This window comes from Coturnix japonica, unplaced genomic scaffold (assembly GCF_054131305.1).
Source record: "Coturnix japonica strain WE unplaced genomic scaffold, WE-NBRP24 Scf053, whole genome shotgun sequence".
In the NCBI taxonomy this organism is placed as follows: Eukaryota; Metazoa; Chordata; class Aves; order Galliformes; family Phasianidae; genus Coturnix; species Coturnix japonica.
The window spans coordinates 1,153,066-1,224,547 of NW_028188956.1; the positions used below are offsets into that span (position 1 = coordinate 1,153,066).

At 42.6% G+C, this 71,482-nt stretch overlaps 1 long non-coding RNA gene across 3 annotated transcripts; it reads left to right on the top strand.

Annotated features, from left to right (window-relative positions):
• Positions 1 to 1,435: 1,435 nt before the first annotated feature.
• On the top strand, positions 1,436 to 44,176 carry LOC146752054 (uncharacterized). Of its 3 annotated transcripts, XR_014941008.1 has the most exons (8): positions 1,436 to 1,520; positions 3,077 to 3,223; positions 3,542 to 3,627; positions 4,235 to 4,344; positions 4,650 to 4,773; positions 37,863 to 37,973; positions 42,595 to 42,679; positions 43,975 to 44,176. It is a non-coding gene; the product is annotated as an uncharacterized LOC146752054 (long non-coding RNA). The 3 variants fall into 3 exon arrangements; XR_014941007.1 differs by lacking the exon at positions 1,436 to 1,520 and having other exon boundaries at positions 1,862 to 3,223; XR_014941009.1 differs by lacking the exons at positions 1,436 to 1,520; positions 37,863 to 37,973; positions 42,595 to 42,679; positions 43,975 to 44,176 and adding an exon at positions 10,968 to 12,290 and having other exon boundaries at positions 1,862 to 3,223.
• The last annotated feature ends 27,306 nt before the right edge of the window (positions 44,177 to 71,482 follow it).

Sequence of the window (71,482 nt, forward strand, 5' to 3'; positions counted from 1 at the left end):
AGGTGCTCCAGCCCTCTGATCATCTTACTGGCCCCCCTTAGCATTATTTGCAATTCTCTTTTGCCTTCCTGCAAGCACACCTGCTTCAGGGCACATTTCATCCCACTGTTAGGCCTTGTAAGAAGCACTATGGCAAGTCCATATGCAGAAAACAATGGCATTCCATTCACTAACAGAGAAACTATTCTGCCCTTGCTCCTGACTCTTGTCCCTGCCTCCTCCTGCATAGGGCAGTGTTTGTGGGCAATGAAAGAAATACCCACATTCTGGAAAATACAGACAAAAAAGAAACAGGCAGAAAAGCGGCACTAATACTTTGTCACTGGTGGGAATCTCCACAGAAAGTGCTGTGCTAAAGGTGTGAGGTTAAGGGATCATCACTATCAAGATAAAAGTCACAGCATGGAAGATTTAGCGATGGCGTGCTGACTAGAAGGAAAAAACAACACTTACCTTGGAGCTTGTTCATTTTCCCTCCTATCATTGGATATCTTATCATCATCTACGTAGCTCTGAGGTTGGCCAAAGCCTGTTGCCATGAGCTTTGCTAAACGCAACAGTGCTGTGGCTCAGAGATTTACACCGGCACATAGCATAGGAGAACTCCATAACCCAAGTGTCAAGGGAAGAAGAAAGGGGAACTGTTACAAATAATTACATTCACTAAATTGATAATTGTAGGCTTCTTGTCACACACTACTGCCTACAGCAAAACAGCACAGATGTTGACAACTGTGATTTCTGCATACAAGCAACCACTCAAGGCTGAGCACACTATCCTGTCTCTTTGCCATGTCTAGAAAGACCCAGAAGAGCTCAGTGTTCTCTTGCTGTTAGTTTACATCCTCCAAGCACTTCCAAAGGCACGCTGCTCTGTAGAAAAAGCTGAGCTGCCCAGAAAGTTTGTGCAGGAAGAAGGCAGCAGTGTCAGTGCACGTCATCCTGGGGGATCTGAAAGCATTTGTGAAGAGAACAGGGAAAGAAGAGGGAAGAGAGCAAAACCAACAGGCACTAGCACTGCTGCCCACAGGGGGCGGGGCTTGAGGCAGGGCCTGTGCCAGAGGGGGGCCTGGCACAGTTAGGGCCAGCTCAGGGCCCAGAGCAGAGGGGGAGCAGGCAGAGGCAGGGCCTTGGGGCCCAGGATGGAGGAGGACCAGGCACAGCTGGGGCCAGCTCAGGGCCCAGAGCAGAGGGGGACCAGGCACAGCTGAGGCCACTGCAGGGCCCAGGTGAGAGGGGAACCCAGCACAGTCGGGGCTGCTTTGGGGCCTGGGCCGGAAGGGGGCCCGGCACAGCCAGGGCCCATCCCCCTTTTTTGCACATATGAAATGCTCCCAGCTGTGCTGCACAGCAGAACATCTTTCAATGGAGATGAAAGCCTGTGAAATGAAAGAATCCTTTCTTATTTCTTTCACATTCGTGTTTGTTGACTGCAGTTCCAACCAGGTGGACTCGCAGTGTCTTGCAAGTGCCACCTGGAAGCAGGTACAGACTGGAGACACAGCACCCTCAATGTCCAGGTGAGTAACAGCAGCCAAGGAGGCCTCTGGGCTCTGCAGGGTCCAAGTGTGGAGCATTACACACAGGAACAGCTGAGTATAAAGACAGTGGCAGAGCTGCAGAGCTTGCCATAGTAGGGAGGCACAGTGGCTGAGCTCATTTCCCACAGTAACACAGGAAATAAGAGCCATGAGGGAAATGCAGATGCCTTCTGCCCCCATCAGAGGGGAGGAATGAGCTGCACTTCCACAGAGACATTCCTCTCACAGCCACTCACACCTCAGGTGTGGAGGGACGAGCTGGGGCTGCTGGTGGCAGCTGTGGAACACTGCCATCTGTGGTGCTCCATCCTACCTTGGAGGTGGGCATGTAGAGCTGAGGACCTTTGTCACTGCACAAATGACTGCAAGCAGAGATGTAGCAGAGGGAACATAAAGCATTTAATAACTTATCACACAAAGCAATGAGTAATAGAAATTACAGTATTTCCAACCAAATATTCCCCATCCTAGCAGTCATATCTGATCTCTACAATCCCACCCAAACAATTTCCCAGCCCCCTCCAATTCCTCCTCACTATCCCACCCCTGAATTTCCCTCCCCCAATTCCCACACAGTAATTGCCCACACTAATTACCAGTATGCAGGGCATGGGGAACACCTGTTCCTTGTGTGCAGACACCTGGAAAAAAAAGAAGTGTCAGGGAACTGGAGGTCTGTAGCAGGTTGTGGAGGCTCTGCATAGAACGTAACCCCAGACCACAACCCCATCAGCTGCTGGGGCAGCATCATCCCTGTCATTGGGGGATGTTGCCAGTGGTGGACAGGGACACAGGGAGAAGCCACACCTTGGTGTAGCTCTGATCTGCTCATGTCCAGTCCAATCCTCTATAGCACTTTCCATCTTCTGTCCTTTGTTCTTAACCGTATCCTTCCTTCTCTTCTGCTCTTTTCCTTTCCTTTAGGTGTCTTACCTGTATCTGCTTTTTCCCTCTTCTGTTCTTTTACTGCTCTGGTCAGCATCCAGTGTCTGCACCGCAACTCTAGGTTTTGGGATGGAGAAAGGTACACAGGGCATAGATTTGTACAAGAAAAGCTCTCTTGCTGTGCTCAACAGATGACAAAAAGGAACCCTCAGGACCACAAAGGCAGCTTGTTTCTCCAAAGGCCACAGCGTAAGCTCGTGTAACTGGGAAGGACTCTGTTATACATCTCCTAGAAGTGCCTTTGAATGAATAATTTTCTGGTCTTGTTTCCAATTGTTGCTCAGAGGAAATGAGGTTTTTATCCTTGTATCTTTGCAGGAAGACAGAAAGGAGGGAAGCTGTTTGGTGAAATGCTCAGGTGCCGTTTCCTTCCTTGCACCAACAGCCTGTTTGTGTCCACACGATGCCAGTTGTCCTCCTGACAGTTTCTACCGGTCCTTCTCCGAGTCCTTCTGCTAAGCACTGCTATTTCTGTATCCTCGGGGCCCTATTAGGACTAAAAAGAGGAGCGGATAACAGACGGAAGGATCTGGCCTTCTGCTGGGTGATAGCCGCCTGCATGTCCTGTTCCTGCTTTCTCTTTTCCCCAGGTGGCATTGTGCTTCCCAAGGAGCATATGGACCTTTTAGATGGGAGTGTGCAGCAAGGAACACATGGGGTCTCAGCTTCCTCCCTGCTCTACATCTGAGTGAGGGACACTGTGACCTGCTCAGGAGGCAAGATGTCATGTCAGGGAGGTGTGTTTTCCTTGTTGTTTTTTATCATCTGTGCTTTGCTTTGCTGTGTTATTTTTTTTCCTTTGCAGCTCTATGGTTTTCTTTCCTATTTGGTGTTTTCTATGTCGTGGTTTTTTTTTTGTTTTTTGTTTTTTGTTTTTTGTATTTTGTTTTTTTCTGTTTTTCCTTGTCTTAGTTTTTTTCTTTTGTTTGGTTTATTATTTTTTCTTTGCTTTTATTATTATTATTATTTTTTTTTAATTCTGTGTTATTTCCTAAAATCCTTCATGGTTTATTTGTTGTTGTGTTTTTCATCTATGCTTTGTTATTTTTCTTTAGATACGCTGTATGAGAACTGTTGAATCACAGTCTGAGCCACTGATTATCACCTAGGGAAGGGACCTGGTCAGCCCTGGTTAGTGCAGGTGAGGGCAATGCAGCTGAGTGACTGGAAGGGATGGAGCCTGGCTGCACCTCTCTTACAGCTCATTTTTGAAGGCTGACTGCCCCTGGGTGGAATTGTTTTTGATGGTTTCTCCTCTGTGGAGTTTGTTCTGTGCACTTCCATCCTCAGTGGTGGGTGAGCCATTCTTTCCTTACCTTTGTAGTATATTCACACTGTGCTAGTCTTTCTGCTGTTACAGATAGTATGTGTTTTTTTTCTATTTGTTTTCTGTGGTTTTTTAAACTTTGATTCCCTGGTTTTTGGCTTGCTTTTTTCTTTATATTTCTTTTTTTTTTTTTTTTTCTTTTTTTTTTTTTTTTTCTTTTGCTGTGTCCTATTCTGCTTTACGGTGACATTTGCAAGAGACTGTGAATTCTTCTGGTTCAAATTGCAGTTGGCTTAATCAAATGTGTAAGAAATATATAAGGGCTGCTGAGGCCAGGCTGGAGTTGCATTTCTTTATGAACTGGGGTGTTGCTGCAGATGCACTTATCTCCTGTTTTGTCTCATTTGCGGCTGTTCAAGAATATTAGATTGTGCTATGTCAGTGTTTGTTGCCATCCTGCTTTCTCTTCTCTGTCTTGCAGGTCAGCTCGTGCTAGAAGTCAGTGGTATCACTGTATGAATGGAGGTCAGTTTAGGAGCAGCTGCTGATGGAAGGAATCAAGACCAGGCTAATAAATGGAAGCATCTCCTGGTAAGGTGTCAGAGGTGGCAGTAATGATGTCTGTCATCATAAAAACCAGAGGGCAGGATCATCCGAGTGCTTGCTGACTGATACTTCGGAGTATCTCGTTCTCCAGCTGAACGATAAGAAAGCTAAATATGCTGAGCCATTACAGCTTGTGCTGAAGTTGTGAAGTGCCCCCAGATGTTTCCTTTAGTGGTAAATCATGTTCGGGCACTGTGGTAGCCCTATCTCTGTCATGATCTGGAGCACCGTGTCTTGTTGCGAGCCTTGTGTGCCTGTTTCCATGAACCTTGCTTTCTTTCTCTCTTCAGAGTAAGGGCAGGGTGCTTCCTTGCTCTTGGTGGATTCATCCAGGAGGCTGTTAGAAGGCCAAATGCAATGTTCATTACATGGAGGGACAGGATGGGAATGGACTGTCGTTGCCACCAGGCAAAAGTGAGTTTCTTATGTCATGAATGATATAATTTTGATTATTCTGAGCAGTTGCAGTGTGGTAGAGGATGTCACGAAACCATTTATTTGGGAGCGCAGGGAAGAGTCATGAGAACCGAAACCGTAGTTTCTGTTTTGGCTGTCAAAATGGTGGAGTTTCTTTGGGAGGGCAATAGCTGGGCTTCCTGTTAGCAGGCCCCCTCTGAGAGATTGGTCTTTGCTTGCTGCTTTGCTGTGCCTACCTGCCTGCTCCCTGTGCTTGTTCCTTTTACCTTTCCGCGCTTCTTTTCCCTTGCTTTGATGCTTTCCCTTTCAGGGCTCCTTTTCTCTTTCAGTGCTTTGCCCTTTTTGTACTTCTTTTCCCTATCAGTGTTGCTTTATGCTGTTCCTTTCCCTTTCAGGTCTCCTTTTCCCTTTCGCGGCTGCTTTTCCCTTTCAGGGCTGCTTTTCTTTATCAGTTCTGCTTCTCCCATTCAGGGCTCCTTCTCCCTTTCAGGGCTGCATTTTCTTGTTCCTTTTCCCTTTCACTGCTGCTTTTCTGTGCTACTTTTCCCTTTCACTGCCGCTTTTCCCTTTTAGTCTTGCTTTTCCCTTTCGCTGCTGCTTTTCCCTTTCGCTGCTGCTTTTCCTTTTCACTGCTGCTTTTCCATTTTAGTCTTGATTTTCCCTTTCGCTGCTGCTTTTCCCTTTCACTGCTAATTTTCCCTTTCACTGCTGCTTTTCCCTTTCACTGCTGCTTTTTCCTTTTAGACTTGCTTTTCCCTTTCACTCTTGTTCTTCCCATTCAGTCTTGCTTTTCCCATTCACTGCTGCTTTTCCCTTTCACTGCTGCTTTTCCATTTTAGTCTTGCTTTTCCCTTTCACTGCTGCTTTTCCCTTTTAGTCTTGCTTTTCCCTTTTAGTCTTGCTTTTCCCTTTTAGTCTTGCTTTTCCCTTTTAGTCTTGCTTTTCCCTTTTAGTCTTGCTTTTCCCTTTTAGTCTTGCTTTTCCCTTTTAGTCTTGCTTTTCCCTTTTAGTCTTGCTTTTCCCTTTTAGTCTTGCTTTTCCCTTTTAGTCTTGCTTTTCCCTCTCACTGCTGGTTTTCCCTTTTGGTCTTCCTTTTCCCATTTGGTCTTCCTTTTCCCATTTGGTCTTCCTTTTCCCATTTGGTCTTCCTTTTCCCATTTGGTCTTCCTTTTCCCATTTGGTCTTGCTTTTCCCTTTTAGTCTTACTTTTCCCTTTCACTGCTGCTTTTCCCTTTTAATCTGCTTTTCCCTTTTAGTCTTGCTTTTCCCTTTTAATCTTGCTTTTCCCTTTTAGTCTTGCTTTTCCCTTTCACTGCTGCTTTTCCCTTTCACTGCTGCTTTTCCCTTTCACTGCTGCTTTTCCCTTTGACTGCTGCTTTTCCCTTTGACTGCTGCTTTTACATTTTAATCTTGCTTTTCCCTTTAAGTCTTGCTTTTCCCTTTAAGTCTTGCTTTTCCCTTTAAGTCTTGCTTTTCCCTTTAAGTCTTGCTTTTCCCTTTAAGTCTTGCTTTTCCCTTTAAGTCTTGCTTTTCCCTTTAAGTCTTGCTTTTCCCTTTAAGTCTTGCTTTTCCCTTTAAGTCTTGCTTTTCCCTTTAAGTCTTGCTTTTCCCTTTAAGTCTTGCTTTTCCCTTTAAGTCTTGCTTTTCCCTTTAAGTCTTGCTTTTCCCTTTAAGTCTTGCTTTTCCCTTTAAGTCTTGCTTTTCCCTTTAAGTCTTGCTTTTCCCTTTAAGTCTTGCTTTTCCCTTTAAGTCTTGCTTTTCCCTTTAAGTCTTGCTTTTCCCTTTAAGTCTTGCTTTTCCCTTTAAGTCTTGCTTTTCCCTTTAAGTCTTGCTTTTCCCTTTAAGTCTTGCTTTTCCCTTTAAGTCTTGCTTTTCCCTTTAAGTCTTGCTTTTCCCTTTAAGTCTTGCTTTTCCCTTTAAGTCTTGCTTTTCCCTTTAAGTCTTGCTTTTCCCTTTAAGTCTTGCTTTTCCCTTTAAGTCTTGCTTTTCCCTTTTAATCTTGCTTTTCACTTTTAGTCTTGCTTTTCCCTTTTAGTTTTGCTTTTCCCTTTCACTGCTGCTTTTCCCTTTCACTGCTGCTCTTCCCTTTTAGTCTTGCTTTTCCCTTTCAGTTTTGCTATTCCCTTTCACTGCTGCTTTTCCCTTTCCCTGCTGCTTTTCCCTTTTAGTCTTGCTTTTCCTTTTTAGTCTTGCTTTTCCCATTTAGTCTTGCTTTTCCATTTTAGTCTTGGTTTTCCCTTTCAGTCCTGATTTTCCATTTTAGTCTTGCTTTTCCCTTTCATTGTGGATTTTCCCTTTCACAACTGCTTTTCCCTTTTAGACTTGCTTTTCCCTTCTGGTCTTGCTTTTCCCTTCTGGTCTTGCTTTTCCCTTCTGGTCTTGCTTTTCCCTTTCAGTCTTGCTTTTCCCTTTCAGTCTTGCTTTTCCCTTTCAGTCTTGCTTTTCCCTTTCAGTCTTGCTTTTCCCTTTCAGTCTTGCTTTTCCCTTTCAGTCTTGCTTTTCCCTTTCAGTCTTGCTTTTCCCTTTCAGTCTTGCTTTTCCCTTTCAGTCTTGCTTTTCCCTTTCAGTCTTGCTTTTCCCTTTCAGTCTTGCTTTTCCCTTTCAGTCTTGCTTTTCCCTTTCAGTCTTGTTTTTCCCTTTCAGTCTTGCTTTTCCCTTTTAGTCTTGCTTCACCCTTTCACTGCTGCTTTTCCCTTTTAGTCTTGGTTTTCCCTTTTAGTCTGTCTTTTCACTTTCCCTGCTGCTTTTCCCTTTGACTGCTGATTTTCCCTTTTAGTCTTGCTCTTCTCGTTTAGTCTTGCTTTCCCTTTTAGTCTTGCTTTTTCCTTTTATTCTTGCTTCACCCTTTCACTGCTGCTTTTCCCTTTTAGTCTTGGTTTTCCCTTTTAGTCTGTCTTTTCACTTTCCCTGCTGCTTTTCCCTTTGACTGCTGATTTTCCCTTTTAGTCTTGCTCTTCTCGTTTAGTCTTGCTTTCCCTTTTAGTCTTGCTTTTCCCTTTCACTGCTGCTTTTCCCTTTCAGTCTTGATTTTCCCTTTTAGTTTTTCTTTTCCCTTTTCGTCTTGCTTTTCCCTTTTAGTCTTGTTTTTCCCTTTCCCTGCTGCTTTTCCCTTTCCCTGCTGCTTTTCCCTTTCCCTGCTGCTTTTCCCTTTCCCTGCTGCTTTTCCCTTTCCCTGCTGCTTTTCCCTTTCCCTGCTGCTTTTCCCTTTCCCTGCTGCTTTTCCCTTTCCCTGCTGCTTTTCCCTTTCCCTGCTGCTTTTCCCTTTCCCTGCTGCTTTTCCCTTTCCCTGCTGCTTTTCCCTTTCCCTGCTGCTTTTCCCTTTCCCTGCTGCTTTTCCCTTTCCCTGCTGCTTTTCCCTTTCCCTGCTGCTTTTCCCTTTCCCTGCTGCTTTTCCCTTTCCCTGCTGCTTTTCCCTTTCCCTGCTGCTTTTCCCTTTCCCTGCTGCTTTTCCCTTTCCCTGCTGCTTTTCCCTTTCCCTGCTGCTTTTCCCTTTCCCTGCTGCTTTTCCCTTTCCCTGCTGCTTTTCCCTTTCCCTGCTGCTTTTCCCTTTCCCTGCTGCTTTTCCCTTTCCCTGCTGCTTTTCCCTTTCCCTGCTGCTTTTCCCTTTCCCTGCTGCTTTTCCCTTTCCCTGCTGCTTTTCCCTTTCCCTGCTGCTTTTCCCTTTCCCTGCTGCTTTTCCCTTTCCCTGCTGCTTTTCCCTTTCCCTGCTGCTTTTCCCTTTCCCTGCTGCTTTTCCCTTTCCCTGCTGCTTTTCCCTTTCCCTGCTGCTTTTCCCTTTCCCTGCTGCTTTTCCCTTTCCCTGCTGCTTTTCCCTTTCCCTGCTGCTTTTCCCTTTCCCTGCTGCTTTTCCCTTTCCCTGCTGCTTTTCCCTTTCCCTGCTGCTTTTCCCTTTCCCTGCTGCTTTTCCCTTTCCCTGCTGCTTTTCCCTTTCCCTGCTGCTTTTCCCTTTCCCTGCTGCTTTTCCCTTTCCCTGCTGCTTTTCCCTTTCCCTGCTGCTTTTCCCTTTCCCTGCTGCTTTTCCCTTTCCCTGCTGCTTTTCCCTTTCCCTGCTGCTTTTCCCTTTCCCTGCTGCTTTTCCCTTTCCCTGCTGCTTTTCCCTTTCCCTGCTGCTTTTCCCTTTCCCTGCTGCTTTTCCCTTTCCCTGCTGCTTTTCCCTTTCCCTGCTGCTTTTCCCTTTCCCTGCTGCTTTTCCCTTTCCCTGCTGCTTTTCCCTTTCCCTGCTGCTTTTCCCTTTCCCTGCTGCTTTTCCCTTTCCCTGCTGCTTTTCCCTTTCCCTGCTGCTTTTCCCTTTCCCTGCTGCTTTTCCCTTTCCCTGCTGCTTTTCCCTTTCCCTGCTGCTTTTCCCTTTCCCTGCTGCTTTTCCCTTTCCCTGCTGCTTTTCCCTTTCCCTGCTGCTTTTCCCTTTCCCTGCTGCTTTTCCCTTTCCCTGCTGCTTTTCCCTTTCCCTGCTGCTTTTCCCTTTCCCTGCTGCTTTTCCCTTTCCCTGCTGCTTTTCCCTTTCCCTGCTGCTTTTCCCTTTCCCTGCTGCTTTTCCCTTTCCCTGCTGCTTTTCCCTTTCCCTGCTGCTTTTCCCTTTCCCTGCTGCTTTTCCCTTTCCCTGCTGCTTTTCCCTTTCCCTGCTGCTTTTCCCTTTCCCTGCTGCTTTTCCCTTTCCCTGCTGCTTTTCCCTTTCCCTGCTGCTTTTCCCTTTTAGTCTTGCTTTTCCCTTTTAGTCTTGCTTTTCCCTTTTAGTCTTGCTTTTCCCTTTTAGTCTTGCTTTTCCCTTTTAGTCTTGCTTTTCCCTTTCAGTCTTGCTTTTCCCTTTCTCTGCTTCTTTTCCCTTTCACTGCTGCTTTTCCCTTTCACTGACACTTTTCCCTTTTAGTCTTGCTTTTCCCTTTCACTGACACTTTTCCCTTTTAGTCTTGCTTTTCCCTTTCACTGCCACTTTTCCCTTTTTGTCTCGCTTTTCCCTTTTTGTCTCGCTTTTCCCTTTTTGTCTCGCTTTTCCCTTTTTGTCTCGCTTTTCCCTTTTTGTCTCGCTTTTCCCTTTTTGTCTCGCTTTTCCCTTTTTGTCTCGCTTTTCCCTTTTTGTCTCGCTTTTCCCTTTTTGTCTCGCTTTTCCCTTTTTGTCTCGCTTTTCCCTTTTTGTCTCGCTTTTCCCTTTTTGTCTCGCTTTTCCCTTTTTGTCTCGCTTTTCCCTTTTTGTCTCGCTTTTCCCTTTTTGTCTCGCTTTTCCCTTTTTGTCTCGCTTTTCCCTTTTTGTCTCGCTTTTCCCTTTTTGTCTCGCTTTTCCCTTTTTGTCTCGCTTTTCCCTTTTTGTCTCGCTTTTCCCTTTTTGTCTCGCTTTTCCCTTTTTGTCTCGCTTTTCCCTTTTTGTCTCGCTTTTCCCTTTTTGTCTCGCTTTTCCCTTTTTGTCTCGCTTTTCCCTTTTTGTCTCGCTTTTCCCTTTTTGTCTCGCTTTTCCCTTTTTGTCTCGCTTTTCCCTTTTTGTCTCGCTTTTCCCTTTTTGTCTCGCTTTTCCCTTTTAGTCTCGCTTTTCCCTTTTAGTCTTGCCTTTACCTTTTAGTCTTGCTTTTCCTATTCACTGCTGCTTTTCTCTTTAATCTTTCTTTTCGCTTTCACTGCTGCTTTTCTCTTTTAGTCTTGTTTTTCCCTTTCTGTAGAGAGTGTTTTTTACAGCTAGTTAGCTGAGAAGGGTTGTAATCACGGTGCAGCTAGGCAAGCAGCTATAACACCTGCAAGGACAGCAAGAATAACAAGATGCCTTGGGATGGTGAGAAACTAGCCATGGTTCTGGGAACTCAGCAAGGGAGTAGCTTTCAGTTGATAACAACAAGCTGTTAAGATACTCGGGGATAGTATGTAATTGGGAACCAATGATGAGCTGCACTTTTGCAATATGTATGAGCTAATTATCCATATTATAAAGGTACACGCAGCCAAGGGTTAAATGAGATTCGCTGATCATATGTCAATGACAGGTGTGGTCGTCTGCTTTTCTCCCGCCGTTCTGCAACAAACACCTGTATACAAATTTAAGAACACAACGGAGTAACTGTTACTGTTTATTAACAACCAGTTTTAATAATACGATAAAAGTATGTCCTGAGAAAGGGGAACAAACATGCTTCTTCAAGGTTTTTTAGCTGTTCTGGATCTCAGCCGTCGCTTGATGATCAGATGATCACTTTCCTTCTTTTGTTCCTCAGATTCCTGAAGAAAACATTTCAAAAGTTACTCATCTTTTCGCACAAGACTGACAAGCTCTTCTTGACCCACGCAAACATATTTCTTCCCCTAAATGGATTTCAGAATGGAATTTGCTTATTATATTTTATTCAGAAAACTATGGGATACCGAGATCATTTTAATGCAGCTTAATCACTCCGCCAGCTTCCTCTGCTCCATATGTGCGCGTAGCAGTACCTGCTAAAGGAGCGCTGCCTCAACACCACGTGCGTGAAGGCCAAGCACAAACAGACATTTTCTGTTAGGGTGACCTTCAGTGAGAACTGACAACTGAGGAGTGAGAGCGAGAGCAAACCCAGGCTCTGTGGGAAAGCATCTGGCGTGAGTCTCTGCTGCCAGCCTGCACTGCAGCAAGCACAGCCGTGGCTGCCAACTCTCACAGAGGGTGGATTAGGGATTAGAAAGTGCAGGAAGAGAAGACAAAGGCAAGGGCTGTGTGCTTGCAAGCCCTTGCTGCCTGCTAGGGTGCAGTCTTGTGTAACTTAAGTCTTGTGATTGGAATAACACCCACTACAGAGGGGTGTAAGATCTAGGAATATAAAGGTATGCTAAAGGATTCAGTAACTTTCTAGAATGAGAAATATGAGTGCAGACAATCAGCATTTCTCTCTAATTTAGATAGGTGATCTGACCTGTCCTTTATCTGGCATGTAAGGCCATGAGAGGTAGCACAGTGGATTTTGCTGAAGAAATGGGCCAAATTTGGTTGGCTGCTCCACCTTTTATCTGTGAATTGCACGCATAGCAAGGCAAGAGACCCCAAAAGATGGGCAAAGAAGGAAGACGGACATCAGTTTTTATGTTGGTGCGCCGAGCCTTCACATGGGATTCTTGCACTTTCCCAGCGTCTGAACGGGAGTCTTGATTTCCAGACATGGGAGCAGATTTCCCATGGACATGTGGCTCACGGCTGACAGTAAGGCTGGTGTCCATGCGAGGATGAGCTTTGCTACAGAGGCTCAAGGAGATGCGGCAGTAATGGCATGGCCCACCTCTTGTTCCCCTCTTGGCAGGCTCTCTGCCCTCTGATGAGATTTCTTTGGCTGGGGAACTGCACAATCACTTCTTCCTTACCCAGATGCTCTCCCAGAACTGGTTGCATCTGGCTATCCGTGGAACTTCCAACTTTGCTGGCAAATACATTCAAAGCTTCAGGAGGTAGGAGGGAATGCATATACGAACATACACTTATGTATATCCATTTGCTACCTTGCAGGACAGTATCATCACAAGTGCTGTTTCTATGGAAACAAGACTAAAAATACAGAATAACAGAAATTAGAGTCTCATCTAACAAGTATTTTCTATCCTGGACAAGGTTATTCTCATTTATATACTGTGCCTGCACATGTTTGCATGGAGACGGGGTTTCATTTTGTTTTGTTGGTGCTCTCGACTGCTCTTACATGCAGAGCCCCTCAGCAATAGTCCTGCTGTTATTTCTTCTGAAAAGAAATGCTGCATTGCATCAATATGTGCTGCTGAAGCACCTCAATGAGATCAAGAATTGACGTTAAGGATTCTTCCCCATCTCAGCTGCTTTGCAGCTGCGTCTCCAGGGCACTATAGCAGGTGCCCAAAGCAGGCAGCTTTTGCCCTTTGGCTCAGGGCAGCCACCTGCTTTGCTCCAGTGCTGGTGGTGTCGGAAGGGCACTGCAGGCACTGATCTGCCCTCACCTCACAGCTTTCCCAAACAGGCCTTTGGGGCAGCAAAGCACTGAAGCACCAACAGTGTGTTGTGTGAACCCCGTGCCCTTCCCCACTTGAGCTGCCCGGGCCCACTAAAAGCTTTAAAAACCCATGAAAGTGCTCTTGCAATTTGCATATAAGCAAGACTGCACTTCAGAAAATCTTACATTTTACTTCATAAACATAGGCATCTGCTGCTAATTAAAGTAGCAGCATATAATTATACCCTTTCTTATTAGTAGATATAGAGTCTGACAGTTGCTTAGATACAAAATAAGCGACCACGGATTGTCTTCTGCACTTTAACAAGCAGAGAGAGCAGGAACAATAGAAATGTAAACTTATTCTATATTATCTCTGGTAAGTGCGCCTGGGAAAAATGTTTAATCTCATTGGTAGCTTGTAATTTTAGCTCTAAGGTTCTTCAGCAACCCCTCTGTTTTCCACAGTAAAATACCAACCAGTTGGTTCCTTGCCCCATCCTTGGAGGTGTTCAAGACCAGGTTGGACGGGGCCCTGGGCAACCTGATCTAGTAAATGTGTATGTTTGGTGGCCCTGTTAGGCAGGGGGGTTGGAACTACATGATCCTCGAGGTCCCTTCCAACCCGGGTCATTCTGTGATTCTGTGGTTCCTCTGGGGAGAGCAGTGAAGCTCCTTGGGGAAGGTGTCGGGCAGGAGGAGTGATAGTGGAGCTAGTAGACACCATTTTTCAGAGACCCCATCTTCTGGCTTTTTATTCCCAGGGAAGTAATGTCTGCTTCCTGATTAAAATAAAACCAGTGCAATCCAGGATTGTCACTGTAGACAGAGGCAGATAAACAGGAGCAAAGTGAACTGTGTGCAGAGCGTAGGTAAGGTTTTTAAAAGGCGGTGATGTTGCCAAATGTGGTTGCCTTATTTTCTAATGGGTTAAGTTTGCAGCCAAAGCAGCCCGGATGTGACAAGATGGATCTTCAAAGTCCTTACTGCTTCTCGTCAAAATACTCATGACGCTGTAGTGAAAAATCACTTCCCTGCCCCACTGAATATGTCAGCTGCATCCTGAGAGGCACATTGCAGTGCGTGACCTTTTCTTTCCTCTTGTTCTGCTAATAACCCCCAACTTTCCTTGCTCGCAAATCTAAAACTCTGTTGATACACCTACAGTCTAAGTGCTCTTGTTATTAAACTGTAGGGAAGGTAATCAGAGCAGCTAATGCCACGATAATCCCCCTGATCCATACTGTTATCTTTGGAGATATCAGAAATGATGCTGCCTGTAAAAGCGATGATGTATGTTCTGGTTAATTCTGCACTGGGAAACATTTGAAGCTAACCTTCAGAGTGTTACATGCTGGAGGCTGCAATGGGATTTCAATTGCCTTTCTTATTGACTAACAAAAAGTGCAATATTTCTCAGCAGAAACCACTGGCTTATTTCTAAAAAGTCATAGTGATAATAAGAAAGTTCATTTTGGGAAAGGTCCTTCTTCCCTCTGCAGCACTGTGACACCTAGGCAAAAGGCCAAGGCTCATAGGGATGGGCAGCAGCCTCCCTTCCTTCTCCCTGTGTGGGGCGTTAGGAGTTGAAGAGAGACATGAAGCTTCCCTTTGCGATGTCAGCTGGAGCAGAATTTTGGGTATGGCTTCCCGTGCTCTGAAGACAGATTTGGTGGGCTGTTGCTGTTCTCTCTTTTCTGAAGCATCACCAGTTTTAGGTTCTGCGTTACTGTTTTGGCAATGATGCCAAGGAGATGGCACAAACACTTTGCCAGCCTACTTGGTGCTTTCCAAGCTGGCCAGATCTACAGCATGGGCATTGCTGGCACACCTTCTGGTTCAAAGTTTTTCTGCTATGGCAGCACTGGGATGCCAGTGGAGAAAGGCCAAGGCAACTCTTTCTCTCGCTGTGCCAGTCCCTGGAAACCACCTTGCCACCTCCTCCCAGCCTGCACACAAACCAATTGATTTGCTCCACTCTCTGAGCCTCCTGGCAGCCCACTGTGAGCTGACACAAAGGAAGACCCACAGATCAAAAGAAACCAGCACAGAGACAAGGGGAAAGCATTACAGGAAAGCAAAGTGCTGCAGTGAAGTTCTCTTAGCATCTTTTTCCATCTCTGTTTTTGTTACTGGGCGATTTCCTTTTCATTCCCAGTGTGATAGAAACTTTATCATCCCAGTAACATTAATTTGCTAGATCCACCCCTCTCTGAAAGACTCCTGACAAGAGGACTGCATGGCAAACTCCTGTGCTCTCTGCCTCCCCATCGAGTTTCTCAAATATTCTGATGTTGTCTCAGAAGTGCCTTTCTTCTGCTGTTTTTGTTTCTCAGCATGAACTTTATGGTCCCCAGAGGTAGATTCAGAGCTTAAAGGTAAGTGAAATGCAGTGTCACTGGGTGTGCTTCAGGCTCTTCTGCATGAAACGCAGAAACAACAATCTCTTCACCTCCTTCCAAGCATAACTAAAGCCCTATTTTCAGTAGAACAAACTCATGCAAAAATTCCATAAGGTTCTTAATAGAGCCAGCTGAGTTTGCTGCTCACCCTTTCAATCCGTGGGCATTTGACAATTGTGAGATGATGTTATTTTAGCGAGTATCTGACAAAGCATCTGGTAAATTTTGCCCCCCTATTTTTCAGGAAACCAGATTTCAAGGTAAGGTGATCTTAGAGGTTGCCTATTGCAGCCGTGCTTGACATTTTGGCTGCAGGCAAGACATGCAAGTGCACGGCTGTGCTGTGCCAAAAAGGTATTTCTCTTTTGTTCTTGGTGTGAAGTCTCATCTAACTCAAGTACAGGTGAAGAGGTTACCCAGTGTTAACAACAGTGGGCTTTCTCCGTGCCTGCTTGCAGGTATAGGTTCTACTAACAAACCATGGGAGACTCACATGTGGTAAGAAAAGCAACCTCCAATGAGCTTGCATAGTTTCTCTGTTCCTTACTATCCCGTTTTTTTCATGCACTTTTCATTACAGCTCCTTTTTTTGTACTTCACTGATCCCTCATTCTTTTTAGAAAGACTTTTTTTTTTTAAATAGCTTTTAAAAATACAGCTTTCTTATAAGATGGGCTCCTCAGGCAGCACGCCTCCCTCGAGACAACAAAGTAGGCATCTCACACAGAGCCCTGAGAGGCTGTGGATGTCCTGCCCATCAGTTCACTGTTTGCTTTCCCATCACCCTGCTGAGGATTCTGCTACTTCAGTGATGCTACAGCAGCAAATAGACTTCGTCTGTTTTAGGCCTTCGCAAGGCAAAGGGTGACAGCTCCCAGCTGTCTGCACAGGGCTGCAGGAGGAGGCTCTTCATATGAGCAAGTGCTGCCCATGAATCAGCTGGTGCAGAAACATTGCTTCCACAGGTCCATGAGCTCTCTGTGCTGGCCAGTGTCTGTGTGGGCTGAGGAAAGGGGCCCAGGGGAGAGAGGCTGTAAGGTGGTTCAGTACCAGAATAGGAAGGGACGTCAGGGAGCATCATTTTGGCTGCACCTGGGGGCTCCTGTGTGGGCTGGTATAGGGCTGATACCACTTCACCACATGAAGGGGCTAGGCTGAGAGCCCCCACAGCAGATGTCTCTCCTTACATACACATTACAAGTTGCTGTAGATCCAGGAATGAGTTCCTAGTGCAATGTGTATGGTCTGGGAAGGAAGGTATCTGAGAGGTGGAAATGTAATCCTCCAGCAAGAGTGGAGGTAAAACATCAGTGTACCAAAGGGGTTTTGTACATCCCCATATATGCTGAAGCAATATTTAATTTGTGCTCTCACGAATGCACAGAGCTCATCAAAGCTGTAAATGCAATAAGCTTTTGTAAACTGACTCACAAGAAAGGAGGAAAACTGGGGACCTGGGAACTGCTCTGGAGACTCGGCATATCATCTCGATAAACTGCCGTTAGCATCAGTGCATCAGAGAGCCTAGAGCAGGGTCCTGTTGGCAGTGTTTCTCTATTGGCTATGGGATATCTAAGAGCTACAGCTAACTGATTCCTTGCTGTACCTCAGTGTATCTAGCATCTCCAGCATTAGCAGTATGTCTGCTAAAAGGCGTCTTGGAACAATCTGAAATACAATAAGTGCTGTTGTACAGAAAGCTGTTTTTGTGTCTGCAGTCCAGGCAAAACGGGTAAACACCTATACTGTCACAATGGGGTCATGTTGTTCCCTCAATAAAAAATAGGGTTTTCGCAGCATAGGTTGCTAAAATTTGCTAGTCACAGCATATTTGAAAAAGAGCCTCCAATTTCCCTGTTAGCTAGTGCTCTTTCTCTGCCATAAACAGTAATGCTCGATCAAACATCTTGATGCTGTTATAATGAGCTGTACCTAATACCTTAACGAAAACATCTGTGTAGGCTAAAAGGGAGAACAGACTTTCTGGCTCTCAGCAGATTTAGAGCTCTGTATCTGATGCAGTCCAGCCAGATAGTCTCTGTTCATATCTTTCCCTGTTGGCTTTCTTCTTTTCCTACATCTGCTCAGGTAGCACTGGGTGTCCACGACCAGTCACAAGTCACCAACCTATACAGATGTTCTGCTTAGGGCTGTGCCACCTGTGGAGAGGAAATCCAGCAGTGATGGGAGTTAGTGGTTTCTTTGCAAGCCCACCCCATGTGCCATGTCGTCCTGTTTTCCCCTTCAGTAGACCTTTGATTTCTCTTTTTTGCAGGCTGCTTTCAATATTCTGTTTCTCCAGATACTGGTGCCCTTCTCTTGCATTCTCGGTGTACCCCCATGCATGTAGTACCTCATGTAGTAGCACGTAATACCTCATTCATAAAATTTCCCAGGCACGCTTCTAGACCCAGATAGCAAGGGCATTTGTTAACTGAGACAGGATTTCAACCTGTGTGATGCAGTATCTGTGGAGTTGACAGAGCCTGCGGAAAGCTGACAAGAGATGATTTCATTCAACTGTGAAGCCTTGAACCATGAAGATCGCAGCGCTGCTCATCCTTTCAGAGCACTGTCATCATTTGATAGATTAATCAGGGTTACTTAGCAGGGATGCTTACCTGGCAAGGCAATTCCTTAGTTTTTGTACCCCTTGAGTAAAAAACTCAAGAGCAATGAGCAGCTGCATCTGGCTCCAGCAGCACTATTAAACTCCAATACCAATGGGGTATTCAGTGAAGGGTATGAGGGCTCCATGTCTTACAGTTGATTTTTTTCTCCCTTGAAGATACCTCTGTATTTTGTCTTCGGTGAGGTGAAAATTTCACTGTAACCCGCATTGTTGCATCTGATAATATTTACAGAGCTTTCTGCCTTAGTAGCCTTGAAGAAATTCCTGTCTCTGGTTTATATTTGCTATGAGCAGACCAGTGCACGTTACCATTGTTGTTTAAAGGATATTTGTGCTTCAAGACCTTTTGTGTAGCATCTCTTTCCAGCTTTGGAGTCAGACTTTCTGCTCCTCCCCTGCAGGTCTTCATGCTTCCTAAAGCGTGCCCGTGGGCACAAGATGAAGCACACACGTACCAGTGTCCTGAGGCTCAAATGCTTTCTGTCCTCAGGAAAGATCCTGAAAAGCCTTTTCCTAAGTGAAGCTCTGGCCCTTGTTTGGGTTGGCTATGAGCTGGCAGAGACAAGATCCTTAATGCTACCTGCATGCATGCTTAGATTGGATTTTATGGCTTGTGAGCCTTCCTGCAGCCCTCTGTGTGGCAGCCTGACATTTAGGCTTCTTTCTTCTTCCATCTTAAAGAGGGGTCAAAAGCAAGTTAGCTTTCTGCCTTCTTTCTTATCTGATCTGGTCTTTGTACCATGATCTGAGCTTTTGTCACCTGCGTGGACAGCTTATATTAACACTGATTTTAGTTTCCAGTCTTTGATCTGCTCTCTTCTAGCTATTAATCGTCTTATCTCGTTCATCAGTAAGACTGCTTTTCCCCTGAGGGGAGATATTCTCTTCCTCTGCCCCGTTTTCCTTTATATTACTGCTACAGCATGTTTGCAGTGCCTGAACTTGGCTCTGCATTGTATTTTCTCTAACTTCTTGCTTACAGATGCAGATTATCAAATAACATTCCATCTGCAAATGGACTCTTAAATTAAGCTTCATAGTATCTGAATATCACCACGCTGCAATCACATCAAGACTGAAGGGAGAAACACGTTTTGCAGAATGGCAGTGTTGTATTTCAGATTGGAGTCAGCCTCTTGTGAAAGCAGCCAACACTTTTGCTCCAACTGGAGCACACTGATGCTTCTCTTCTGTGACTCACTTGAGGCTGCAAATCTAGCTCAGTAACATCTTATTCTTGGTAACAGTGATCTTCAGAATCCCTCCAGTTTTGGAAGGCTTGTATCACATTTTTTTTTCCCCAAGGACTGAGCCATAGGTGGGCTATGGCTTCTAGGCTGCAGACCTTGTGTATGTTTTTATAAACCTAAAGGAAAGAACTAATATCTTTCCTAAACAACTTAGTACAAGCTGTGCTGCGTTACTTGAATACCCTTTCCAATTAACATCTTCTGTGTACAATTCTTGAACGGCCACTAATTTGTGTTTGCTCCATTTTAGTGTAGCACTGTTTAAGACATCAGTTTATTCATTTAATTATTTTAGCCACAGCAGTGGCACTCCCAAATATACTTTTGTTCCACTGTCCAGGTAGCTTGTCAATGTGCATATTGTTAATGCTTTTGTTTTCTTCTTTGCTTTCCCTTCTTTTTTTTCCCTCCTGCAGTTCTGCTGCAGTCAGCCCTAGAAATATCTTGAAGCATAGATTTCTTCTCTGTGCTAATTCTTTAAATGCCAAAAAGTCTTCCTGCTTCCATATGGAGGCTTTTAAGCTTTTTCTTATGCAGAAAACAAACATTTTCTGACAGCTGCAGAGGAATTCAGCCTGCTCTGGCATTTCAATACAGACACCTTTTTGCTTGCTAGATAACCACTTTGGGATGAGAGGTAGTCTTAAAAGTAGAATTTTATCGAGTATTTCCTTCCTTTCTCATAACAAAATTCAAAGCCTTTGGTCTACAAATACATATGACTTGTACCTGCCTCACTGCTTCTGAGTGTTAGCAGCAGGGTGCAATGAAGCCCTGTTTTCCTGAGTTACAGAAGGTCTTCTCCACCTGCACAGAGGCTTTTTCACCTCCCGCTAGTGCTGTGCAGTGGGAATCAGGGCTCATTTGGAGCAAGTGTAGATGACCTCTGGGTGCTCACAATGCAATGAAAATACAGTAACCCCAAATACAGAGCTTGCTGTACCTAACACATTTACTTTGCAGATCCCTTTGTTCAGATTCCTGTTGCACAGAGTGATATGCTTTATCCTGCATAAAGATGGGTCACGCTGCTCCTGGGAGTGCAGGCTGTACAACTTTCCACTCTCTTCTGAGAGCATCGTGCCTGACAAGTCTCTCTTCGATCTCGCTAGACCCTCAGTAGCTTCCAGATATCCAGACAAGAATAAATGCCAGGATGTTCTTTCATTCTTCATTGTCAGAAAGGATTGCAAGATCATTTTTTCTACAGACTGACTGAACTTGCTCTATCTATCCAAGCCTTTTCCATCTTCATATTAAATTACTTCCTCATATTTCTACATCGGGCTATGATGAGTACAGCATATGGGAAAGTTAATAATGAAAAAGCAAAGAAGTTAAAAGTAAATCTGGAGTTTTAAATTTATTCACGTTAAAAAGCCAAGTGCTACTTTAAAAATTATTTTCTATGTTTTCACAGTGTTATTTCAAAAAATATCTCCACTAAGAAAGCTAAAAATCAAATGTGAGTTGAAACTTTTTTAGTTTCATATGATGTTAATGAAGAATCTGGGCAAAACAACAAACTCTGAACCCAGATTGCAAAGTCTGTACAACCAAAGGAAACAAGGGGGGGTACCTACTGGGGGTGATGGCTGACAGGCAAACCGAGAAGAACGTGAACCCGAAGTACTTCAGCCAATAGGAAAAGGGGGAAGGGCTCACTACTGTTGGGGTATAATGATAAAATAGAGGCTGTGTCGCTCGGTACTTTGAGACATTCCACAGGGGAATGCCCCAGTGAATTCAAAATGAGAGAGCTGAAGATTCGCCTCTGTCTCTTTTTGGGATGATTGAATAAGCCTGCTGGAGCAGAAATTTTCCAAACAACTGGTTCAATGGTTCACCCACAGGTCTTAGGAGAATGGGAGGAAACTGGGGAGAGGCTTATGCATTTCTTTCTGCCTTTCTCTTGCCTGTGACACAGAGGTAGTACTGCAGCATGCAGAAAGGCTGCTCTGCTGAAGAGTGCTGAGCACACTGCCAGCTGCAAAAAATGTCATAGTGTGAGATTTAAACAAGAAAAAACAAATTAGTTCTCCTCACCCTATCTTGGAATTTTGAGGTGTCTGTGGGACTATTTTCTAAGGGCTGGAGGGCTGGAGGTTTGTGTTCTCTTCTCTCCTTTTGCTTTTTAAAAGATAGCTAAATTTCCTGTGGGATTATGTGGCTTAAAAAGCCGTAAGAGAGGGAAGTCTGAATCCTCGGGAGCAGTCATTGCCCTGCACAATGCAGAATGTGCAGGCAGGTGGGTAGGAAGGCTGTTAGTGTACAAAGATTTGTCTTCGTGCATTTTCATCCTGTGAGGACTGTTCAAAAGCTGCTCTTGTTTAAGGCAATTGCAGAGATTATCATTGATGAAGAGTGATTTAACAGTTCCTAGGTGCCATACATTCACTGTGCTGGCAATCCGGGCTCTCCAACAGCCTCCCCAAGGGCGGGCCTACAGCTGGTAAGGACATGCTTAGAGGCGGCATTTTTTCTGACTACTAACTTGAAAAAGTGGGCCAACTACTCCTTGGTGTGAGCAAAGGAGGGACATCAGAGAGTGAGGGTGGCTGCAAGACCCCTCCCAGTGCCACGCTGGCCCCTCTGCCCCAACAGCTGTGTGAGGCCTCACCTGTGGCCTTTACCCACCCCTGCCTAGGCCCTGTTTCAGCCCTTCTGAGGTCTGCACCAAAGGATAGCTGCTACAGATCATGCAGGTATGTGTATGTATGCTGTTTTGGTGGGTACCTAGCTCTGTTTAACACAAGTTTGGTTGGCAAAAGATGTCTGGGTGCCTCCTCTCTCCTGCTCCACCATGCAAGACTTGCGCTATGCAGGACACATGGCTGGAACTTGCCTGCTTGATGTGCTAAAGCTATCCAAGTCTCTGTTGTGTCAGCTTTATAAGTCAAGAGGAGCTCCACCTGAGGCTTTCTTTTCCTTTCTCTGGCCAAGATATCTCAGCCCTGGAGCTGCCAGCTGGGGTGTGGGTGGTAGCCGGTGTGCAGGACTCCACCAGAGCTCGCTGCTTGCTTTTCCCAATGTTAGCAGGGAGAGCTGAAGAGTTTGAAAGGAAAGAGGATAACTTCCTCAGTTGGAAACTAGGGGTGTTGGTAACTCTGGGAGTCCTTTCTAGCCTTGTATTTCCCATCCCCTTCCCCTGTGGGAAACCTGAAGGAGCAGAAGTAATCTACTTCCCGCTGCTTAACTGTATTTATTTTCCACTGCCTGCGTCTCTGCCTGCAGCACCACTAATGTTCCCAAAGCACCTGAAGTCATTTATTTTCTACCTCTGCCTATGGCAGTGGTATTGCACCCTAGAAGGTTTTTCTTGAAACCTTCTGGGCTTTGTTGGGTGCGCTCTAGGCATGTGAGAAAATAAATGGGCATAGAAGCAGTATGTGTTAAATCCACAGCGGGTGTCTAGACTGCCAAGGCTTGTATATGTTTTCACTTCTAATAAGTGTACATAGATATATTACTAAGTATCTAGTAGACAAACATACTCTAGATGCTGGAAACTTGCTGCTCCTATGGTCCTCACAGGAGCAGTTTGAACAGCATCACCTTCCCTTTATAAACACTGTAACATTTCTCTAAGAACTTAGATTACTTTTGATGCTCTCCATTTAATTAGGAAAATCTCTGCTTGTTTTACAAGCTTTTCTGGGTCATCCAAAGCCCTGTGTGAGAAAAGATGCTTGGATGTTGCTGGGGTTGTGCGGGTCTCCCTGCTCTGAACTGAGCTATGCATGCATAGACCAAGGTTCAGCATTTTGGTTAAGAGGAAAGGAGCCAGTCAGCTGCTTTTTCAAAGAATGATGAGGTTTAGAGTGATTAAATGTCTACAAGCTTCTAAGGTAACAAGGCTTCAATTCTTCTGTGATTATAAATGGCTGAGAGTCAAAATGGGACTATTTATTTCCATGAGTGACTGCGTAGGAAGTGCCTAGTTCATGCTGTGAATAACTTGTGTTTTTCCTCTTCTTCATTCCCTCGGCTTCTGATGGTCTCTTGCAGACGAACTTAGACACATTTCTATTAGCTGTCCCCAGCTGGTGTCACTGGCATCTCCTAGATCTACACCAGCAGTTTTTTGGCCTCAGTCATTAAAAAATACATGAGTAAAAATACAAGTCACTGGCTCCAAGGTGGACATAGTGAGCTAGGCTGCTTTCCCCAGTATCTAGCCAGTCTGCATCTAATGGTGAGCCTGCAACCAATAAAGTCCTGAGGAAGGCACATAAGATGTAAAGCCTTCCCCCTCTTATTTCCCTTGGACTGTTTTTCCCATCTTTCCTCATGTGTTTTGCTAGCAGAAGCACCTGTTGTTTGTCAGACAGCTACTTAAGACTTAGGCTGGAACAGGCACATGATACAGTCAAAACTTTTGTAATTTGAACTCCTATGTAACTTTCCTACTTACCACAGGGGAGATAAATCCTCTTACCCACCTGTCAGGTAGGCCCAACAGAGCAGCTGGAAAGAAGAAAACAAGCTGTGCATGACCATCCAATCCCTGCTGACCATTGCGGGTGTTGCTGGGAGCATGCTTTGCTTTCTCCTGTGTAGAAGATATTACCTAGAGCTTTACCTCTGGGGTCTTCCTAGGCACTCTGGTGCTGAAAAGTCCATTCTGCTCAGCAAAGTCATCAGAGGTGAAAAAAGCAGTTTGAGCAATTGATAGAGCTTAAAGTTACAGATGAAAAGGGAACTTCTCATCAAAGGCTTCAACTTTTTCTATAATGTTGCTGCCCCCAGGCTTGCTCTGCTGATGACTCTCTGTTGGCCTGTGCTCCTTGGGGTCATAGGAAAACTGCTTTGTCTGTTGAAGATGGGGGTGGAGGAGGAGAAAATAATAAGTTGGTCTTTCTTTTTTCTTATTTTTTTCCTCTCTGGAATTGAAAAACATGCAGTTTTAGAAGACATTATGTCAGTCTGTTCCTGCTACGGAGCAAGATTAGTGTTGTATACAAATGGAGATGTTAGGAGAAAAATGTAATGCAAAACAATGTCTTGTTCCCATGCAAGCTAGAGTGGCTGCATAATAAATACAAGGCATCCAGTCTGTGTTTAACATACTTTTTTGAAGCCATGAAAAAACCTTCAGTAAAAGTCTCCTAAAAAGCTATGAAATGAAAAAGTAGCAGCTGATTCTTATAAATGTTTCTTCCTGGAGGTTTATGTTTATCTTCAGTATTTTTGCTTAGGATTGTTTGACCCTCACACAGCCCTGTGCAGAGGGCATATATAAAATCAGAACAGCTCCATTTTGAAACACGTGGGGTGGCTTCTGAGCTCACTGGCTCTGCTGTAACTAACACTGCAGCACCTCTCTATCTCTCTCTTAAAACTGAGACATCAAAAATGTTTTCTCCAGCCTCCTCCTCCTGGCCACACTTCACCAACATGTACCTTGCAGAAGATGAGGGATAGCAATCCATGAACTTTACGGCTTCAGTGCTGGGGTTGTTCCTGGGCCAGCTGCTCCTCTGGGTCCTGCTGATGGTCAAGGTATGCATCTCTGGAAAAAGCTGGCTTCTGAAGCAAGAGGTATAGCATTGAGACCTATTTGAGATCAGTTCAAGTGCACTGATGAGCTGCAAAGCAATAAGGCATCCAGTAGGAACACGTAAGGTGGTATTTCAGCACTTGCCAAGGAAGGGCATTTATCTGCTATTAAGTCAGCACCCATCAGGATAACAACTAATTGAAACCAAAGGGACCGCTCACAGCGTAATATACCAGGCAACGTGAATAATGATAATACTATTTGGCCCTCAGTTAGTCATCTACAGTTTCCTTCTAGAGCTAGAGAGCTCTGGCTGTATCTCCTGCTGCTGCACATGGGCTCTGTGTGGATTAATTTGTGCCTCTGAAGAGGGGTGACTGCTGCTCATGTCTGCAGGTGTTTGGCCCAATCTTACCCCTTCCATTTAAGAACTGAAAAATCAGTTATTTTTTTCTTCCTCCTTTACCACAAACTATCTGGGGTCTCTCAAGTGTCTCAAATAAATCTTTCTGATTTCTCTTTGTGCCTGCTAAATTATGGCATCTTTACTGCAGGATAACAAGCCTGGCTGCCTCCCAGCTGGTTTCTTTGCTGGTTGCCCAGCTGTTAGCCTGACCAGAAAGGTGACATGGATGTCTGTCACAACGCAGGGTTTGCCTTTTCTTTCACATTACTTATGTTGCTGTAAGTATACTTGATGAGGTTCAAACACATGAAGTCTGTGGGAATGAAAATTCCTTGTTATTGCCCATTAACATCTATGCAGGGAGACTGGTACTCAACAGTACCAGTGGATGGGGATTTTTTTTCTTACTGCTGGGCTTGTTTCTTTTTGTAATATATCTTCCTGGAAACTGATTTTGGTTCTCCCGTTGCTGTCTGTGAACTTTAACAAGTAGACAGACTACTGTGATGGCTGCTGCTGCTGAACAATATTGGATGAGCAGACAGGGTTAGTGCTAAGTTTTGGAACACACTCAGCATGTGCCCCTTGAAGTCTGGATTCTTTCCTGGGACTTGAGGTCCTTCTGTGGACTGCTGCTGTGGCATTGCCTCTGCTCATTAGATTTGATACTTCTGTAAGTATAGAAAGGTGGCTTACTGTTAATAAGCTTCTCTGTTAATCTCAAGCGTGTCCCCTTACTCTGTAAAAGCTCCTTGCAAACATAGACTCCAAATCTCATCTTGGCTGTGCTTCTTCATTTCTGTTTGTGCCATGCATTGCAGTAACGTATCATTTTCTGAATCCTGCCAGGAAGAATGTCTGCTATTCTTCATAGTCTTCTTTATAAGATGGCTTCTGTAGTGTTAGTCCTTGCCTGCTCTGGGAAACAAATACTTTGCTGACAGTGTTTTTCACTGATACATCTTGCTGTACTATTTTTGAAAGCTGGTCTCGTCTTTGCACTTGGGCAATTCTCCCTTTAGAAAATGTGACAATGAAACCCATGTGGCACCTTTTGTTTTCGCCATAGCTGCTGATGAGTCATTGGTAGGAGACGCTCTCAATGAATTTTAAGTTTGCGCAGCACCAAATGAAAGTACTTATTTGGACACTTCCAGTCGATGTTGTGCTCAAGCACAATAGCAGCAATTAACTTGAATGTTATTATTGTGAGGTCTGGTTTTGATCCCACCAAAGATGTCCTCAAACACATCCTGCACTGTGAGCTACCAGATCTGAGGGTGGGAGGGCAAAGCACAAGGATGTGTATTTTGGCCACTTCTGAAAACAGAAGCATCTGGATGTAGATTCTGTCTAAAGGTCTCACCCTGCAAAAATGTCAGCCATCATAGTACCAGATTAGATCTTCACTTAGCTCCAGTATGTTTATCAAACTGCAAGGTTTTGCTTCCCCCATTTCCCTGCTTCTGCAGTCTAAAGCTGCTGAGGAGTTTCATAAGAATATGTAGCTGTAGTTCCTGTAAATGGGTGAGAAAAATGAACTGCCAACAGTCGTATACTTTATCAATTAGCAGACTGGAGCTGGAAAAAAGAATTATGCCCACCTGTCCTCAACAGTTTCCTGTTTACTGGATTTATTGAGCCCATTCATCTTGACTGAAACATACATCTGGATATGCAGGACTGCTGCTTAATATGTGTGAAGCGGGGGATTTAAAAATCAATCATATTGAGGAGCAACTATTTTCAGTCCTTCACTCTTTCACATTTCTGCCTTTTCACTGTGTTCTCCAAGCTGTGAAAGCTTTTAATTTCAGTGTGTTTGACTGACACCCCAGAGGATGTGACTCATGAGTTAAGGGATGGACAGGAAGTGTTCAGTGGTTTCTCAGTAGGGATACATCTGTCCTGAGGCAATTCTCCTTTTTAAGTGGCAGGGGGCTTTAGTGGGAAGAAAGAAGGTTTTGACCAGGAATTATAAAGGGTATTTAGTAGAGGCTTCTAAGAAAAATGCTCACATAAATTCTTCTAATTCTGTGCTAACAGGGACTTGTCAGTGAGCATCCAAAGGTAAAGTTTGGCCAAGTTTGATCAGCACAGAGAGCAGAAAAGGATGTGGCAGCCCAGAGTGCCTTCTTTCCCCAAGTTTCTCTGGTTGGAAGAGCCACTTCTCTGGTCTTGACAAGAGGTCTAGAAAGAAAAAGACAGATTCTGCCTACACTAGAAATAAAGCTATGCAATATGCCTACGTTCTGACACAGAGCTCCATGGGCAGTTTTCTGTGGGCAATTTCTTATTCTTTCCTTGCTTCCTTATGCTGTTCTCTTTGTCATGGTGTCAAGATGTCCTGTGGATTTTATGACTTGAATTAGCTCATGCTAAGTAATTTACCTGAATGTTAACTATATAATAACACAGGGGAGGTTCAGGTTGGATATCAGGAAAAGGCTTCAGCCATGGGGAGGCTGGGCACTGGAACAGGCTCCCCAGGTCAGTGGTCATGGCTCCAGACTGCCAGAGTCTTAAAAAGATCTATTGGTCAGTTTAATCCTACAGCCTAAGCTGACTAGAACAAGATATGTTGCAACTATAATGAGTCTATTTATTTCAGTGTATTCTTATTTATTTATCTTTCTGTTCCATGGGTTCAAACTCAGCTATAGCCCTAATCTATTTTATATATGGTTTTCCCTGGCTTCAGAGTTTTGGTTCAGACCCCTAGGAAAGTGCAGAGAGTTTCTCCAGACAGAAATCCCTTCAGCTTTCTGATGTGTCATGGAAAGACTTTTTTTGGGTGCTCATATGTGGAGCCAGTGAAGCGTTTTGAAGCGTCCCTCACCTGCAGACCACTCTTCTGACTGCTTTGTGAGGGAGACGCTGGGTAAGGGATCTGTGAAAAGTAAAGCAGCTTGAAGCTTTTCTTGTGATCTTGCCAAGCGGGATAAATGGCTTCCCCATTTAAACAGGTCAGCCTCTAGGAGGTTTCTTTTCCAATTGGCTGCTGTGTTAGGGCACTCTGGGAAGACATTCTGTGATGTCTCGGAAAAGTTCAGAAAATGCATATAATGTTTCTCAGTGTTAAATTCTTTCATTACCATTGAAGGAACTTCTGAGATTTTGCTTTTTTATTAAAGAAGTCTACAGGTGTGTAGGAATCAAACTTCATAAGCTTATGAACTTGAAGCAAATGAACGCATTTCCTCCAGTTTCCTATGGCTCTAATCTCAATAGGCTTTGATAATATAAGAACAGGGAAAGGACAGCTTGTGGTGATGGACAGTTTAATCTCACCTGCCTGCTGTGAAATACACTGGTCGATCTAGAGAACTGCAAAGTATAAATTGCCTTTTTAATACTGATAAACAATAAAGGGGTAAACAAAAACTTAAGGAAATATTACATCCTAATTGTAGTTATCTGCTGGGATCAACAAATCTGGTTCATCCCACAGCTTCTGCTGTTTATTGAGTCTCTCAGCCCCACAGTAATTATTTCCTTAGCCCTTAGTTTGTTTGTGCTGTAACAATGGCTTGAGGATGAGAAATTCTGTCCATGTTTATTATGCAACCAAAGCAGCTGACCAGCTAAGTATCTGTCTGATTTTTTTTTATCAAGGAGTTTGTAAGCAAACTTATAATCTAAATGATGCCCTGATGTAATGTAAAGAAAGGGAGGTGATGGATAATCCTCTACCCCTCTCCATCCCATTCCTTACAAGTCAATAAGCTGCATTCCGTGCTACTTCAGGCTGTTTGCATGGAAAAGAGGTAAAGAGGGAATAGACTGAAATTATGTAACTTGTTTAATCGTAGAATTATAGGGCTGGCAGCAATGCTTCAAGTCTCCCTCACACCCAGCCTTTACTTGTGCCCTCGGAAGAAGCAGGATCCTTTCAGAAACTCCGAGCTGAGTCTCGCCTCTCTATCACAAGGCAGAGATGGATCTTACCAGATTTTCAGGCTGATCTGATGAAAGAGAGATGGAAAAATGCTACATCCTGTCAGTTTACAATCAGGCAGCCTCCAGGTGCCACAGCTTGGGAGTACAAACACCATGAAGAGCATCTGTTTGAGAAGATCTAACGCAGGGAAAGAGAATGAAATTGAGACTGGGCAGAATATCAGAGCAATGTTTCACAGCAGTGAGGACTACTGAGTATGACTGGGAAAACAGCAGAAATGATCTTAAGAGTGGGGTGATAACTATGAACCAACCCATGCACACTGCCCTGTAAAGGAGGAGGAGCTTGTTATCTGCCTGGTGGGGAAACTGTACATCAATTGGTTGTTTGCAGTCTAATGAAGGATCCAAGTGTGCTGCCCAAAGGTGGACATTTTCACTGATTTATGCCAGAGGAAGACTCCTGGTAGCACTTCAGCTCAGTCTGATTTCAGTGTGTTGCACTCATGTCTTATTCTAGTGAATTAGGCCAGAGTAGAGTCCTTTGTTAACATAGGGTGGTCAATTGTATTTTGCCTGTAAAGCTTTATTTTTTATGCCTTTTTCTCCTTTTGCTTCAGGATCCCAAGTCCCGAAGCATTTAGAAGAGCAGGCTCAGTTAGAAGCACTGTAAGGGCGGTGGAGATGTGTGGCTGCTTACAACTGTCATGGACAGATGTCATGGGAGCTCAGCATTTTGAACAAGAGACAGGCAGAGCTGTGCTGTCATGTCTAAGGAATATGATCCCCGTAAGAGGAATGATATCTGCTATCCTGTAGGGCATCATGTTGATGGGTGATGTTAGCCTCTGAACTGCTTTTCATGACACTTGAGTGGGTCACTGGTAGCTCCCCAAAGAATTAACTGCTGTGGTGACGTGGGAAAAGATGTCTGACCTTGGATAGCTGGCCTTTGTGCCTCAAGCACAGCAGCTGGTGTCCTCCCTCTGCAATTGTTTTGTGGGAGTCTGGGAGGGCAGGCAGGCAGGCATGGAGACATCCCTTTCACAGAGCAGAAAGGGGCTTGTCTGGCTGTGCTTGTATGCTTGAAACGTGGAATGAACTTAAATATCCCCTTTAACTTTCTTAGAAGAAATCCCATTTGCATGTTACACCATTATTAGCAGAGGCAATGGGACAAACACTGGTATCCTGTTAATTATGGGCATGCTAATGATATATACTTCTGCAGTCAAATAGCTCTGTAATTCTATTTCCTGTCTTAATTTTGTGCTTTGCTGTTTGAAATGTTAATGAAGCCAGAATTCTCAAAGGTCATCCTCTGAATATATCGGCTTTTTTATTTTTTATTTTTTTATTTTTAATTTTGTTTCAGAACAATTTAAATGAGGTTTTGTTCTTAATGTTGCTAACAATGTTAACTTTTCTGTTTAATTAATGAAGGTGTAGGAATATGCCTTGGCCCTGGTCAGCGAGCTAAATGAGAACAGCTCTGTGTTCTTCTCTAAACCATTCCCTGCCATTTTCAGCCCTGATATGTGTCCTGTTGCCCTGTTTCCCACAGCAGGCCCTGCCTCTTTCTCTTCAAAGATGACATGGAAGAATAGTTAAAGGAAAAAAGAAAAAACAAGAACAAAAAAAAACCAACAGAAAAGTGCAAATTTAGCAGAACTGAGCATTGCATTTTCCACGAGGCCATTTATCATCCTCAGAAAGTTTAGGTTCTTCACAAATAATAAAGCAAAGAACTGGTAATTGCAGTTTTCGGCTAATTGGCAGAACTGTGTCATGCAAAAAGGAGAATTTCTACACTGCCTTTGCTGACGATACTTGAAGGTTGTTTTAAACTTTCTACTAAATTAAGTGATTGTCCCTTGTCCGGGTTCAATGTTAATCCAACAGGTGGGGTTTTCATTTGTTTTTAATACTCTTAGATGACGGGGAAGTGGCAAGTGTAAGAGGTTGTTTCCACCAACTCGATTTGTGTGATAAAGCTCTCCAGGTCTGTTGTATGCACCTTCATATTGTAAGCTAGGTTCTGCTTTCTTTTTCACTGGAAAGCAAATGGAAGCTCTGGGTTATTTGGTGCTTTTGTACATGACCATACAGCTTTTTGGTGCCTTAAATACCTCTCATGCAGCCAAAGCTTCTCAGTGGTTAGAAAATGCAGGAGCCGTTTGTCTGGCTTTTTTCAGTCTGAACTGCTGACAGTTTCCAGCTCTAGGAAGCTCTCACCTGGCTCCCAGTGTTTAAGTCTCTGATACAGTGGGGCTGAAAAGGAACTGGCCAGGGGGAGGATATGCAGGTATTTGTTTCTAATGAATTAATCGAAACTGGATCAGAAGGGAGTGGTGGAATTTTTAGCTAGCTAATCTATCAGCTGTACTTGCATGTACCTACAAATCTGTGCATGAGAGGCAAGCCAAGAGCTTCTGCAGTAAACTTGCTATTTTTCACATATTTAGATAGCGTGATCATCCTGCATGTGGAGGGCAAATGTGTGAGTGGAATTTTACCTGCTTCTAATATAATCAACAGAGAGTTTGCTTACTTCTCTCATACACCGTGAAGGTGACTTTGGTCTACCTCTTACATTTCTCACTTTACAACTGAGATTGTCAGTGTCTTTTAGCTTCACTGCCTAGGGCTGGATAGTTCCTCAAATATTATTTTACAGCAAGTGTTTCCACCTACAGCGCTGAATTTGCATGTTAGAGCACTTCAAGGGCAGCTTCCCAGCCTACAGACCCTGCTGTTCAGGTAGATAGAGGACAGTTAATCAAGTGTCTGAATGGAGTTCAGCAAGCTTTGCACAGGTATTCCTGGTGTGTCTCAGTGTCAAAATGGGGCAGTATTTACCCTGTGGTGAACAACCCTGGATGCAGATATAACAGCTGCTTGGGGAGGAGTCTGTGGCATTTGTAGCTCAAGAACACCCACTAGCTTAAAACCAGGGTTGTGGCCACATAAACTTCTAATCTAACACAACTGGAGAGACTATAAGCCTCTTAAACCAGCTTTTCCTGGTTTGTGGACATCACTTGTCCATCAGCCGTGGTAGTAGAACTGCCCCAAAACTGGGGAGGAGAACCATGCTACTGGTTAATGTCTCCTGCAACACTGCTGTTCTGGGGGGTGAGGCAGTTCGATTATCTGAATGCTTACTACACTGATATTGCCAACTTTTCTTTTTTTCCTCCACTATTATAGATCTAATCATAAAGTCCAGCTTGTACCCAAAGCACTAGCACATCCATCAAGACGCATTATGTTCTCTAGGGCTTTTTATTTTTATTTATTTTTTTAAAATAAAGACTGTATATTTGGCATTATATAAGAAATCAGTTTTGAGAGAAGATTGATGTTTTCAGCAGATTTTGGTATTTTATGATATTTACAAAGCCCAGAGAAGTGCAGAGGGAGAAAAATATGACTAACTTTTCTTGAGTACTCCAAATAGTTAAATTGAAGTGAAGCTCTTTGTTGTTCCCCAGCAAAACAAAAACAAAAGTCTCTTTTGTTTTGTGTGGTAATTATGGATTTTCATGAGCACTCCTTGGTAATCAGGTTTAATGACACCAAACCCAAATCACATTATAGTCATTTTCCAAGGCTGTGTTGGAGACATGCCACATTAACCCAAAAGAACAAAGCTTTCAACGACAAGAAGAGTAAAAAGACAAAGGGAAGCAGCAAAGAAGTAAGATTTTTCTTACCTGTGACTGTACCCTTTGCACAATGTGATGCTGCACTAGAGGAATAAGCACTGATAAAAATATTGGAGAAATAATGTTGTCCTTGGATATCTTGGGAATCTAAGGGATAAACTTGTGTAAGGATTTACTCTTAATTTTATCTTCTTTACTATCATGTCTATTTGATTAAGCTAATAAAAAAACCGTGCTGCAGGTTGCATTATGTTATTTTAATATGCTCTTTTTCTTCTTGCTTGCTAAGCCTGACTTAGCTCAGTTGTCGAGTGCCAAGGGTTATGGGTTAGACTGTTCTGTGAGCTCATGAGCTGCAGAAAAAGGTTGGGGCTTGGTGGGTTGGAGGAACTTTCTATAGGAAACTAATGGGGGAATCTCATGTCTGCTGTGATGAGTAATGCTTTAGCAGATGCGCATGAAATGATGGAAATAGATCAACTGTACCACCACATTGAGCACTGAAAATAATTTTGGAAAGCCTGTCTATCCAGGCTATCCAAATAAAAACTTGATAGGAATTTCATTGCTGAGCTGAGGAGGGGATGTGGTCAAGAAGTAGGTAACTTAAAATTCATACAGGGAGCATGCTTTAACATAAATGCATGTTTTGAGTTCTGGTAAGATATGAAGTGTGCACACTGGCACACTTGTATCCATTTTTCTATTATGTCATATGCACTTATTAGTGAAAACCTCCATGTAATTTTTAATATGTGCTGAGTGAGTAAGAGAACTCTCAGTGTGAATTTTCCTGCACTATAACTTTTGCTTTCTGGCTTCCACAAAGCACCGTAAGGACTTCATCTGTAATTAGTGAGTTGTTCGCATTGCTGTAAAGTGGTAACCTGCTGTAGCTATTGTCTTCTTTGCTGTACACAACTTTCAAAAATATGGTCTAGGATGTCATTATTCTTTTCTTTGTGGTTCAGAAAAAGAATCCATTTTCTTTGATAAAAGACCCATTGATCTTTGTGATCTATAAATCATTCTTTCAAAAGAAGCCCTTTGAAATATCAATTCAAGGTATTCTCACAGAATATAACTTTATAGCTTTTTCTAGTGATGGAAGATAATCCTTGCGCCTATCAAAAAGGAAAATCCATACTATTTTTCATTGAATTTTGTGACTTTAGTTGAAGCTTTCTGAAGGCCCAACATTACCATCTCTAGCCTTGTATACCATATGAAGTCAAAGCCTTTGTGTCAAAACAGCATTTCCTTACCTCCAGCAGAGCTTGAGATAATTGAATTAAAAACAGGACTGTACGAAACAGCACTCCTTGCAGCACTGCAAAGGCTTAGCACCTTTCATGAGGAACACTTGTGCTGTGTGTGATTTCTTCCTATTTCTATTTTTATTTTATTTTATTTTATTTTATTTTATTTTATTTTATTTTATTTTATTTTATTTATTTTATTTTATTGTCTTTTAAGGAACTGGTTTTCCATTACTGTAAACTGCTTTAGGAGCCCTGATAAACTCTCTCCATAGGATGCGTTTCTCAGATGCCAGCTTGAAAGTGTCTTACATGCAGTGGAAATACCTGATCTTGCATAAACCTGTCCTGGACAAATCTGCCTCTACCAAGGCTACAGGCCAGGGTCTGCTAAGACTGTCGTATTTGGTGAAACAACTGGAGGGGAGGTGGTGAGTGAGTGGTGTCATCATGCTCTCACACCAGCTGTCAGTCCTGTAGCTATCAAGTTTTTTGGCATAAGGGTGCATTCATGTTTCTCCTTATGCAATAAAGGACTGAGACTTTTCTTTGTATAATCTGAAAACCATGGCCACATCTTCAAGGAAAGAACAATGTACGATAACAATGCTGGCTCTATTGCTAGTGGAGGCTAGAGAGCGGGCCTGGGGTGGCTGCCTTTCAGTGCTATAAGTAATGAGCAGTCCTTAAGTGAACAGTTTAGAATTCCTCAGAGACGTTCAGAAACCTGCTGCACAAACCAAGGAATAAACGCAATGCAGCTCTTTTACATAAATAATCCTTTCTGCTTCTAATCTTCTGATTTATTCCCGTGGTGGCATATTGTTTGCGGTGTTTATCTCAAGGGATTGCTATTGATCTCTATTGAAGTGCTGAGGAAATGCATTTATCTGCATGAACCTGTGTCACTGTAGAGGCGCTCTGTGTCTGAGTGTACAGTTCTCCTCTTCGTGGTGATCACGCCTTATCTTTATTTCTCTTTTCCCTCCTCAGTTTATCTTTTGGGTGGCTGGCGCAGAGCAGTGGAATGCTTGGTGTGGTTTGTGAAACTGATTTAGGAAGTCAGCAGTGCTTCTAGTCCAGATCTTACCTCTTCAGTCTGTGACCTGACTGTGGATATAATGTGATTTGGTTTGGTTTTTTTTTAATAACTTTCTCACAGAGACATCTATACTTCAAGCATGTTCAGTGAAATTGGGGCACTCAGTAGAGGAGGGGAGAAGATGGTAGTGAGGAAATACTACCCAAACTGCATCCTTATTGAAGCTAAATAGGGTATTCCCAAAGGTTGAGAAAAGGACCAAGATCTGAAAGTAGCTGGAGTGCCATGCAGAAGGGGGAGGATTTTGTAGCAAATGTGTCCCTCTGTCTGTATTCTCCTCTGAGAATGTGAGGTCTGAAGGATTCTTCAAAGAGCAGAGCCTTCATCACAGGGTTGTCTCGTCTAAAACTGCAGAATAGAGTGAGAAACCTCTTAGGTCTGGTCCTCAAATGAGAAGATTAAAGAGAAAACCACACTTCTATTTTTGTTCATTTGTCCTTCAACATTAGAAACAAGGCAAATGTTAGATTTCTGTTAATTTTTTTTTTTTCCTGTTATTTTTTTTTTTAACCTGGCTTGTATTATAGGAAATGTCAAGGTAACTGACCAAAGCTTTGGTATCATTCCTATGGGTTTTCCTGCCCCTTGAAAAAGGCAACTGAGCAGTTTTTGTGAGACCTAACATCCTGAAGATCCAGATCCAGAGCAATCAGATATGTCTTTGCCCCATTGCACAGGCTGTCACAGCAGCTGGCTTCAGGGCCTTAGGCAAAAAAATCTCCTTGGTCTTCAGCAGGATGCTGTGGAAGGAGTCTGAACTCAGATGAGTTCCTTAAAATCACCCGTAGAGTTCTCCTTCACATTTCTGTAAGGAGTTCAGATGCCATTTCACTGTCTTCCTTGGGATAAGTCAGCTTTGCTGTGGAAATCAGTGAGGCAGGCCATATCCTTGCTAGTTGTTCTGCAGAACCAACCTGCTTGTTCCTGTTGGCTGGGTGAATGGGATTTTGGAAAGATGCTTTATGTCTTTGAAGTATTTTTCTGGTTAAATATTGTTAATCGTCAGAACTATTCAGTTCTTAAGGTAATTTGTGGGTTTCTTTTTTTCTTTCTTTTTTATTTTTTATTTTCTTTAAATCCATTAAAGGCATGAAGTGGAAAAAATTCTTTGGTTCAAGATTATTCAATGTAATTAGAACAGTGTCACTCATCTTAGTAAAATCCTCTATAAAAGTGTTTTGTTTTTTTTCCCACTCTTGTTAAAACTTAAATCCATGATACATAGGAAAAGATACAAGTTATTGTTCATTTACTCTGTACCTCGCCATATAATATATTCCTAGAAATAGGAGGCTCTTGGTTTTAGTTTTATAAGTTGAATGCAGCTACTGCTACTATAGGTTGCTGCATGTATGGGAGGCCTGGAAGTGCTTTCTGCTGGTATCGGATTAACTACCTCTGTAATGTATGAAATCCTCATGTAAAGGATGGCTGTGCAAGAAGTGTGGCTGGGATGTGAAATATGGATTCACTGGACACCATTAGGCAAGGCAAGCTGCAACGTTATTATCTGCTTGTAGATTGTCTTTAATACCGGAATACATGTTGAGCATCCTTCTGGCCATCAACCAGATGCTGATTGTGACTTGTTGATTTCTCGATTCCAGCTTCAGCCATGACATTCCAGGCTATGAGGAATAAGTTACTCTTACTACCAGTGCTCGGGATGATAAAGAAACTGTTATTGTTTTTCTTCTTCTCTGCTTTTGTCTTTAATTTGATTGCATAAAACCTTATTTTTCATTTTCTATTTTGTTCCTGTAGATCTCATGGTTCAGTGGAAAAGAAATCATGGGATGCTGCTTCCTTCTGCAAGCTCATCACTTTAAATTTTGATCATTCGAGTTAGTATTATTTCAAGGACTGTTCATTAATTAGGATTTGGATTGCCAAATGTGACATTGTGCCTTGTGTAATCATGTATCAACATATCAATGACTGTGCTGTTCAGCAAACTCTAATAGCCATTTTGGGCAGATAAAAATTACAATAGAAATTAAAAGCAGATTTAAGTAGTTTTATGCTTATGCTTTATGCTTATGGCTGCATATATCTAAATTTTCCAAGTGTTTCATTTGATTATTCTGGACTCATCTATTATTATTGAAAGATTTTTTCCCCCCTTTTCTATGCTTCTCATGACTTTTTTTTTTTTTTTTTTAAGTATCACAATTTGTTCCTCTCTCTGTGTGATGAAGAGACCTCCTCCTAGTTTTCTTCACAAAAGTTTGGCTTGCTCTCCACTTGAATCCTAGGAATGAATTTCATTTGTAGCCTGAAGATCCATAATCATTCTTTGTCTACATAGCTCACACCCTGTCAGAGGCTGCTGTTTCTTACAAATTGCTGAATACCTGCAGTGTTTTGCCTTCTTTCTGTTTGTAATGATTGTGTAACAGCTTCCACCATTCCCTAAGTGCTATTACTGTAGTCTGTTCTCAGTTTGCTGTGCTCAGTCTTGCACTTCAGCAAGCCTTTGATATTTCCAGTTGTCCCATGTGAAGTCTCCAACAGGCCTGATTTTACCTACCAAATACCCATTTTCCTTGGCTTTGTGAGTTACCACTCATCTGACAGTCTCTTAGATGGAACTCTATCCCTGTTCCTTAGTGAGGTTGGTGCACCTGGCTGGATTGCCAAAGAAGTTTAAAATGAAACTATTATTTGGAGACATTTCTCCCGCTGTGCCATAAACTGAGGTTTCCCGTGAGCCCATGAGAGGTTATTAACAACAGGCAGTCATGGAAAAGTCTGTTTCGCAGGACACAAATAAGTTCTATGAAATATAGTCCAGTACATTATTATTACTGTGGAGCAAAGGAATCAGGTTTTATTTGTATGATCTGGAAGCTTTGGTTTTTGGCTGGATAGAATGACTGGAAGATACTGGGAGAAGCTAAATACCAGTAATAAACACTCTTCTTTAGTGCTTTGAGCTTGTATTATATTTTTCTGTATGTTTGTCTGTTTGATATGATTGTCATAACTCAAATCCATTTGTTCTTAGGTGTTTAGGAACTGCTGTGAGCAGCTACAAGTATCATCCATTTATTTGCTCTCCTACAGGAAGATGTGTAAGAATACGAAGTTGCCTGAAAGAGACCTTTCCTGAAGTACTGATTTTGGTTCTCACTCTACAATGTGACAAAGCCACCTTCCTAAGACCTTCATCTACAGGTAATATAACATCAGCTGAGTCCATGGTGCTGCTGTTAGATGCAGCCAAATTGAAAATGTATCATAACTAACAATGCACATTGTACATCAGCATACTGAATACATGCATATGACACAGTCTGTAGCTTGGGATCTCTGGATTCCACAGGTTGGAGTATTGGGCACCATCACAGGTTGTTTACTCACCTGTATGTAATGTATGCTCACTATTTAGCAAATATGATAAATCTGGTATCAAGTTCAATGATATGGTTGGTTGAGAGAATCAGGCTCAAAGAAGAAGAAATGGTATCAAAACCAGCTGTATTCTGAAGTGCTTTTGGGGTCCTACAGTTGATAGTTTCTGAAGTGCCCAAGCAGCAGGTTGTTTTTGTTTACTTTAAAGCTTGTTGCCTTCTGATTATTTTCTTTCTCTGGTCACTTTTTCTTAAAGGGAAATAATCTGAGTACCAGGTTTACCCACTGTATTTGTTTTTGCGTAGCTTCTTTGCCTTGTTCATGTTTTTGCTTGAGGGGAATGTTGTCTTTGGACTGACTAGGTACTTAGATATTTCTCCTATGTTAGACAAAATATTGTATCCTTTACAGGGTGGGGAGTGCTACCATTTAAGACGATGGAATCAGTCTGTTCCAAAACTGTTTTATATGCATTAGGATCAAGTTAAAGAAGTTTTTTTTTCTGTTGCTATGACCAAACTGTTTCGGTAGCTTTGGACCATTTGCATCCTCATCTTTGTATATTGTCATTCTGAAGTCAGTGTTTCTACTGCAACACTGGAGCTTTTACAGATTTTGTATTGAGAAACTCTTCCTCAGTCTGGGAACGTATTTCTTGTACAGTCCAAATTATATTCACAAATAACTTGCCTTTGTGCGAGCCCCTACCACCTCCGTGCCTCAGCATGCACCGTACTTTTACAGGATGAATACATTAAAATGCTTAGGCATTCACGGCTGACATTTGTTCTGTTTAATTGAAATAATTTCATCACCTTCTAAACTAAGCTTTTATGACACATCAAAACTTTGGAACATTCTCTTTTCAATTATTTATAAGCCTTACAATATATTTCTAAATTTCTAGTTTAGTTGTCTCAAATCATGTTTTTATGTTTTCTCATAACAGCCTGCTCTTCGTCTTAAGAATGCTGTCTAACCTCTAGCTTTCTAGAAAATGTGTCTCCTATGAGCTGTAGGATGAATACACAACACAATCCACTCCATTAAAATGCACACACCATAACAATGCTAAGCTTTTGATGCAGGAGTGCTTTCAAGAAACCCGTGTTTCTTTGTGCTATAACATGTCCATTGCTGAAAGTGGTCTAGTACCTAGAGCTGCCTAAATGAAGATTGTGTTGTAGTTCGACTATATTACAATGACAGTAAATGAAGGACATATCTTGTATTCACTTACCGTGTTTTTTTTTCCAATTTACTGAAATCATGGAAGTATTTATGGTTAGGTTACCTTAACTGAATGGTATATAAGCCCACTATATGGTGGTACATCTATTCTAAGAGTCTGTAATTGAATAAAGTAGGAAAACAGGGTAAGAGTTTATTGACAGAAGAGTGGTTCTGTGTTCACAGACTTCTGCACCATCTTGTCTTATTAACTGAAATGTTGTTTCCCTAGCATATAGCTGTTCTATGGTTGTCTTAATCATTTTGCTCTGTAGCCTCTAACAGCACCCTCAATGTGCTATTAGCAGCAGGGTCGTTCTGTAAATGAATAAGACAAAATATCTGTTTTTTTTCCTTTTTCCGGTGAAATTTCTCTGCCTACACAAGTTCTGTGTCCCTGGGAGCTGCAAGGAGTCAATCTTTGGTTCAGGTTGGGAGGAGTTTTATTTCTTTTTTTTTCTTCCTCCTTTTTAAATGTAGTTCAGCCAGCCACTTGGAAGGTGAAGATAAGATAGCACTGAGGTTGTCTGCAGACTCAAGTCACGAGGACTTGTAGGCTTCTCTCTCTGCTCACAATATAGTATTGCAGCGGGCACTTCTTGGGATCCATGACGGTGTATATTTGATTCTAGTTTCAGTGCTTTTCTCTTGGTTTCTGAAGCTGTGTTCTTGCTAAGCAGGAAGGTGTTTTTGTAGTGTTAGAATTAGCAATCAGTGTTGGAACTAATACCTTTTCTGTGAGCTGGGCAAGAGCGCTTCAGAAATAGCGCGTGGTTGTCATTAAATGCAGTGAAATGTGGCAGTGTCTTCTAAAAAAATTAACTTCCAGGATTTCCTGTGGAGCTGACTATTTTCTTGATCTTCATGTAAGTGCTCAGAATTAGTGCTCATAAAAAGATTTTAGTACTAATCCTCCTGTAGGTTCCTTTGAAATACAGTGTTAACATTTTTTTTTCTTTACTCCCGTAAAAGTTCTTAATGTGCCTCCTACGCTTCTTTCAGTGAACACACAGCCTCTGATTTATTAATGCACAACGTGTCCCAGAAATCAGTTTAACTGATTCCCATCCATCATTCAGTACCATTTCTTCTATTATGTTGCAGAGCGGGTGTCTTTGAAGCCCTATTTTGTATACACTGGGTGATAGTTCCGTCTAACTTTTCTGAAAAAGAGATAGAACTCACCAGTTTTATTATTTATGATTGAAGGGTGCATTAGTAAGAGCAGAGCCAGAAACCTACTTTCCATAAAAATGTTGAATACTGTTTTTCAGAAGCTGCCTTTCATTTACGCTTCTTAAGTTTTAGGAAATAAATTTAATGATCAAGAAAGGACTGACAGCACCAGTTCAAACAATGTTTAAGGCCAGGTCTGTGTACAAAAGCAAGGTCTGCAATCATACATTGTGCATTACGAATTAATCTAAACCGGCAATGTTATTTCTTGAAGGCCTGGAGCAAAGACGATATTTATTCCAGGCGAGTACCTTCTGTTCTGCCATGTTGTGTCTGTCCATTGCTCTTAGCTGCCTGTCATCTCTGCTGAATGCAAAATACATTGATTGTCACTTCTGCCCTCTGACATTATTGAAGCCTAAATAGAAGGATGTAGAGCTAGTATTTGTTATGCTACATCAGCCATAACATACTTCCTGTACCAAAACAGTCTCGTAGTCTCTGATGTTCAAAAGTAAGCAATGTCAGGGAAACAAAGACAAGCCCATCACTTGGGGACTTGTTTTATTAGCCTCCTCTAGCTAAATACTCCCTGACCTACATCTGGAGCTTGTCTGCAATTAGGAAATAACTATGTCTGCTGTGTTGAGCAAATCAGGAGAGAAGCTCTCAAAACAAGTGAGCAGTGGGTTATACCTAAGCTGGGGATATTTAAGGCAGAATCCTGAAGTTCACATTCAAGCACGGAAAGTGAGTGACGTGGTAACTTTCTGGTGCGCAATCCTACACCCTGGTCAGAAAGGTGACTGAAAGCAGCCCTCTGTGGGTTTGCTGATGGAAAAGCTGAGTTACCAGACTTTGATCCATAATCAGCACCATTATTCACTGAGACGGTTGGGATGGCCCATGTTAGAGTCAGGCAGTCTCTAATCTTTAAGTAGGAAGTTTGCAAAGCCTTGGATCAGTTACATTCTGAGTAGGAATAAGCTCTGTTTTTTTGTGGGGATTGAATATCAGTAAGACTCCAGCAGCAGGGCTCCCCTTTGCTCCCACAGTGAGGGGGTGTCCACAGCTCTGTACCTTTTCCCACATTTCATGGTGTCAGTGTGGAGTTTTTAACAATCAGCAGCACTTAAGTTAGCTAAGAGGCAGGCAGTGTGTTGGCACTGCCAAGAATGTCAGCAAGCAGTTTGTGGCCACCCCACATAATTGACACATCAGTGCGTTATTCAGAGTTTGCTCCGTACAAACTGTTAAACAATGAGTTAGGATTGCCAGCAAGGATAGTCAGTTTGGGAGTATGAAAATGTGTGCATCAGCATCTCTAAAATAAGAGAAGAAGAAGCAGCTTTGAGTCTGGGAAAGATTTACAGGTAGGCAGCACCCACTTGCTTTAATTAAGACTGAAAGAGAAGAGCTGAAGGTGACCTGTAGGGGTATAAATGAAGCTGGTGTGTGTAGTAGCAGAATAGGGATTAAAAGACCTGAGGAAGGGAACTGACTATCAGTGTTTGCTAGTGAGGAAGAGGAACCTGCAGCTTTTGGATGAGTACAGAGCTCTTCACTATTCAGTAAGAACCCAAACAGATTGAATGCAGTTTCCTCCTTTCTGGCTAAACAAAGACTGATGGAATATTACAATAAACTTCAGCCTTTTACTGCTTTAGTCAGTATAAAATTATAGAGAACAGGTCAGCCCTGTGAGTGCAGAGGAAATAGGTCAGGGGTAAAGCATATGAACAATACCATCTCCATTTTCATAAGATATATTATTCCTGTTTTGAGGCAGATTCTGGTCTTTGTGAAGTGCCAGAGGGCATCTGTTGTGAACTCTGGAACAGGTAGATGAATGGTGGCTGAATTTAACTAATATAAGGAAGCCTTCATTAACTAATGAACTGAATAAGTACAAAGAGAAACTGAGCTTGAATAACTCAGCTTCTCCTCTGAAAAGAAGAACAATGGCATGGAAATCAAATAACATACTCCTTACGTGGGAATAAATTTCTGGCCAATCAGTCCTTGATTTGTTTTCCAGGTTGTACCCGTGCTGGCAAGCTTCATTTCTCATGAGTTGCTGGTAGTTGCTGGCTCTGGGATTCGTGGGTGGTTTATGCCAGAAGGTGAGTCCCAGTCTTGGCATTTGAGCTCTGTGTTCCACATGCAATGCAGTTGTCAGCATTTGGGCTCATGACCTTATTCTGACTGACATATCCTGTCCTATGCCCTGGAAAACCCATATGTGCACAATCCACTGTCAAACAGAGTTCATAGAGAGGACACGTTATTCATATAAACCTTGTTTTGAAATCTTTGGTCTTTGCCCTTTACCTGTTTATCTGTAAGTTTATTTACAAGACTGCTCTGTGTCCATTTGTGTCTAGATGATAAGTGACAAAATTAGATCTCACTTAAGGCTTACACTTGTTTACTTCTAGAAGATGGTGTGATATAGGTGCTAGGAGAGGCGAATCTATTGCAAAACAAAACAAAAATATTTCATTCAAAATTGAGCTTAGATACTTTCTTCTTGTAGTTCAGACTCTTTTACAAGGAATACAAATATGCAATCAGGTAATAGTGCAATCAGTGTCCTAATCAAAGTCAGGGGTCACTTGCTAGATGATCTCTTCGTTTGACACAAGTAGTAGGTGGCCAGATAGATAGTAGAGGACAGACAATTGCTATAGATAAAGAAACAATACAACCAAAATCAATTCAAACTTTTTTACTCTTATGACAGCAATATGAGTCATGCTGAAAAAACCTTCACAGCACACCTTTGTTTTTTTTTTTTTTCCCTGGTAAATGTTTCAAAGGCTGAATATGAAATTTGGGTACAATTATTATTCCATTAAAAATAAAGATGTACTGCATCTGATTTCACTGTGTATCCAAACAGTTTTTAACATTTTTTTTTTTTTTTCCAGAACAAAATTGCACCAAGTAAATTTGTGCTAGAAACTTGCACTTTACACAGGAAAGAAACATTATTTTCTGGGCTGAGTGTACAGATGCTGCTGCTTTGGTACACGTGAAGTTCTTTTGTGTTTTATAGTCAAGTGTGTGATTTTTTTTTTTTCCACGTGGATGTACTTTTCTTTTGAAATGCCATAAAAATGTATTTTCTCCGCTTCCAAGCAAAGATCAACAAGTATGTGATGCACTGACATGTCAGCAGTTACACAGGATAATTTTCCATGAAAAGGATGCTAATTAACTTGAATCAAAATGAATTTGAACTAGAACTTGCCTTCTGGTGGGTGAAGCATGTAACAAAAGTAATAGCCTATGAAAAAATGGGACACGTGTATGAAGGTTTTTCTTTTGTGGTGTGGCACTCAGGAAAATACTCTTCATGTTGTGGAATTTCACGGTGCAGTGGTTGGTAAGTTTCTCTCTATTTCATTCCCCATAGATACTCTTGAAGCAGAACTGCTGAGTCACAGCCTGCACCAGTGACGGAGCTCCTGGTGGGAAGGCAGGGCCTACCCAGGGGAGCTTAAGTGCATGTAATGTGTCTGAGTGATTGGAAGGGCTGGAGCCAAGATCTACCCTTTCCAACACCTCATTTGAGGGTTGGTGGTGAAGGTGAGGATATCTTGTAAATTCCTGTATACCTGAGGCCTTCTCAAAGTAAGTAGCTACTTTTCTTTATTTCTGTGTCTGCTGTGTTTGAGCAAATCCTCACTTGTTGCAGCCTGTGATCTTGCTCCTCTGCTGTTGTAGTTGTGCTTTCTGTTGTGTTACAGCCCTAAATTGTGCTCTTAGTCTGTGGTAGCTCTATGGGCTTTTTCCAGACCTTATTTAAAAACAAATGGAAAATGGGCAAAGTGGGTGTGAGAGTCAGACGAAAAAGTTTGGGTTTCACAGTGTCAACAACATGTATTGCCTCCTTTGGATTCCTTGACAGGTGACAAAAGATCAGAATTTCTATATTCTTCGCTGCACTATTTGTTACAAGGCTATACTACAAAAGGAGAACTGTTGTTTCTTTTTCCTATTTCCATTTCTTTTCTTCCTGTTCATTAAACTTCTCTTTGTAGAACATAGTTTATCAACTGGATGTATATGAAAGGATGCAGCCTTTTCAGCCAGAAATTTGACTCAAGCACTGCTGTTGAGAGGAGAATGCCAGTTGTGCTTGACAACTTAGTACTCTGTTGAGTGTGGAGTAGCTTTTGATTAGTTTTAGTTTTAATGTAGGCATTCTGCAGGTGAGAGGAGGTTCATGTAGAATCAAGGTAAATGTTTTTGAAAGGCTGTTTCATTTGCTCAAGCAGCAATAATAAACTTGCAATTGTTGCATATATATTTCTAGGCAAGTCAGTAATTTGCTTCCAAAGTGATTTGGTTATGTTTGGCCACTCGTAATGAAAAGCCTTATTCTGATTAATCTACAGCACATGTCAATTAATCTCTTGTGTAAGACTGAACTATAGTGCCTAATGTGGTTCTTCAAAGTGATAACCCTCTTATGCTTTGCTAAAAAAGTACTTGTCTTTGCAGTTCTGAAATAGATTAAATTAAATTTCACATTGTTGCTGTGAAGAGAGGAGGTAGGAAGAGCCCAGTCTCATAGAATCATAACTGGAAAGCAGTTTTGCTCTTCATGAACACTCTTGTAACCTCACTGTACTAACGTATGGGCAGAACCTAAAGGAAATGACATAAAATCCAATTTAACTTCAGACTCTTTCATTTTATAAGCAAGAAGAATTTGTGAATCTGCATAGATGCAATTGAACAAAATATGTAATGCAAGCCCTTTTTCATTGACTTAATTTAACCAATTTCAGCCACGTGTCAAATCACATGAGGGGGATGCTCTAGAAACTAGTAAAGTCACAAACCTCTTAACTAATCTTGTTGATGCTAATTTAAATTCTTGTAATAAATTTCTATTATAAAAATATCAGAGGGAAATAGGAAATGCTGGTACATAATGCTCAGGAGATATGAAAACTAGTCTGATTGGCTGGGAAACTTGTGCCTTTCAAAATTCCACACTTACGAGCAGTCCTATGAATGTTTTGGTCAGTTGCTGGCATTTAATGAAACCTGCAGAATTCATGGCATCTCTAAGAGTCCCACATTGCATTAGTTGATGATGGGGCTTGGGCCAACAGGCTCAGTGTCTCTGGATGATGGATCTCAGGTTGAAAATCACTGTGCTCGCTCACCCTTCTGATCATCCTGGACGTCAGATTCATGGGAAATCAAAGTTGCTTTGTTATGCTCATTTCTGAATGGAAACGCTTTGCATGCCTCTCATGTCTACATCTGGGCTTTGGGTCAGATGCTTTGCACACTCAAGATTTCATTCAGTAGCTGTGGCAGAGTGCATCATGTTAGGTTTTCATTCGTCAGTCCTGGGTGCTTGAAACTGTAAGGAAGAGCCATTCTCACAATATGAGTGAGAAACCTGAAGTTGTGGGGTCCTCAGCGCATCAGCTGCAGCTGACTAGCTAGTTAAAGATAATCTGGTCTTTCTAATTTAAAAATGTAGTGTAAGATGATAAGTTAAAGGGAACACTGTTACGGTTGTACATGACGCTAGAATAGATTTGTCCTCAGTGCTGTTACAAAACAAGTCTCCACAAACAAATTTTAGTGTCTCATTAAAGACTGCTTTATTGAGAGCATAGTGAACAATGGATATTTAAGGTTATTTTTTGAGAGCAGAAATTATTTACGTTTAAAGAAAACTTTGACTTTATTTCTTGACCATCTTAAGCTATAAATCTTAAGCTGTGTTTTACTTGCTCTGTTATTACCAGAAATGCAGTGTAGTAAAACATGAAGTACTCAAAAAAAACCCCGCAAACATTATTGAAGTCTTATATGGGCACTTAATGTTGAAACATCTTTACTACCAGTTTATAGACACTTAAAATATCATTGTCCTATAAGGTCAATTGCTCTTGCAACTTCACTAGTGGCAGTTACACTGCCTACCCTGTATTGCATTAAACCTTTGTGTACTTATTTAGAGTCATGTGCTTCTTCCACTTTCAATGCTCTTACATATGTTATAGGAATCAGAACTTTTAAAGCAGGCTTTTAAAAATCGGATGTAACTTTTAAATCATATGTGCCTTCCTTTTGTTTATTTCTAGAGCTGTTAGAGACACAAATGAAAATTCTTTTGTAATATAATTGATGTCTGACTATAACATGAATCTTGTCATATTCAACTTTTACCTCTGTTCTTGTACTTGTATCATTCTGCTCTTTTAGCAGAATTGAAGAGGATAGTGTCTGGTCTTGATAGCTTGGGTACAAAAAGGGATCTATGGCGAGTCCTAAATGAAATCATTTATCTGCTTTAAAACTATACTTCAAGGACTGTTATGCCTTCAGCAGAGATTTGCAGGGGAGGGGAAGAGATCAGAAGGAAAAACTGAAGCGATGGGTCATCATGACATACTTGCGTACAAGCATCAATAAATACACTTCTTAGGGGCAGTTGCTGGTACGTCTTCCTCCCAAATATGAGTACAGAGGTATGGTGTCTGCCAGCACCCACTGGGCAGCTCAACACACAGCTACATGCCACACACACTCAGGAGAATGCACAAAAGGTAATTTGTGTAGGCATAAATATATGTACCGAGAATATAATTCCTTAGGAGCAGGCAAGCTGATTGTTTGATTCAAATTGTTTCTTAATTGAAACACAAAACAGCTCCTCTTTAATCTTCAGAGTACTTGAAATCATGTCTAGCTGGGAATATATGAACAACAGTATATGAACTGCATCTTTGAGGAATGATGTCTCTACTTTTTTCCAGTAACAGATGCCATTTGGATTAACAAATAGGGATTCTCCTCACAGCAGCAGTATCTGATGGGGTTATCAAATTCTCTGAAACTAAAGAGAATGTGACAGTGACATCAATCAGATGTTATTGCTGCACATACAAATTCATTTGCTAGCCCAAGTGGTAGTTCATTTTTGTGCAGCTGGGAAATTCCTTTCAAGATTTGGTAATAGCTCAGCAGTGTGTATGAGTGGATTTGTATACATAAATGACATATATGGCTGCTGTGGCAGCAGTACAAAGCCATACAAATCTGGAGCTGTTTGTTCCTGATTTGAGGCTTTCCATCATCAGAGCTTTGTCTTTTTGGCCTGTGTTAAACATGGGGCGCATAACATCAAGTTGAAACTTGCCGTGGTAGATTCACAGATGTTTCACCTATGTATTTGTTAAATTAAATGTAGGTCTGTAGTGACAAATTTCAGTCTTGATTAAACCTACGTCGGATTATAGTCTGGTGCTGCAGTTTTCACGTTCATTTTGTAGTGGAGTAGGTATCAGGCTTAAAACCTTAACCATAATATTTAGAGGATGTTCAACACTAGACTTCTGTTATAACATTGCCTTTATGGTTTTAAATGGTAATTGCCCTAGTGGCTATTTTATGCACTCAAGTATAAGTGCTCTATATGTGTATAATACCTGGATTTAACAGTTGTCTTTGTTCAGAGCCATATCAGGCATAGCAACAGCTCCTGTGGGTCAAAAGCTTTTGCCTTTTGAATACCCTCCGTGCCTCTCTGAGTTGACCTTCTCTTAGGAAATAGGTTCACAATAGGGCTGAAATGTCCTGCATGCATTTCTCATTTCGTAGTGGAGCATTGCAACTGCTATGTCCTCTTGGGCTTTGAGCTTTGAAGAGCTCCTCTTCCTTATGGCTGCTTTTAGACAAGAAAAAATATGCCAGCAGACTCTATATCTGTGCGTTAGCACTCCATGTACTGCATTCCCTTTCTGGGCTGTTGCATTAATTTCACAGTGTTTTCCAATATCTAGTAGCTCTGAATCAAAAGAATCTTGGTCTTTTCTGTTTCTAGCAGTTCTGGATTTAGAACAGTCTAGAAATTAAACGATGTCCTAATCTTTCCTTAGTGGCAAATGAGGGAAGAGTACTTGTCTGTGTGGGCATGGCCAAATTGTGGCACTGGGACTTACAGTCCTGATGTTAATCCATGGAGAGAACATCCTCCTATCCACACTGTTATTGGGCCATGAGAAATTAGTTTATTATGAACAGGATTTAGGAAAAAAAATTAATGAAGTGTCATTAAAAAAAATATATATATATATATATACACATATATATTTTTTCTTAAAGCACCCTGTAAAGTAAAAGCATGAATTCAGTTTGTTTGTGGAGTCAGAGGCATCTCGATATGTATTCGCACTTGTTAATGAAGAGGGACAGCTGCCTGGAGATGCAGAAATTGTAGTTGAAAGGAACTCTGAGAAACACTTATAAGTGTATGTCTATGTATTTTTATAGTCTTTTGTACAGATTTGTATCTATTCACTGTAAGAGAAACGCTATCCTTTTACAGTCTCCATTGAGTGGTATTGGCTTTGAAAGGTATATTCCACCCCTGCTTTGTTCACATATGCACATTATTTCTATTTTAAGGTTTGCTGTGAGTAAAAGCAATCACTGGGTAGGATTCATCTCCTTACAACTATGTCTCTTTAGAGTCAGTGGAGATCACATCAGGACAGTCAGTAGATTCTCGAGTGCAATTCCTGCTATCTTAAAGCAACACTTAAATAGGTCAGATTAATTGTGCCTGAGAGGTTTATTTCTTTCCACTGATTATGGAGGGAGAGTAGATGTTTGTATCACAGTCATCAGCTCTGAAGCTCAGTGATGTGCATCCCACCTGTGGTGTCAGCACAGAGTGGTTCCTGCAGTGAGGTGCTTCCCATCTACTGGCCTCCCGCTCTGCATTTCTGTGGTTCTGCTTTCCTGCACACCAGTATGATTTTTGCCTTGACATTAGAGTTCATAGATGTGAAAATGTAGTCTCCAGATGTTTTAATTCTGCCTGTCAGCACAAGAACCACATTCTAAAACACTTCATTTGACATAATGCATAGGAGAGAAGTGGAGGTGCTGTAGGAGACTTTGTCAAATGGGTCCTTTGCTGTTACAACTAGGGCAAGTTAGCCCTGTTTTGAGCATGGTTGGATTATGCAACCTCCAAAAGCCTCTTCCAGTCTGGTTAATTCTATGACTCTTCATCCAGAGTTTTTCAAATTCATGGTTATTAGTGGCAGGTTTTAAGTCGGGCAATCTGTCTTTTAACAGGTCATAACATAGCAGCCAGTCTTGGGCCTGTACCTTGCTATCTGACCTACTCCTGGGGCTGAATGAGGAGAGCTGCCTGGATTTTCTCCATGAAGTTAGGCAGGATCTTCTGTAGGTACTCAGCAGAGCATTGCTTGGCAAACTTTTTTTCCCCTTTCCTTCCTCTACAAAGAATAAGTATATAGAATAAAGTGAAAGAAGATATTTTTCTGTTCTGCTAAGGCAATTTTGTAAGACTTGGCGTGAGTATCCTGGGAGTCTAAGCTAAAGATGGTGAACATATGGGAAAGCCCAGGAGGAAGCACAGAGTTTTAGTTTTCAAACCTTACTCTTGGATTGCTACAGTAATGTAATGAAAGGACATTAAATGAGCTGAAGTTATTAAACCCTAAAGGTTACAGAGTCCTATTGGGGGCCACATTCAAAATGTAATTAAGCCAAGTCCAGATATTTTAATTTCTAGCTGGAGATTTACACAACATAAGTAGATTCTTCTTCCAATTCTAAACTTTATTGAAAATAAGCTTGTTAACTTGTTTATTTCTCTCTAGCAGTAACTGAATAGACATTGTTTAGAGCCACTTGGCTCTAGTAAAACAGTAGGTACCAGTATCAAAGAGTCATGGTTCAAATCAGATCATGTATCTGGGAAAACAGATGCTTGCACTCTGCTATTAAAGTCTCACTCCCCCAAAACCATGTAGTCTGCAAATGGTTATCCATTCTGATCCTCCAAGGCTCTCCCTGCCTGTTGTTCCAGATGGTCCATTGCTGGTATAATGCTCTCCATTACAGTGTGTGAGAGAACAATGGTCCTAGAACTGTTAATTCTGCTTATTAGGAATATAGGATTACACTTATAAGAGGTTGTTTCCATCTAAAACATTCCGATTTCATTGTAAAATGAACTTGAGTGAGTTTAACTCTTCAAGAACACTATCTTTAAAAAACAAAACACAAGAACAACAACAACAAAAAGTTCACCAAACATGAACACCACCGAGAAAAATCCTTAAAACAAGCCAAAATCCAAAACCAAGGACATATCTTTATGGATTTGACTTGGCTTCCTATTGCTGGATTGGCTCAGCTTTTAGTAGTCCCTTCTCTCCTTCTGTCTGACTAGCTGCTCTTCTCTGAAGGAGTCGGATTGGCTCTGCTATCTATTTTCCTCAGGGAGAAAGCTGGCATGTGGTTCAGGTGCCTTGTGCTGCAGTTTGCAGGTCTGTGCTGGAAAGCTGACTCTTGAGATGACCTGGGTGAAAAAGAAGACGTCACTCCCTCTGCCCCACATCAGTTTATTTCTTGGACTAATTCTGTGACCTGTTTGGGCATTGTGACTCCAAACAAGTTTATTCATGAAACACATCTTGAGTGTGTCCTGTGACTGCCTTGGAGCTGGGAAGATGATTTGAGGGGGCAAGAAGCCAGCAGTCTGCCTTGGTGAGTTGTGCGCACACTAACTAGGGTTTGAGTGACCTGGAATAATCAGGCACTGGCAAGGTATACCTGGCTGCTGTGAAAAGGTGTGGATTAGAATTGAGAATTAGAAGGTGAGGGGAGACTCAGTCCTAAAACTCGCTCCTTGGTTGTTTGTCTTGACTGTTGGAGGCAACGGGCTGGCACTGAAAAAATGCTTAAGTTTTAAATTCAGAACAAAAACCTGCAGCAAGCCAAATCACCTTATTTAGAACTTACTAATTGCTTATAACTTTGCTACATCAGTGAAGACATTAGTTAGAAGCAATTGTGGGGCAAGGAGGAAGATAAGAACATGTTTTTAAGACTGTCTTAATATTCAGTCGTACTAAACAAGGTTGCTATGCTTGAGACAACAAGAGTAGAGGAGAACTGCTGAGAATTGCTCTCCTGCTGGAAGGTGTTTGTGTTTGGAAGTACAAGCACTCTGCCCAAGAGACAGCGGGCTGCAGGCTGGCGTAAAAGCTGCTTCAAGGACAGAATCCAGTGAGAATGGTTTGTATGCAGGTGGAGGAGAACATGAACCTTGGGCGCCACTCTCCCTTTTTTGTTTTGTTTCTCTACTCTGATAGGGTTGTGTAGGGCTGGGCTTCTTAGAGGAGTAACTGTATTAAAGACAGCAATTCCTGAAAAGGTCAATTTAGGATACCTTCGTCTTGATCGGTAAACAGACAAAAAAATAGATGTGTGAGTTTTGCACTTGAATCTCGATGAGCAGGAGGCATGTGGTAATGTGTGAGAAGAGCCTCAATGTGCAGAGCAGCCCAGAGAGACCAGTTCAGCAGCAGATCGGGATGTGGGAGTCAGACAACGCTCCCACATTAATTAATGAGGTGAGGAAATAGAATCACATGTTTTCCAAGTTTGTTCTCCAGAGAAGATTTATCTGGAAAAGCTTCTGTGTTGATTTAATGGAGATGTGCACACTATGAGGTGTTTGTATGAACAGTTCTGAGCTATTTGGATGCATGTCCCAAAAGCAGAGTAGGGCAAGCGGTGAGAAACTTCTCCCCTGCTTTTTTATTTGCTTACCTTATTTCTCACTGAACGAAGGTGCATTGGGTCTGAGGGCAGTGTCTGAGCCAGTTATTCCTCTGTCCTTCCGGGGTACAGTGCCAGTCCCTGCCTGTTCCCTGCCGGGTGTTTCCTGAGGGAAAACTGAATGAGGAGTGGGGAGTGAAGAACCTGTTTCCCCCAGGAGAGCAGCTCAGGGATTTGTATTGAAACAGGCCAATGATTGAGCTTAGTCCTTAACTAAAGTGTTAATGCTGGCAGCTTGCCTGCACAGTATAAAAAAAGAAGTAAAAAAAAAGGTAGGGGGAAGGATGAGGGTGAAGATGTGGATGGAAAAGAAAACACAGCAGCCTGTACAACCCATGCAAAAGAGACAAAATGAATGTGCTACAAGGAAGGCAAGCTTCCTGGGTGAGGTCAGAATGGAGAGGGGAGCAGGTCACAGGCACAAGCTTGAGAAGGTTAGCTTTGAAAAGCACTCCAATGGCTTTTTTCTGTGCTAGGGAGCAGCAGCTGTTGGTTGTGCCTCTGCTGATGTTGAATTTTGATCTACTTCAAGCTGCAGTAAAAAAGATGCAATATCCTCTGCAAAATGCCTGCTGAGCACAGAGCTGGGTTTGTAGGGATTGCATGGGTAGATCAATCTATTGGCTTATTAGCTAAAATGATCAGGAATTGCATCACAATGGACTATCGATGTCCCATAGCAGCTGATGGCTCTGAATTCTCATCTCTTCTCTTTGAATATCTATTTTATGTATGTATGTATATGTATATACATACATACATGTATATAAATATAAATTTAAGTTTCTTCATAAATTTTTAGGATACAGTGCACTCGTACCTTGTAACAATTGTATCTTCTGAGATAATTGTGCCCTTAATTTTTTCTGCTGGTTGTTTCTTCTAGGCTTGCCATCTGTGGGACTGGCAGTCCTCAGTGGCTTCAAACATCCCAGTGAAATTTGATCTGATCTTTCCTTTTTCTTTGTCTAAACAAGCATGGTCTAAACTAGTTGGTTCAGGGTGCGTGGCACACAGAGCATGCTTGACTGAGAGTTTCCAGGAAGGGTGAGGATCCTTATGAGGAAAATCCATTCTCTACATGAAAGCTGCCTTCAGAGCCTGGGAGCCCTGGGACAACTGCAGCCGTGCCTTGCAGTAATCTGGTAAGCAAGAGAAAGATGAGGCTGATTGGAAAATAAACCGAAATGATACAATATTTGCAATGGATAGCTTTCCTCCTGTCTCTGCATATATTGAAAGTTTGTGCTAATTCATGATGCCTCTCCTTTCCCTACCAAATGTTTTACTGTTTTGCTGCTTGCTCTGAAGCTCTAGCAGAGACCTGCTGTGGTACCTAACTTCTAATCTGAGGGTCAGCAGGTTGGGCTCATTCAACAGCAAACTCTGTGGTCACTAAAGTGTCACTGATGCCATGTCCCGAGATACATCCCAGTAAGGTTTTCCAGAAGTGAAAAGACGACAGTTCTGACAAAGGCCGATGAAGTGGGAATTATCAAAGCAATGTAAAAGGGGAGTGTGTTCAATGAAGAAAAGAGAAGTTTCCTTTTGGGATTGGGGGAAAGGACTGAAATGAAATGAAGCTTTCTTGTAAATATTATAGAGAAACTCTTTGCTGGCTTGGCTGAAAGACAAAGTTAGCATGAAGTAAACCGGACAATGAATTGTACAGACAGTTGGATAGGCAGGCCTTGGATTTCTTCATAAAGACCATTTCCTGTGTGTTGTTAATCCTGTTGATTTAAAAACAAAACAACAACAAAAGGTTTCCTTAATTGTCCAGAAGTTTGCTGGACCCAAACCTTGATGGCTATTACGTATTTTCCACAGATTGCACAAATCTAAGTTTAGTTTGGATGTCATTCTAGCTGACTCTTTTTCAGCCATGCAGTGGAATTTGAATGTGGGTTATTATAGTGGGTCCCTTTTTCCTTTACTGACAATTTTCCCAGCAGTGTAATCAGTCTGTGATAAGTTTTGATTCTGCGTTAACTCTTGTGAGATTGTTTTTATGGATTCATAAGGAATCAGACCTTTGGAACCTGCGTTAGCAGAACAGAAAAACTTTTCCTCTTGTCCTCTGGATGCAGAAACGTCGTGTCACCTAGAAAAAGTGACACAGTAATCACAAGCTGAATGTGAATTTGCAGAAGAGGGCTGTTGTATGGTCCTTAGCTTAGAACTGCATGATGCTTCTTCAGAAGGGAGACCCTGAGGAGGCGTTCAAAATGGAGTACTTGATATGCTTCATGTAAAAACCAATGCCTTAGTGGAAATCATGTGTTGCATTTTAATATTTCTGGTTTTGCTAAGGGAGAGGAGAAAAAAATAATCCAGGTTGCTATTTCTAAATGAGTTCTAGCAGTGACCCATACAGTCCACCTTCTTCTTTTACACAGGCACACAAGGGATCTCTCACAGTAAAGAGTGCTAAGTTTGCATGCTTAAATTTAAAATCCTGCTTAAATAGAGTTTAACTAAGACCTTAACTCTCTTGACATTAGACCTAATAATTATTAGGCAAAGCAAGTACTGTCTTTTATTAAACTAATGGGTAGAGTTGGAAGGAAAAAAAAGACAAGCTCCTGGGTGTAAAAGAATTTGTCTTTTTTTTTTTTTTTTTCCCCTCAACATCTCTTAGCGAGAGGTGGGGAGAATGAAGTATTTTCTCTTTCCATTCAGTGCTTTTCTTGCCCATGTCCTTGATTGACCATAACTCTGTTATATACTACATTATGAACTATTGCTGTTCTGTGGTTGTGTGATTAAAAATGAGAGAGGTCCTATTGGGGGAAGCTGCAGTCTGACTGGGACTAGACTCCATGGTGAGGTGCAGTAAGCAAAGGAGCAGCATCCGGAAGAGACAGTGAAAAAAGCATGTTTACAAAGGCCAGTTCTCCATGTGGTTTTTGTTTTGAAGACCAAGTACGTAATGCAGTAAGCTTCAGAAGCTATCAGCAGCTTCTCCTAGCTGACAATTCAGGTACTGGGGATAAAAGAAGTGATTTTGAAGGAACTGATGAAACTTGTGAGGTTAAATGTTAACATCCAGTAGATGTGAGCTCCCAATTGCCAAGCTGGCCTCTGTGTTCTTTCATTTTTTGAGGCCTGTGGCAGATGTAGGAAAACATGAGGAATTCTGACCTGTGAATTAGGTTGGGATCTTTAATTAGGCAGGGAACACTTAGGAAAAAAATTGGCCTGAATGGGGATTTTTGAGCAATGAGCTGATTTGAGAGGTTCAGGTTTGATATCCTGCCAACTAAAGTTTTGCATTAATACTCAGGCCTCTCTTGCTGCGTGAAGTAGGATGAAATCTGTTTGGGTTTGCCCAGTTTAGCAACATTTTAACTGGTACAAAGCACATATAAACTGTCTGCAGGCTGCTCAGTGTCCCTGACTCATGCTGGATACAAGCAGCAGTTAAAGTTACAGCATCCCATTCTCCAGCTATGCCTGGTCTAACAGGGCAATATCTGCTTGAGACTAAGAATGGTGTGGGTCTTCCTGGCCAGTTGGAAGAAAGCTTTAGCACGCAAGCCTGGATGTGGAAACAGTCTCGTCTGCAAGAGTCTCATTTCCATTGTTCTGAGACCTCATTTTCTATAATGATGTGGAAACACTGCTAATGAATTTCAATTCATGTTCATCAGATCTCTTGGATTTGATCAAATATAGGCAGGTCTAGTATAAGACTCAGTTAAAGGGGATTTAGTTTCTCAATAGCAGGAGTTATGTTCTCTCTATTGCCCTGTATTATCCAGCATCAGAACTAAGCTTGGTAGAGCCTGTTGCAAAGGTGGAATGTGCTTAGCTTAAAAACTAGGTCAGGGTCTGAGTAGGCAGTGATTAATATCAGGGTTCAGACCATGTGTAACCCATTTCTGTGAAATATTTATATTCTCAAGAAGGATTTTATCATGGGAGGATTTCCCAGCAGGTTAGGCATATACCAATGTAGCCTTCATTTTTCATGCTGTGATTTAACTGGGTCTATTCAAGAAATGAGTAATTGCTACATCATTGTGATTTTTTGCTTTATCTTAGAACTGCAAGTTTACCTGTTGCCTACAGGGTTCTAATATGAACCTGGTGAACCACGAACGAAATGCTGTTTTGGAATGTAGCTGAAATTAAATCTTGATGTGGATCCTTTGCATGATTTCTAGAATAATGTTCTGCAGGGTATCCCATAACACTGCTGTGATTCTAACACTTGCCTGTAAGAATGTTTCCAACAGCATCCCTAACAGCGACTGGGAATCACTGTATGTTTTCATCTGAGATGTGTACTGACAAAACTTTTAGAAGAGTGTTTTGAGAATGTGATCATTTTCTATCACTTCTATTTTCTTGGAGTGTTTGCTGCTAACTGTGATCATAAACATGATAATAAGAAAGCAAGAGGATGAAAACTGAGACACAGGCAAGATCCACGTAGTCTACCTGGTGCTAGTATTGCCTCGCTATGAGAATCATTGTTCTCATCAGCCACAGAAAATGTAGTTTAGTTTTGTCTTCTCAAGCTTATCTACTTTACGCAAGCAGCTCTAAGACACCAGGCTGAGTCATGCCTGGTATGCCTGGTAGATAAGTCTACTTCATGCAGTCATTTAAATTACAGTGCTTATCCCTTTCATAGCATAACGAGTCGTTTTTTCATCTTTGAAGTGCTTTCAGACTGTTTGCTCTTAGTTCACCTAACACCTGAGAGACAGTGACTGAGAAACGGAGGTTAAGGGGCTTGCTTCAGGCACAGAAACAGTTGGTGTCTGGGCTAAATTCAGGTTTCTGTACACTTGATTCCCATTCCAGAATTAGGAGCCTCCATTTAAAAGCCAACTAAAGCTTATATCTCCTTTTTGTTTCTTTACTTTTTTAAAGGGTAGAAACTATTTTGTTGCTCCACTGCAGCAACGCTAATGCAAGTTTTAATGTGGTAGCTGTAAGAAGGTATTTGTTACAGGTGACAGCTTAGAGTTTCTCATAATGACAGCTCCACACAAATAATAATCCAGTAGTTCTGTGTTAGGGTTGTCCGATGGCAACAAAATTCTGAGAATCAAAGGTATGGATGTAATTAGGAATCTTGCTAATGATTCTGTGCGTTTTTGTTTTTTCCTTCTCAATGAAATGAGATTCACACAGATTAATTACTACCTGCTATAAATAAACCCTGAGAATGGCAATCTGCATCGCAGTGGCAGAGGGTAGCTGTCATTTAATATATCACAGCTTTCCACGCACCTGTTCACCCGGTACTGTTCCTATGGCAACTACACTGTCACGGTTTGAACTAAAAATCCACCTGCGTCCGTGACAGGGGCCGTGGGCCCCAGAGGGGCCCTAGGCCGAAAGGAAAAAGTTAATTAGGAAAAGAAAACAGCGGCAACGATCTAAGGAGGCACACTTATTTACTAAATACTATATCGAAATACAGGATAACACAATATAATACAATATAATTGAAAATTGAGCTAACAAATCAAGCAAAATAGGAGAGAGAATGAGTCCCGTAACCGAGAGGCCTACTGTGAATCTAGGCGAACGGCTGAAGGCTCCCACACACTGCCCTGAACGCCAGAACTCGAAAGACGTCAGTCTGTTCTGCGACTGAGTTAATATAGAGTCCAGGTCCCGTGACCCATCGTGTTGTTCCCTGGGAGATGTAGTCTTCTTCTGTAAGTTGCAGATTCAGTAAAATTATTCATGCTTAATATGATGTTATGATGTGGAATACTGATAGCAAAAATTACAAAATTATTAAACCATGACATTCCACCCCTTATTCTACATCATTACATTATGTTTATACATACATACACACTCATATGTATAATTGTGAATAATCAGCAACCTTATTTTTCTCAACAATTTATATTTCTTCCATACAAATCCCTAAGTTGAGAACAAAACTCTATAACCTAACCTACTATTTATTAATTTTGAGAAAATGGCAAAACTGCCAGAAAAAGGAAAACATGTCAGCGGTAGAGGGGAAAGGCAGCGCTAGTAGGGCGTCCCCCACATCAAGGTGCACTCATCCTTTCCCAGCCACCACAGCAGATTTCCTTTTGACTTATACTTCTTTCCATGTGTGCTCTACACATGCATGGCCAGTGCAGGATATAGAGTCCAGATGGAAAACTTGCTTACAGAATGCCTAATTAAGGTATATAGAGAAAAAGTGTTTCCTTAACATTAATCCACTCTATCTTAAGTCCTATACCTAATTGAACTATTCTGTACCTAATTGAAATATTTTCTGAGACTCTACCTATATATCTACAGGAAAATCATTGGCTGCACTCCCCCAACATCAAATTCCCTTGTGGTACACATTGGACATTCCCATTTTTGTCCATCACCCACCACGTGCACCCAGGTCCCTGGGCAAAGACAGTACCCCGGAGAGGTTTGCCCTTTCCAGACGCTGGAAGGACCCAAACCGTCTTTCCCAACACGCTCTTTATGTGTACTACAGGAACCTTATCTCCCTCCACGGTACGTAGGGAGCTGGATTGGTTAGGACCATTGCGATTACTAGATCCTCGAGTGTTGACCAACCAGGTGGCTTCTGCTAAATGGTTCTCCCAATTTTTATACGTTCCGCCACCCATTGCTTTCAACATAGTTTTCAACAACCCATTGAATCGTTCAATCTTACCAGAAGCTGGTGCATGATAGGGAATATGGTAAATCCACTCAATGCCATGATTTTTGGCCCAAGTGGTTACAAGGGAATTTTTAAAATGGGTCCCATTATCTGATTCAATTCTTTCTGGAGTGCCATGCCGCCATAGGATTTGCTTTTCCAACCCTAATATGGTGTTTCGGGCGGTAGCATGGGGTACTGCGTATGTTTCGAGCCACCCAGTGGTTGCCTCCACCATGGTGAGTACATAACGCTTACCATTGCGAGATCGTGGCAAGGTGATATAATCAATCTGCCATGCCTCTCCATATTTATACTTTTGCCATCGCCCTTCCCCCCAAAGAGGTTTCATCCTCTTGGCTTGTTTAATTATGGCGCATGTTTCACAATCATGAATAACCTGAGCAATAGCATCCATAGTTAAGTCCACCCCTCGGTCTCTGGCCCACTTATATGTTGCATCCCTTCCTTGATGACCTGAAGTCTCATGGGCCCACCGAGCTAGGAATAATTCACCCTTGTTCTGCCAGTCCAAGTCTATTTGAGCCACCTCAATTTTGGCAGCTCGATCAACCTGATGGTTATTTTTATGTTCTTCAGTAGCCTTACTTTTAGGCACATGAGCATCTACATGGCGCACCTTTACAACAATGTTCCTTATTCGGGCAGCAATGTCTTTCCACAGTTCAGCAGCCCAAACAGGTTTACCCTTTCGTTGCCAATTATCATCTTCCCACTGTTGCAACCACCCCCATAAGGCATTTGCCACCATCCATGAATCAGTATAAAGATGAAGCATTGGCCACCTCTCCCGTTCAGCCACATCTAAAGCCAGCTGAACAGCCTTTACCTCTGCAAATTGACTTGATTCTCCTTTACCTTCAGTGGCCTCTGCAACTTGTCGTGTGGGGCTCCATACAGCAGCTTTCCATCTGCGATGCTTCCCTACAATACGACATGATCCGTCTGTGAATAGGGCAAATTTCTGTTCGTTTTCTGGTAGCTCATTGTATGGTGGGGCCTCTTTAGCACGTGATACCTCTTCTGTAGGTGGTATTTCAATTTTTTTACTCTCAGGCCAGTCCATGATCACTTCTAGAATTCCAGGACGGCTGAGTTTTCCCATTCGAGCTCGTTGAGTAATTAATGAAATCCACTTACTCCAAGTGGCATCAGTAGCATGATGGGTGGAGGGAACCTGTCCTTTAAACATCCAGTTTATTACTGGCAAGCGAGGTGCTAGAAGAAGCTGAACCTCTGTCCCAACTACTTCAGAAGCAGCCCGAACCCCCTCATACACGGCTAAGATCTCCTTCTCAGTCGGAGTGTAGCGCTCCTCAGACCCTTTATATGCTCGACTCCAAAATCCTAGGGGTCGGCCTCGGGTCTCTCCTGAGGCTCTTTGCCACAAACTCCAGGTGGGACCTTTCTCTCCAGCAGCAGTGTAGAGGATGTTCTTCACATCCTGTCCCGTCCGTACTGGCCCCAAGGCCACGGCACGGGCTATTTCTTGTTTTATCTGCTCAAAAGCCTGCTGCTGCTCAGGACCCCATGAGAAATTATTCTTCTTCCGTGTTACCTGATAGAGAGGGCTCACTATGTGGCTGTAGTTTGGGACATGCATTCTCCAAAAGCCCACTACTCCCAGAAAAGATTGGGTCTCTGTTTTATTTGTGGGCGGAGACATAGCAGTGATTTTGTCAATCACATCTGCTGGGATGTGACGACGTCCATCTTGCCATTTTATGCCTAAGAACTGGATTTCCTGGGCAGGCCCCTTCACCTTGCTGCGCTTAATGGCAAAACCAGATTTCAAAAGAATTTGGATTATCTGTTTCCCTTTCTTGGAAACCTCTGCTGCTGTATGGCCCCACACCACAATGTCATCAATATACTGCAAGTGCTCAGGAGCATTACCCTGTTCCAAAACAGCTTGGATCAATCCATGGCAAATTGTTGGGCTGTGCTTCCACCCCTGGGGTAAACGGTTCCAGGTATACTGAATACCTCTCCAGGTAAAAGCAAACTGTGGCCTACATTTTGCAGCCAATGGGATGGAAAAGAAGGCATTAGCAATATCAATGGTGGCATACCACCTAGCTTCTTTTGACTCCAATTCATACTGGAGTTCTAGCATGTCTGGTACAGCAGCACTTAATGGAGGTGTGACTTCATTCAGGCCACGGTAATCTACCGTCAGCCTCCATTCCCCACTGGTTTTACGCACTGGCCATATGGGGCTGTTAAAAGGCGAGTGCGTTTTGCTAATCACTCCCTGATTTTCTAATTGGCGAATTAGCTTTTGAATGGGGAGCAATGAGTCCCTATTGGTGCGGTACTGCCGTCTGTGAACCACTTTGGTGGCAATTGGTACCTCTTGGTCTTTTACCTGGAGCAACCCCACAGCAGAAGGATCATCTGACAGACCAGGTAAAGTTGACAGCTGCTTAACACCATTTGTGTTTACAGCAGCTATCCCAAAGGCCCATCGATACCCCTTGGGATCCTTGAAATATCCCATCCTAAGGTAATCGATTCCCAGTATACATGGAGCCTCTGGACCAGTCACAATAGGGTGCCTTCGCCAGTTTTTACCAGTGAGGCTTATTTCGGCCTCCAACATAGTCAATTCTTGGGAACCCCCAGTCACTCCATGGATATATATTGGTTGTGTCCCTTGGTGACTTGAGGGCATTAGGGTGCATTGTGCACCAGTGTCCACCAAGGCTTTATATTTCTGTGGTTGAGATGTGCCAGGCCACTTAATCCACACAGTCCAGTATACTCTGTTGTCCCTTTCCCCCCCCTGGCTGGGGGCAGGGCCCCACTATTGTTTACCTCGTTGACTTGCAGCAACTGGAACTCTCCCCTTCTTGGAAGAGTTCACCTTGGTAGTTGTTTCACCTTGTAATTCTTTCACTCGTGCCTGAAGTGCAGAAGTGGATGAATTACACCACTTCTTCATGTCCTCCCCATGACTACAGAGGAAAAGCAACAAGGCAAGACGTGTAGTCTCATTGTTGATTCGAGGTGACTTATCATCGTCATTTGCTTGAATACGAGGACGTCTCTTTTTAATGGTTGAGATTTTCGATGATACAGGTCGAGAGGAACTCATGTTGTTTAGCTTCCTCAATAGGCGATTGTGGAAATCCTGGTTTCCATCATCTTGTACCACCGTGGATTCATCTACATCAGGCACATTAGCCAATTTGTCAATAATATCATTTTGTGTTCCCTCCACTTCGTTTAACCTTTCCACAATTTTGACAATGGCTGAAGTATACAGATTAACTTCTGTGGCGCTTATAAATAATTCAAGTTCCTGAAGTCTGCCAATTAGTTCATTCACAAAGGGTTTCCTGTCCCCTTTGCCATATAGTAATGCAAGTGCACTGGCATGCTTTTCTGGAGCTGCTTTTGTAAAGTCACGCCACATTTGTCGTGGAACGCGGACTGCTTCAGGATCATGTAATTGGTCTGGATCATTACGATTGAACTCGCGGCTGTATAGCATTTCCACCAGAGCATTTTCTCTCAAAAATTGGATACCTTTCTCAATATCAGTCCATTTCTTTCTCTCAGGCTCCAAGTCCCGTTTAAAGGGGAATCTATCTCTTACCGCTATCAACATCCGCTTCCAGAGGGTGTAGGACCGATTTTGGCATGTGCCAATACCTCTGTCCACACGTGGGTCCCTGGAAATGCTACCCAGTTGGCGAGCTTCACTGCCATCGAGCCATGCACTGTTGGCACCATTGTCCCAGCAGCGAAGTAACCAAGTGACCATATTTTCTTTTGGCTGACGTGTGTAATCCTTTCTTAGATCTCGAATTTCACTCAGTTTAAAAGATCGATCAATAATGGTCGTAATACTTTGCTCACCTTTTGCTCTATCAAGAGTCCCAGGTGTTGATGGTGGCAACTGTGTTGATGAGGCTGCCCCATCTACAAGTTTGGACTTGAGAAATTCTCGTAAAGAAAAAGTAGCTTTTGGCTCCTCTTCTGACTCTGACCCTGACCCTGATGCTTGTGTTATTTCCTCCAGGTAACCCTCCTTCTTTTTCCTCTCTCCTAACTTTCTCTGCTCCTCTAACTTCTTCTGCTCCTCTATCATCTTCTGCTCCTCTATCATCTTCTGCTCCTCTATCATCTTCTTATACCCCTCTAACATCCTCTGCTCCTCCAACTTCTTCTGGTCTTCTGACTCCCCCTGCTCCCCTGAGTCTCCTGAGTCCTGCTCTCCTAACTCCCTCCGCTCTTCTAACTCCTTCTGCATTTTCTCTAACTGAGTTGAAACTTGTTTTGTCTTTCGCCCTCTTACAGGGGCAACCAACATTGTATCTGGTGTCCCAGATGGTTGGTCCAATTGGACTACCTGTGCCCCCGGTGGCTGGTCAGATTGGACTACATGTGCCCCTGGTAGTTGGTTAAATACATTCAACTCACCCTGGAGGGCACATAGCTGGTCTCGGAGAGCGTTCCGCTCAAACTGGACGGCACCAAGCTCAGTCTGGAGGCTGTTGTAGTTGGACTGGAGAGTGTTGTACCCGAACCGGAGGACGTTATGCTCGGCCTGGAGGGCAGTGTGCTCAGTCTGGAGAGTGTTGAGCTTGGTCTGAAGAGCGTTATGCTCGGACTGGAGGGCATTATGCTCGGACTGAAGAGTGTTGTGCTCGGTCCGGAGGGCATTGTGCTCAGTCTGAAGAGCGTTATGCTCGGACCGGAGGGCATTATGCACAGACTGAAGAGTGTTGTGCTCGGACTGGAGGGTGTCGCAGTTGGATTGGAAGGCATCATGCTTGGCCTGGAGGGTGCCGCACTCAGACTGGACGGCGTCATACTTGGACTGGAGAGTGTTGTGCTCGGTCTGGAGGGCATTGTGCTCGGTCCGGAGGGCATCGCGCTCAGTCTGGAGAGTGTTGTACTCGGACCGGAGGGCGCTGTGCTCGGACTGGAGAGTGTCGTGCTCGGACCGGAGGGCGCTGTGCTCGGACTGGAGAGTGTCGTGCTCGGACCGGAGGGCGCTGTGCTCGGACTGGAGAGTGTCGTGCTCGGACCGGAGGGCATCGCGCTCAGTCTGGAGAGTGTCATGCTCGGACCGGAGGGCGCTGTGCTCGGACTGGAGAGTGTCGTGCTCGGACTGGAGGGCGCCGTGCTCGGACTGGAGAGTGTCGTGCTCGGACCGGAGGGCGCTGTGCTCGGACTGGAGAGTGTTGAGTTGGGATTGCAGGGAGCTTTTCTCATCCCAAAGTTTTTCTGCGTCAGCTCTAAGATTCTCTTTCTCGTACCAGATTGAGTCTCGTTGGTACAGGAGATCTTTTCTCTCAGCTTCAAAAACTTTTTCTCTCTCTACCTTCTCATCCCAAAGTTTTTCTGCGTCAGCTCTAAGACTCTCTTTCTCGTACCAGATTGAGTCTCGTTGGTACAGGAGATCTTTTCTCTCAGCTTCAAAAGCTTTTTCTCTCTCTACCTTCTCAGTCCAAAGTTTTTCTGCCTCAGCTCTAAGACTCTCCTTCTCGGCCCTGAGACTCTCTCTCTCAGCTTCAAAAACTTCCCTCTCAGGAATGGTATTGACTAAGGCCCGATAAGCATTAGCTAGGCCCAAAATCATTTGTGCCTCCTGAGATCTGCCTGAGCCACAACATTCCTGCCTCAAATATGCAATCAAACTCTCAGGATTCTTCAAGTGTTCAGGAGTGAAGCTCCATAACACTGAAGATGTCTGTCCTTTGAGAATCTCTTCAAAGCCTCTCCACACTCCCTGCCACTCAGTATTCTCTGGTTCTAGAGAAGACTTCCTCCGGATGTTATAAATCCAGATACTGAGTGAGATTATTACAATAATCAACAGTAAGATCAGGGAGATTGAGAGTGTGGCCCACTGATCATTCAAAAACTGCATAAAGGATTCATAGAAAGAAAAAGGAGCACGCTTAAAAATCACCATTTCTGTATAATTAGTTGCATTAGTTGCTCCTTCTGGAGCTGTATACAGATACGAAGTGAGCATTGCTAACCATGCTTTCAATCCATTATACAATTGTATAGCTCCATAAGAAAAAGTGGCTAGCTTAAACATGACCCAATATGTTCGGAGCGTCTCAAAAAAGGAACCAATGGCACACAGTCCCTGGTAAAACAAATTTAGTAGAGAAAACATTTTTTTTTCCTCCAATAGAGAGAAAAAAAAGTAAAAGAAAACAAAGCTCAGCAGTGTTTATAAAATATACCGGAGTATTGGCAGTCCGCCTGGACTTTCAAGGTCAAGCTCGCAGGTGCAGAATCGCAAACACGAGATAGCTCCTTAACAGGGAAAAAACTCGTAGCTCTGTTAAAAGCTAAAAGAGCAACAGAAGAAAACACAGAAAAACAGCAACTCAATTTGCCCGCATTCTCCACCAAAATCTGTCACGGTTTGAACTAAAAATCCACCTGCGTCCGTGACAGGGGGCCGTGGGCCCCGGAGGGGCCCTAGGCCGAAAGGAAAAAGTTAATTAGGAAAAGAAAACAGCGGCAACGATCTAAGGAGGCACACTTATTTACTAAATACTATATCGAAATACAGGATAACACAACATAATACAATATAATTGAAAATTGAGCTAACGAATCAAGCAAAATAGGAGAGAGAATGAGTCCCGTAACCGAGAGGCCTACTGTAAATCTAGGCGAACGGCTGAAGGCTCCCACACACTCCCCTGAACGCCAGAACTCGAAAGACGTCAGTATGTTCTGCGACAGAGTTAATATAGAGTCCAAGTCCCGTGACCTATCGTGTTGTTCTCTGGGAGATGTAGTCTTCTTCTGTAAGTTGCAGATTCAGTAAAATTATTCATGCTTAATATGATGTTATGATGTGGAATACTGATAGCAAAAATTACAAAATTATTAAACCATGACAGCACTGTAGACAGCTGGACTGTGGACTGCACTAGAGTAAGTCCTCAATTCTCTTTAAAAATCAGTGGAGAGGAGCTGGTGGTTCTCAAGGGTGATTCCTCTCACCCAGACACATACATGAGGGTGAGATGACGTGCAGAATACAAGTACTGTTGTCTCTTTACTGTCTTTGCAGCCAGCAGAGGTGGCGTAGATCTCTGCGTTACCAACACATTAAGAATTAAGTGGATCCTGGCTGACATGCTTTCTGTTCCTCCCTGGAGTTGGTGGGATTTCAAAGCATTCCATTTGAAGTGAGGGCTGTACAACACTCACCAAACCCATCCCGAGCTGCCAGCGAGATGTGAAAGCCGTTCCGCATTTGTCCTAAACTTCAGTGGGCGGCGAATTGCATTGCTTCCACTTGTCAGGTGGAAAAGCCTCACTTCTGGGGGCTCTGACAGGAAGGAAGAAATATATGCATTCTTTTGATCTCTGTATAGAAATGCAGCGTGGAGATTTGGAACGAGCTGCTGTCCGGTGACATCCCCAGCTCAGTGTATCAGCTTAAATGCTGACTCCATCCAGATATCCGGATGTTTTTAAAGATCTTTGTTGTATTCATTTTTGAAGCTTTTCTAGGGCAAGATAGTTGTTCTTCTTGCATTTCGCATGCAAAGCATCCAGTTTAAAATACAAATCAGTTTGAAAACAATCCTCTTTTTGCTTTTTTTTTTTATTAAAGAACTTTTAAAGCTTGGATTTAGATTTTTTGGCTCATTAATATTCACAAACACTGCTTAGTTAAGCTTGCTTTAATTTCTCTGTGTGCTTTCTTAATAGGGATTATAGTGATGTTTGCATTTGCATGTGAGACTTTTACTATTGTGTAAATTATGGTCCTTATTATGGGAAAAAGAAAACTAAATCTACTTTGCTCCCTTCAGTTCTTTAACTCTTAATACCCCATGGGTGTGTTTCTTTTGTGCTTTCCTTATTTATCAGGTGGGTTTTTCAGTTCCCTTTGGGGTTCTAAGCCATCTTTCAGAGGATGAGGAGACTTCTGGTCTCCAGGGAGGCCTGTGACAGGGACCGAAGGATGTCTACCTCTAGAAATTACTGCTTGCTGTCAACCCTGCAAGAGCAAGAGAGCATGTATGGACACTGGGCTGCCTTCTGCTCAGCTCTGCCTTGCTGGAGATCCATGTGGATAGGAGTCAGTGAGTGCCCTGTCAGCAGGGCACGTGGTTGTTGAGTTAGAAGCATTAATGTTGGAAAGACCACTAAGGTCATCTAGTCTACCCCCAAACTGTTCACTTAGCACTGGTTCCTGTCATATACCTGCAGGCCATAGGTGTTTGGTCCAGAAGCTGTCAGTGCACCAATGCAGTGCTAGTGCTGAGCAAACACTGCCTCTCAGCTGGGCTTCTCACCTTGGACTTGGTGCATGTGGCTCTTGGCAAGCAAGGAAGGTGGAAGAGAGAATAAGTGATCATCTCTGGGTAGGACCCAGACCACTGTCTGAGGATGCACAGGATGAGCAGCAGCAGCAGTTCAGTGCTTGGGATAACCCTAGGAAAGCTGCAGAACTCTTCTGAGGTGTACCAGCACTCTTTAAGCACTACTGTTGCTTATCTGAGTCTCTATAGCTAGAGCATGAAGAGAGTATTCTCTTTCCTTTCCTCCTTGAAAACCCCAAACTAACAAATCAGACACAGGGAACTTGTACACCTAGGAATGTTTCAAACAAAAAGAGCTTCATTTCCACTGGCTGTTGTGAATGGATGCACTTTGCATCTTCGCTTGGCATCTCTGACAACGTGTACTCTGTAATTTCATGCATCCCTGTAATTTATCACTCACGGTGTGGCTTGTGTAGCAAGAGATGCAACCATCTATAAATCAAATAAAATACCTTGCATAAGTAGTCCTTATATCTTTCTCATGTTATGTTTTCAGGAAAAAAGATGGCTTTTGGTTGGGTTTGCTGGGAATGGGGTTGTTCAGGTTTTTGGAGGGGGAAGCTGTTCTCTGGCAGTCACGTGTGACTTCTTTTTGCATTAGGAGTTGGCAGAAGTAACACATTAATTCACTAAGCAGTTCAGAGCAGCAGGTTCAGCTTCCTTCTGCTGAGGGAGAGTTCTAGTGCAACTCCTTGGGATGTTTTCTTTCCTGCATCAGCTGGAATGGGCTGCATGCTCCAAGCTGCAGAGCATTGATAAGCCTTTCAACTTCAATAAATAAACCCTGTCTGATGGATTTGGGTTTTTACATCCTCCTCATCAATATCTCTTGTTCCATCAGTCACAGGATGCAGCTTGTGTTTGTTCTGACTTATTCCAGCTTAAGAAATCTTGGGAAATGGTGGGGAAGAAGGGGGGGGTAATGGTTTCTGTATATTTAGCATCATGGAGATCTTCATCTGAAGCATTATTAGACTGTGCTGTCCTACCTCTGAAGGCAGCCTTTGCTGATTAACTCAGCAAATAATTAAGCACACGCACCCCTTAAAACTTCAGTTGTATGAGAGTTCTGCACGTTTTGGGGCATTTTTCTGCCCTTATGGAAGAGTAGCACGAGTTTTTCTTCTGCCTGTTCAGATGCTTTATGAAGCCAATTTGTAATACATATTACTCTGGGGACACTTGTAAATTCGGGTAATGTCTGTCTGTATGAACAGAAATTGTAAGTTTAGGAAGTGCAGCTTAACAGTATTATCAGCTGATCTCTGCTAAACTCCCTTCCCTACCTCTGTTCCATAAAATAATAGATATCTGACAGAGGTTCTGATGCTGATTCATTCTGTTGTTTTTTTCCTTCTGGTTTGCTGTTTAAATAGGCTCCAGCATACAGTGCGTAAACAGCTGTGCTGGAAAAGGCAGATCACTCGATCCTGTCCAGTTAGCGTGTGCCTTGCTGCCTCAGATCAGAGTGCTTTAGACAACTAAGATGAATATCAATGTTGTTTGAAAGATTTGGAATCAAAAGTAGAGAATTTGCCATAGGTTACCCAAGGTGTCCCTGCCTATAGCAGGGGATTGGAGCTACATGATCTGAAAGGTCCTTTCCTACACAAACCATTCTGTCATTTGATGCTCCAAGGCAAAGTAAACCTGCCAGAAGGTACCAACATTCTGAGGCTTAGTGCTGAGGTTCTGAGGAAACGAGGCTTTCAGAATTGCCATGCCATACAACAGCAGAGAAATGAAAGTGATGGAAGAAGCAGAATTGCCACATCTTTGCCTCCTTGTCTCCCACCATGATTCTACAAATGCTGTCTGTAGACCACAGCTAAGCACAGATCAGTCCTGAAGCAATGGCTGTTTATTCTGGTTAGTGTTTCTCTAGGACCAGCGCTCTGTTTTCACTGTCCTTGTGACAGTGGGATTTCAAGGGGAGAAAAAGAAAGTGTGGTCACAGTGTTAAGGGATTAATTACCTGACGTTTAATTACTATGAATTTCTGTAAGCGTGTAAATTGTGTTATGGCTTCCAGGTGTTAACTGTACCCACAGCATCTGAGCATGTGAATGACCATGAGGCACGTGAGATCTGCTGGTGCTTCTGTGGAACTAAACATAGCATCAGGGTCTGAGAATTCCTCTTGTATAGCTGACACGTTCATTTGTTATCGTGAAAGAAAAGAAGGGATGTAAGAAAGTGACTAACGATCTTATAAGAGCCATAAAAACATTCAGTTGCACAGATGTATAAGCTCTAAAGCTCAGTGCTGGTAAAGATGAGATTATTGTTTCTGAAAGCATGCTGAAATAATGCACTGTTTGCTTCTGAGGCTGTGCTAAGTCCCTTTGTGCCGTCTTGTTTTAAGAGATGAGAACTACTAAGCAACAGAATATTTTAGCTTTGTACTGGCAAGATTTTTCTGATTATGTAGGAAGGTAATCGCAAAATGGCTTTTTTGTTTTTGAAAGCAACAGCAGTAAAACATGTATCCAAAACAAAATCGTACATGGTTTGTTTTTTTTTCCTACATAGAATATAATTTTAAAGCACTCATTCAGTGTGGAATAGTTGTCTTGAACAAGTCCTTTTTTTATGTAATATGCTCAGATCTGTGCTACTCTGTGGAAGGATCATTGGTCCCAAACATATTGCTCTGAGCACACTGCAGGTCTGTTTTGTGGGTTGGCCTGGTGAAGAGAGCAACTGCCCAGGTTAGATATGTAACCTTTAGGGATGGGAGAACTGGACATGAGACTTCATTTGGGGTGGTGATGGAAGCAGGAGCTGTGAGATTGAAACAATGTGGTTTTATTTCGTCTTATAGTTAGGTGAAGTTCTTACAGCTCTGGACTTGTGTATGGAAGATTGAACAGATTAAGTGCTTTATTGAAATCCTCTTTGCATTCCCAATCATGCCATGGCAGTCACTTCTGCTAGAAACAGAAGAATAGTTCAAACTCAATCTAGGGCTTGTCATACCATAGGAAATGTTTGTTAAGAACAGTAGTGTTACGTTATCTAAAATGAGGCAATTTTAACATCATGTGTCTCTGTAGACTTGACTTCTCAAGCCATTTCCACAAAATTCTTCCTCACAAAACACAGAAGCTGGATAAAATGGGTCTTCAGTTCTCTGAGAAGCAAACTCCCTTTTGTGGCCCACTGAACCACATTAACATCCTAAGGGAGATCTTGTAAAACGCGTGATGCAACATGCTGTGTAAAACCTCTGAGGCCAATGGATGTCAATCTAGCCTTTGCATATGATAATTGTGCTATTTTTGGTTTAGGGGAGGAAACCATTGCATATTTTCATCTTTAATAGATCTGCTGGTTTCCCTTCTCTTTTCCTTCCTTTCTCTGTACTCTTTGCCAACACTTGATTTTCCAGCTGGAAACCTTGACCATCCTCTAGAGATGGAGCATCATTTCTGTCAGATCACAATGTTTCTTCAAAGATCTTTTCTTGCTTTGCCTGTGATTGTTGCTACTCCAGTGGTACAGAGGAATTAATAGAAGAGTAACAATATTGGATGAATCAACAAGCATGCTCTTGTTGGTTTGTTTTCTTCTAGAAATAAATCCTGGCATGTGAACATATAAACAATATTAGTGTAGGTTTTGTCTATATTAATCTCAGCAATGGGTACACTTAATAGTCTGGTTGTTTTCATCAGCAACCTTATTAGAACTGTTTTATTAAGACTGCTTTTCAGCTTTTTGGGGGTCTCCCTTTCATGTGTTCCTCTAAATCAAGGAATGTAGTCATTTTCTGAAGGATTATTGATCTGTATCTTCTTGCTTCTCTTTGCTCTTCAGCTTGTTTATTAAATCTCATGGAGCTTCCTGCTTGAATGTTAAAGCTCTTCATCTAACCATCAGGTTTCAGTAAATACTTTCTCATATGAGTTTTCCTAAGCTCAGCCACTGCTCTGATTTTTATTGAAGCAGTCTATCCCAGGATGTTTGGCTTCCCGTTTTCCGCAACAGCAAATTTATTACCTTCCTCCTATTTGCGGTGTTGAAACCATGGGGCATTATGTGATGATTAAGGACCGAATCACCCAAGGATGCCGCTCAGCTTCAGCAGTTTCTTCTCGTCCTTTTAAGACACAAAGTTCAGAAGGCTGTAAAGTGAACCATGTACTGTAACCATCCCTATAACTTGTTGGTTCCCAGGAATGAGCTGTAGGAGAGGCCATCTGCTCCCACACCTCCTGACAGGCACTTCTGCTCCTTCTTTACTTATTTTCTCTCTCTTACAGCTTAGAAATGGACTGTGA